This window comes from Echeneis naucrates, chromosome 24, assembly GCF_900963305.1.
Source record: "Echeneis naucrates chromosome 24, fEcheNa1.1, whole genome shotgun sequence".
Taxonomy (NCBI): Eukaryota; Metazoa; Chordata; class Actinopteri; order Carangiformes; family Echeneidae; genus Echeneis; species Echeneis naucrates.
The window spans coordinates 18,864,576-18,936,664 of record NC_042534.1 but is presented as its reverse complement, the minus strand read 5'-3'; the positions used below and the strand labels follow the sequence as shown (position 1 = coordinate 18,936,664).

Genomic DNA, 72,089 nt, shown 5'->3' with positions numbered 1-72,089 from the left:
AGCTACAACGCCTCTTTTACATCTGGAATCATTCTCATCTCGGAATCTCTCAGAGCTAGCTTCTATAGTTTCATCATCCAGACCGTCAGCCTAGATTAGATTTAGATCTAGATTTGATTAATCTGACTTTATTTCTGGGTTATGTACCTCAGGCGCTTTAGACCGCGGTCATCAAACCCCAGCTTAAAAAGCCTAATCTTGATCCAGATGTTTTGGCAAACTATAGACCCATATCGAACCTTCCACTTTCTCAAAATCATTGAGAAAGCTGTAGCAAAACAACTACACGATTATCTGGATGGGAACAGTTTGTTTGAAGAGTTTCAATCAGGATTTAGAGCCCATCATAGCACAGAAACAGCACTGGTTAAAGTCTCCAATGATATTCTAATGGCTTCAGACAATGGATCAGCCTCCATACTTCTCCTTCTAGATCTTAGTGCTGCATTCGACACAATAGATCATAATATTTTTCTACAGAGAATTAAAGGAACTGCACTAAGGTGGCTCAAATCCTACTTATCAGATAGACATCAGTTTGTTCATGTTAACAACAGCTCCTCCTCATGTACTGTAGTCAGTCATGGAGTTCCGCAGGGTTCGGTACTTGGACCAATCCTCTTTATCTGCTTCCTCTAGGCAACATTATCAGGAAACACAGCATCTTCCACTGCTATGCAGACGATACTCAGCTGTACATATCAATGAAGCCAAATGAAGTGACTCAGATAGTCAGACTCCAGGCATGTCTTGAAGACATAAAAGTCTGGATGACTGGAAATGTTTTACTTCTCAACTCTGACAAAACAGAAGTTATTGTACTCGGCCCTAAACACCTCATAAAAATACTATCTAATCATCTAATCAGTCTGGACGGCATCACTTTGGCTTCCAGCTCCACTGTAAGAAACGTTGGAGTAATTTTTGACCAGGACATGTCCTTTGTCCCTCACATAAAACAAGTTAGTCGGGCAGCTTTCTTCCACCTGAGAAACATTAGGAAAATCAGAAACATCCTTTCTCAGGATGATGCAGAAAAACTAGTCCATGCATTTGTAACTTCTAGGCTGGACTACTGTAACTCATTACTATCTGGATGTCCAAACAAATCTCTAAAAGGCCTTCAGTTAATTCAGAATGCTGCTGCACAAATATTAACAGGAACTAGGAAAAGAGATCATATCTCTCCTGTGTTAGCTGCTCTTCATTGGCTGCCAGTAAAATATAGAGTAGAATTCAAAATCCTTCTTTTAACATATAAAGCTCTTAATGGCCAAACTCCATCATATCTCAGAGAGCTCATAGTTCCTTACTGTCCTAGTAGGCGACTCCGCTCTCTAGATGGAGATTCACTAGTGGTTCCTAGGGTCTCCAAGTGTAAATCTGGAGGTAGATTGTTCAGTTATCAGGCTCCTCTTCTATGGAACCAACTTCCAGTATCGGTCCAGGGGGCGGACTCTTTAGTAATTTTCAAGACCAGGCTTAAAACTTTCCTGTATGACAGAGCTTATACTTAAAAAGTTAAAGTCCTCTACTCTTTAGCTATGCTGCTGTAGGCCTAGGCTACTGGGGGAAGGACTGAGCTTCTCTCTCTCTCTGTCTGTCTCTCCCTGTCATCCTCTCTCCCCCTCTCGTTCGCTCTCCCTTCCTCCCCCCTTGCATGCGCTGATAAAAACCATCTCTCTTAAAAAACACAGTTTCACCCAGTTCTATGCATTTATACTGCATTTACTAACAATGTTCTGCCAAAGTCTCCATCTCTCCCAGTTCCTCTCCTCTCTCTCCCTGTCCTCATCCTGCAGGTGGTGACTCATCACCATCCCATGTTCCTGCAACACCTGCTGGTCCCATATTTCATGAATTCTGTACCACAGCTCAACTCCATAAACTTCATGCAGCAACATGTTCCTGCCTATACCCTCTCCCCAATGCCTATCTCACACTCTCTCTTTCTCTCTCTCTCCCATTCTCAACCCAACCGGTCGAGGCAGATGGCCGCCCCCCCTGAGCCTGGTTCTGCTCGAGGTTTCTGCCTCTTAAAGGAAGTTTTTCCTTGGGGTTAGGGTTAGGGTTAGGCCACTGTCGTCAAGTGCTTGCTCATCGGGGGATCTGTTGGATCTCTTTAAATAAATTTATAAAGAGTTTGGTCTAGACATGCTCTGTATGTAAAGTGCCTTGATGTAACTTTGTTATGATTTGGCGCTATACAAATACATCTGAATCTGACAATAAAACTTTCTAATTCAGAGGGAAAGAATATTATATGGAAGAGAATCAATGTTGAGTGGCAGCACTACTGGAATCAGGAAACAAAGGGAAGACATCTTCATACAATGCAAAATAGAGTGGGTATTCAGAGATACAGAGGAAGAAATAGAAGGCTGATGGTAGCAATGAGTCGAATCAGAATAGGACACAGTAATTTAAACAAGACACTTTATATAATTGGAAAACACCCGACTGGTGAGTGTGACACTTGTAAACAAGCCGAAACAATAGAACATGCCATTATTAAGTGTAGAAATTATGCCCAAGAAAGACTGACTATGATTACAGGGACGATAAGAGTTGGACTAATGATGGTTGTAAAAAGTATTCTTGGTGTGGTGAAAGTGAACGAGGCTGGAGATATTTATTTGAATTTCTTCTAAGAACTGGATTGTTAAGGAGAATTTAAACAGCAAATACAACTAATACCAGAGGGAGGCGGTAATGCAACTTATAAGATGACAGCTGCCTTAAAACTTCAAAGAAGAAAAAGAAGAAGAAGCTCTGCTGAAGTCTGATCAGGAGTCACTCATTTGAATCAGGTGTGTTCAGGAGCTGCCTGAAGAACAACATGATGAACAGCATGATGTGAAAAACAACTGAAAGGCTGACAAGCTCCCCAGCCAAGAGCCTACACAGCACAAAAAGAGGAGATCAGCAGTATTGTCTTTTGATGTTGTTGACTCTGAAAACTGTGAATAGACAGTGAAAATGAAGAAAAGAAATAAAGGTGAAAATGCTTGCTCATTAATCCTCATGTCTGAATCTGATTGAATGTGGAATATACAAAAGTTACTAAAAATTAAAAAGAAAAAAAGACAGTTCATAAAATTACCTTAGATTCTATTGGTTACTAATTGCTAAAATTAGTTAAATTGCTGAATTTTTCTTTCAGGTATATTTAATATAGGGTGACCATATCTTGATTTCCAAAAAAGAGGACACTTGGCCCAGTCACGAGATAGCCTATTTAAAAGATACTCGCAGTTTACTCAAAGATTCCTGATAATTTTTTTCCTGATAGTTTATGTGTATGGATATAATATTTTATTATATTACAAAACAATATTTCTCAAAGATAGAAATTCAGATAGGCTTCTCAGATGTTACTGAACATTCTTTATTATACAAAAAAAGTGGACATGGTCCATGGTCGTTTGGCCTACCCACTACCTAAATCGCTTATCTCGACGAGATGGTATAAACTCTGAATCATATGCCACACACTTGTCTTTAATTTGAGCGGTTGGTTGAAACTAATTTGTTGGAGAGTAAAATTGCCACTCCTCTCCTACACCAAGATTTGTGAGAGGAAAAGTGTTCTCAAATCTTTTGGACTATCTGATTTTATGCTTATTATATGCTTTTATACTCTTTCATCATTATATTGTATATTATATTATATTGAACTTAATGAACTACTCATGATGAAGTAAAGAGTGACATTTACATGAATAAAGAAAGTAACAACCACACAATGTAATGAGGATTGAATGGACAGACAAGAATGAAAAACATTTTTTTTTAAATATCCATATATGGTATATGATACAACTGTGACCTTCTGCTAATTGCTGACTGAATGCAGAAGATACACTGGGGTTGTGGGAATTTTAGTTTCTGTTCTTCTTTTTGCACAGAAACCAGGCACCATCAACAGCCGCAAGGGGCCGATCGTGAGAATGGAGTCAGATAACACGAAGAGGAAGTGTGCAACCCGAAGAAGCCACACCCACATACCTCATTTCCTTTGTGTAACCATAACATAAACAGGACCAGGGAAAGATAGCGCCTCAGACTTCGTGAACTGACGCTGGAGTTGTATGCTGGTCAGGGAAACATAGTCTGGTCGAGAGCTCTGTAAATGATCTCTTTTTCTATAGTCTATTTTGCTGTTAGATGTGACAATAAATATATGAAACTGATTTGGATCCTTTGTCAAACAAATATGCAAGTTCACTTTTGGAACTCAACAAATCAATCTTTTTTTAGTTTTTCATGTTCTGAGTAAGAGATATGTCTCTTGCTAAAAAGCCACTTGAATATTTTCCCTTTCAATTTTGGTAATAAATTTGCTTCTTTTCACTGGGTTGTGTAACCCATTCACATTCAGTGCTAGCTTATATTGTTGATAGTTCATTCGTTTTGTTTCTTTGTAACAATAATGGCCTGTTGCAACCTCAAATATATTACCCTTGAACATAAGTAAAAAGAAGTGGTGGAATATGAATAATATAGAACACAGTGAGAGTACAACAAGTTGACTTCCACAGGAGAACATGTACACTCCTTAGAAGTGAGGGGAGAGCCATATTTAGCAAAAGGACCCCCCTTTGAAGTCACAACAGGTACTTCAAATGACATAATACCCATTACAATGGCACTTTCCAAAATTTTTCCAAAATCAACTATCAACAAGCCTGCTTATCTAAAAGGCAGTGTTTTAAGGCTGAATACAATATGAGGGAGAAGAGGAGAGTAGTTGTTACAAGTCATTTGTTAATTATCAAGTCACTTGATGTGGCTGAAGGGGTTCAGCCACGTTTAGATCCTGGCGTTAACATCACTTCTCCTGTGGTTTGTGGTGGAAAATGCGCAGTTTCTCTCTTATCTGCTCTGGGTGTGAGGCTTGCTGACGATGCTTGTCTCCAAGCCCTCTCCCATGCTGTGGTGTGAGGTCTCGGAGCTGAGCCGGGCTTGCCTTGGTCAATGGGGAACCCTCTTTCCCGGAGATTGTCCGTTGCTTCTCTTGCATCGTTATAAATCCTGGGTCCACCATCCAGAAACACCTTAAGCTTTGCTGGTGTGGGTGTCTGGAGCTGCATACCCTTCTCTTTGGGCACTCTTCTTAGTCCTACATAAACTCTTGCATCTTTGTAAAAGACTTCCTTTTTCTTCCAAGCAGACGACAGGATCTGTTCTTTAATTTTAAGATCCTGGAAATTAATTATGAACCTCGGGGGGGCATCCCCAGGCGGTCGGACCCAAAGCTCTGTGGCAGCGCTGTATTTACAGGACAGACTCACCACTGGCCAGCTCCAACTCCAGAAATTTGACCACAAAGTCCATCATGTTATTTCCTTCCTCACCTTCAGGAATCTCATAAATGCAGATATTATTTCAGCATAGATCGGATTGAGTATAGCTCACTCTTCACATCAGTGCGGATTGCCTTAATTTCTGTGTGGATATTAGCTAGTAGGCAAGCTTCAGCGGATAGGCTAGGCTAGGCGAGCTGGCATTAGTAGCATCTTTGTTCTCCGTGGTTATTTTCTCATGTTTTCCTAATCTTGTGTCCACCAACTACCGCCTTAAGGCACTTAATACTTCACCATGGCACTGCAATGCCAATGGCAGAATTGGGCAGGAGAAGGTCTTCAGGGACCATAGAAAATTATTGGCCCATGATGATGACTGTCTTGGATCTATGGGCTGAACTGGGTCCAGCATTACAGAGGGCAATGCGCCGGAACCACGCCATCACAGTGCAGACGTCTTCAATGAAGTCAGTGGTGGAGCGGCCATCGGCCTCCTGAAGTGCTGTGGCGTGCTTTGAATGAGTCTGAGGGCAGGCTTCTTTACCATCCTGCTAAAGTGTGCCGCATTAAAAGAGCGTGTGGCATGTTACACAATATGGCACAGAGGAATGGTACCACCCCACCCCCTAGCATTATGACCCGGAACCAGACCCCCCTTAAGTGCGATATGAACAGGGTGCAAGACTCCGTCTGGATGCCATTTGGCATATATAAAGACAACTAAAGGTTCATTTTTGCACATTGCCTTTTAATTTTTCTGCTATTTCAGCCATTACATTTCTCATTTGTCGTAAGTCCTCCATCAGGTTGTTGGTATTGTAGTGTCTCCCTTTGTAGCTGCAGGGCTGACACGACTGCTCGCAGGCGTACCAGAATGACGCCAGTTGTGTGTATCTGCATCAGGTCAGGAGCACTGGGTCCCCTTCCTCCACAGTTGCAGTAGTCAAGAGCATTGCTTTGCTTCCTTTGATTTTGATTCAGGTTGTGTGACCTCCAAACAGGATGGATTTTCAGGCCTTTGCCCTCCCTGACCTTTGTGTGTGGTAATACACCTCAGTGAATACAGGGGGCAATAAAGAACAGAGAAGGTGTGGAAGGATGGACAGGGGAAGGGAAGCAGGTGGTGCTGGCAGGAACTTGCGGAGTGAACGATGCTGTGCTTTTCTTGCCGCTTCACTCAAGATTATGAGAGTCCAGATGATTTCTGTGTAGATCTCTGGAGAGATGGGAGTTCAGCTATAGGTGAAGGTGAATCAAAAGGGAGTTTTGTACCTCAGACCGCAGTCATCAAACCCCAACTTAAAAAGCCAAATCTTGATCCAGACGTGTTGGCTAATTATAGACCCATATCAAGCCATTTCATAAAATAATTGAAAACACAGTAGCAAAACAATTATATGACCATCTGCATAAGAACGGCTTACTCGAAGAGTTTCAGTCAGGATTTAGAGCTCAACACCAAAATTTCTTGAACAAAAACTAAATCAATATATGTTTGTCAACACACATTTTTCACCGGACGAAAACTAGACTAGATGAGACTGGCCACACAGTCCCACACATTCCCCCAAATGTCACCTGTCAGGCCAATTGTGTCTTTCCCTGTCCAACCCAACTATAACGGCTTCACCCACACCTACCCAGTAAAAAAAAGTGTTCAGTGGGGGCTCTTTTCTTGACTGTGATGCTAAATTGGCATGGCCGTTCATGAGGGGGCTCACCTACAAGGAGGTGTATATGAGAATTGCACCAATGAAGCCAAGACAACTGAGCTTTCGAGAACTGCAAGTTGAGCTTAGAAACCTTGCCAGAGAGACAAAGAGATTCAATCCCCAACATGAGCAGAAGAAGGCATTCAGCCAGGTCCAAGTTTCTAGAAATAAGCAATGAAGTGGACCAAGTGACAGGGTTGATACCGGAAAACAAAACTCTCGAATCTCTGAGCTAACTGCATTGGTGAAAGATATCGCCATAAATCAGGAGGGAGAGACTTGCCCAACTAGTGTTGAGGTTCAACCTCCCCCCGACCCTGTCTCCCTTCAGGCCCCACCCAGGTGCAGGAAACGCAAACAGAAGAGCCATAGTGGTGTGCTAACGTTGTGGCAGACCTGGGCCTGTAGCAAGGAACTGCTATAGTGCTGCCTGACAGTGAACTGGCTGGAACCTCTGGATCGCATGCCACTGTTATGCCTGATGGTGGTGCTGTTGTAACTGGAAAGCCATTAAACTCCTAAGGCCTGTGGTGGCTGGGACAACCATGGGCACACATCAAGGTCCCCAACAGGAAAAGCAGGAACTGGAGAGTTCAAGAGAGCCAGAAACCCCTCTGGTTGGACCCTTAAATGAGGGCCAGGTAGAATTAAATGGCCCAAGCTGTGTGGCGCTTATTGATTCAGGCTCCCAAGTAACCACTGTCACTGATGTGTTCTGGCGCTCACACTGAATTATGTAGACAGGAGCTGGAGATGTCCAATGTCCCAATGGAGGGGGCTGGTGGTCACGCTATACCCCAGTATGGTGTGCTATACATCAATCTTAAGGCTTTTACTAATGTGCCTGCCCTTGTTGTTCCTGAAACTGAGTACCAGTCAGCAGTTCTATTGCTGGTGGGGACCAATGTTATATGTACTTCCAAATGCCACCTTGAAGAAAAATATGAATGGTATGCTGCCCTGATGGAAGTGGTTGATGTCCATCAGAGTCATTGAATTTATCTGCACGACCAATACTAATCGAGCCATGTGTTCACCTGGCAGGTGTATTCCTTATTCCAGATGTGCTACATGGATTAGGGACAAATGACAAGGAGGCAATGACAACGACGAAGACGAACGAACAACAAACTGACGAGGACTCGAATGAAAACAAGACTTAAATACACAATGACTAGACAAGACACAGGGGAACCACATTAGGGCAGGGAAGGCAATCAACAGGAGGAAAACAAAACAAGAAAAAGACTTTCAAAATAAAACAGGACGTGAACACAAACCGAAAACTCAATCCCTGACAGGTTCAGCTCAGGCAGCTGGTGGAGAAAAATGCTGACACTTTCACACAACACTCAATGGACTTTGGACACACGGAGACAATACAGCATTAGATTCCTCTGACTGATCCAAAGCCTTTCCGCCTCCCATACCGTAAAATACCACCCTCCCAGTGGCAAGATGTTTGTTTGTCAGCCGCAAGGAGGTCCTGCACTTTTTGTGTTTTGCACAATAATACAGGCAATTTGTGGGGGGTTATGCTAAGCTTGCTGCACCCTTGTATCATCTCACCTCTAACCCTAACCCTAACCCACTACCCAGCCCACAAGCTTGAGTTTTCGTCACTTAAGTGGGCAGAGACAGAAAAGTTTTTTGACCATCTGTATGGGCACAAGTTTTCTGTACTCATGGATAACAACCTCCTGAAATATGCTATGACCACTGCCAAAATGGATGCAACTGGACAGCAGTGGGTCTTGCAGTTGTCTGTGTTCAATTTCCAATTTCGACATCCAGTATCGCCAGGGGAGATGCAACGCCAACGCAGATTCTCTGTCCAGGATGTCGAATCAGGATATGTATGAAGAACGTCAGTCATGCCCTCAGAGAGTAGGGTTGAGACAGGTCAGTGGGGTGCCGACTGAATCAGCCCAGGTGCAGGATGATGAGGCTGAGGAAGTGACCCAAACCTGCGTAGCTGGACACCAGCATTACCCATACACAGATGTTGGAGGACAGAAGGAGGATCTCATTATAGGGCCAGTTCTGCACAACAGAGCGTTGAACACCAAACCTGGGAGAGAAGAATGAAAGACGTTTGGAGAGCGAGTCTCTCTAGTTTTGAAAGGGTGGAGGAGGTTAGTGGTGAAAGATGGCAACTTATATCGCAGTCTGGGTTCGTCAGAATCTAGTCACTGAACAGTAAGTGCTGCCCCAGAAGCTACAGAAAAGGTTAAAGCTCTCCATGATGAATCAGGTCACCTTGGATTTGAACGGACATTCTCTCTTATTCGAGAATGTTTTTACTGGCCTAGGATGTTTCAAGGGGTGAAGGTGTGGTCTGAGCAGTGTGAGCGTTGCTGTCTCAGGAACACACCCCCAGCAGGCCTCAAAGCGCCTCTTGTCAGCATACATATAAATGCCCCTGTGGAGTTCTTTGCATTGATTTTCTGACTCTGGAAAAGTTGGTGGGTGGGCTTGAAAATGTGCTGGTGGTCACTGACCATTTCTCCCATTCCCATCCCATTCCGCCCAGTCATACCTGATAAGGACCAGAAGGCAACTACAGTAGCCAGGGTACTGTAGAAGAACTTTTTCTGCCATTTTTGGTTTTCCAGCAAAGCTCCATGCTGATCAAGGTTATAACTTTGAGAGCACAGTGGTACAAGACCTTTGTAAAATCACTGGCATCACCAAAGCATACACCACTCCCTACCATCCCCAGGGAAATGGAACCACTGAGAGGTTAAATTGGACTCTGATGAACATGCTGGGTACCTTGGATCTCCATCTGAAGCCTCACTGGCATGTGTCACCTCAACGACCATTGAAGTCCTGTTTCCCTATCTGCCCTACCGGACCTGGTGTCACCAAACACAATTCAGAGACCTTGCTGGGGCTTGCCACCTGAAAGATAGGGTTACATACCCATTAACGTTATTTTTATTTTCTTAACAACACTGACCTCAGATCCATTTCTTTTATGATTCTATGTGAACTAGCTTTAAAGAGACAACACTTCATCCATATGTTATTAACCACTTAACCTGAATTGGCTCTGTAGTTGGACTATAGTTGGACTGCCAGAAATACTAGATGTACAAGCTGTAAAAGTGTTTCTTTACCCCCCCAGGATACGCCAGGATATGCTGGGGTTCAATTGGTTAAGTTCATCAGATGTATTTTATTAATTTGCAAGCATTGGTATCTGTGAATTGTCTTGGTTCAAAATAAATATGCACATTCAATCAGAAAATGTTCCATGTCTGGATGTATCCTTAAAATTGTGTTTTTCAACAAAAAGATGAGAGAAAATGCTTTGTGAAATAATTTTAGATTAGATGGAAATGTTCTATATTATCTGCTGACAAAAAAGTAAAAGGGTAAAATAATTGTCCTGAATAAAACTAGAAGAATAAAATTATGTTTTCTTGGACAAAGATAAAGACTAAAATGCTGGACCTCTAGTCAACTAAAACTTCACAAAACAAAAACAGGATGAGGTTGACTAAATGTGATAAAAACTAACAAGGGCGATTGAAATTGGACTAAAACTGAGAGTAAATTTAAAAATGTCTGATAAAATTAACACTAGTTTCCATTGCTGTCTAATACAGATATATCATACTCAGATCAAAACAAATTTTATTTGTATGGCACTCAAATAAAGTGCCTCATAGAGGTGTTAAACAACAGAGACAAAAACCCAACCCTCCCACCCCCCATAAATACCCACAGAGACATAGAGATACACACATACACACACTCACAAGTTTACACACACACACACACACACACACACTAGTTGTCATTACAGTCACATGGCCAGGCACCAAGACCTGAGGTGAGAAGAGAGCCACCTTTGGGGCCAACCACCCTGGGAGGGCTCCCAGCCCACAACGCTGCCACAGAGACAGAGACAACCCCCACCCTGTCCTGTCTTTTGGATCTGACTTTTGGAATGGTTAAAATGTCAGTGCCGGAGGACCTCAGGACCCGTGAGGGTTGATAATGTTAAAGTACCTCAGATAAATAAAAGGGCCCAAGACCGTTAAGACATCTAAAAACTAGTAAAAGAACCTTAAAACTGATCCTGAAGCATACAGGGTGCCAATGCAGGGACTTGAAAACTGATGCAATGTACTACCACGCTCTGGTCCTCGTCAGCACACATGCAACTGAATTCTGTAGTAACTGAAGGTTGGAGATGCCCTTTTTGTGAAGAACAGAGAGCAGAGCATTACAATAATCTAAACAAGAAGAGATAAAAGCAGGCAGGTTTTGTAGAAGTAATTTATTCCTAAACAGATCAATGGGACCCCACAAATAAGGCTAATATTAGTCAATAAAGCAAATATAATTAGAGAGGAACATTTAAAGAAAACAATAATAAAATAATTCTAATTTAATGGAATAATTTAGATGTAGAGGTTAATGTTAATCAATTCAAAAGGAAATTTAGAAAAGGAGTGTTTGAAATGTATAATAGGGAGGTGGAAGAAAATTATACAAACTGTTGAGATGATTGTGGGGAAGAGGGGTTTCAGAGAATGACTAAGTGTGTTTTTTTGTTGTATTGATGCTGTATTTGTCTGTCTGGGGGTTGGAAATACATTAGCTTTGCTTCTTCCATCCCCTTTTCAAACTGTGTTTGTTGTTTTTTGTGTGTGGTTGTTAGATTGTTTGTTACCAGTGGTGTCCAGTGAAGTTGATTGTTTGTTATGTTGCATGTGTGGTATCATTTTGGTTGGTTTGAAATGAATGAAAAAAAATAGTAAAAGGGAAGTTGAGCTATGTTAAATTCATAAAGATTTGGCTTGAGATATCTGGTGTTTTCCCCAACGATTTTTGTTTTACTGGATTCCAGTCATAGGAAAGACAATCACAGAATGTATGAATATTTCATCAGAACATATTATATTCACAATATATACGATTACAGTGTATAAAGATATAGAATAAGTAGCATGAAACATGCCAGGGGGAACATTAATCTGTAATAACCTCCATAGTCATGACAGCCTTGCATCATCACGTACGCTGCGTACGCTATTACGTTGCGACGCGGTAGTGGTACGCGCCGGAGCTGGATGTGAAGATGGCGGACGAGGAGGCCGACCAGGACCGTAGTCCTGAGAACAGTATCAGTGAAACAATTTGGGAACTCAGACAACGGTTGCAAGCGTTGCAAGAAGTCGTGTGTACAGAAAACAGCGACTCTCCGGTCCTCACCTCTTCTGAATACTGTCAAGAATTTTGTAGGGTGAGTTTCTCCTCGCATCTTTAGCCCACAAGCTAAGTGTCTTGAAGTCATAAAATGCACGTCCAGGTTTCTAGAGAATTTAGTGGAATGTTGATCTCTAAGTCGAGTTATGGTCGATTGTTCTGGGTCCTCGTTGTTTGGGTTTTTCCAATTAACCGAATAAAATAATATGCAATGGAAACTGATGCTAATTGGTGAGGTTGATCGCGAGAACTGAACTCGATCTGACCACTGATATAGCTTTTGAGCTGCTAGTACACGCTAGTTAAACCTGTATGATGTAGTGAACGTTAGATTATTGGTATGAAAATCTACCATGTATATATTGTCTGGCGGTTCCAACAAACCAATTGCAAACTGCTTTCCAATAGCATTTTATGAATTGTGGAATCGCAGCTCCACTTTAGCACAACCGCCACACGGCAGCCCCATTTGCAGTTAGCCGTGTGCTTTTAGCATTGGATGTTTGGCTACGTGCGTGAGATAGACAAATTTCTCGGGATGTGTCCCTTGTTAACAGGGCTGCAGCAAAGCCGACAAAACAAAACACACATGAAAACACAAAACAATCGGTCTTGCTGTATAATTATTAGTGTATCATATTCGGGGTGGCCAATAACGTCAGTACGTACAATTGGTTACTTTGTAGCAACGCAATGGAGGAGGAAGAGTACGATTTATAGCCTTACTAGGTTCAGAGTGATGTGCGTGCCGAAACACACGCCGTCGTAGAAAATACATTTTCATACTAAGCTACTCAGTTTACTAGGCTTCCTTGAGTCCGATACGTTTCCTAAAATTCAACCAACAAGACAATCCAGTGGCTAAACAGATGAGGGTCCCGTGTTGTGTCAGCACATTAGATACACGGAGGGCCGATCTCTATCACCCTCCACTCCCAAACAAATTCAAATGTAGTTATAATCGTAAAATCAATGTTATGGTCTTCTTGGTTAGCATATTTCGAGACAGGAAGTGTGCTGGATTATGCCCCCAACATGGATGTGTACGTCATGCAGAGGATATGGATGGATGGATGGATGACGATGAGTGGATTCAGGCATTGGTGGTAGTGAGAACATTGTTGACACTTATCCACAGTAATATTTATTTTTCATATCATTCTGTATGTAATGTTATATAATTACTACAAGAAAAAAAATATTCAGTGATTTTAAAAACAGTCAGACTTTTTTATATGAAGCCATTTCTCATACTGTATGTATGTATAGATGTGCATTGTGATTATTGTTGTCACATGTTTTTTTTTTTTTTTTTTTTTAATATTGACGTTTTCTGAAAATCCAGAAAGGGCTCTTAATGTGACATCACATCACTGGAGCCATTAAGGAAGAGGCAGCTTGTCTCTGCATGTGCCTATTGATCAGGTAAAATGGTTGATAAACCTGAACAGGATTCTTTAGAAGTAAATTTCTTAAAGGACCATGACTTATTTATTTATTAAAATTATGTGAAATTTTAAAGACTAAATTAACTGATAAGTGGAAGAAAATCAACAAATGACTCAAGAATGAAAACAGTGTTTTTTCTAGCTGATCTTTATAAACCTGGGAAATAATTTTCCCCTCCATAGAGCTGTCCAAATATAGAGATACTATGCCCCCTGTGCCCTGATCAACATGTGGAAGAAATGCTTTCATGGTGATCTCAGACCCTTTGTTACACCCCACATAGACAACATTGCATGTTGTTCAGACAGTTTCTGTAAGTCTCATCTGTCCATGAGACATGTTCCGGTCATGTTGTGTAGGTCAGTGATGAGGCAGCTTCCCAGATGGTGTGTCTGTGGCAAGACACTGTGATCTGTGTGGAGGACTCTGGTTCCTTTAAGCCTTCATATGTAAATCTGACTTTCTTTGTTTCTGATCATTCTGGAATTCATATCAGCATTTTGGTGAAGAAATTTTATTTCTCCAGAGAAAGAAACTTTTCCTTGTCACTGTTGCGAAAATGCTTGCTTCTGAAGGGATTTCTTAGATCTCTTTAACAACTCTATAAAGAGTTTGGTCTAGACCTGCTCTATGTGTAAAGTCCCTTGATGTGACTGTTATGATTTAGCACCATATAAATAAATTTGATTAGTTTTGAGAATGATGTTGATTGTAAACTAATTTTTCTGAAAACTGTGGGGCTTATGGTGTAAAGCTCAGTGTCTGTGTGTGTGTCTGACCATATTTAAGGACCAAAAATCAACCTATGTAGTGAAAAATGGTACTCGCAGAGACTCACTGACATTTGACCTTTGTCAGCAATGGATAAGGCTACAGTCAGCATCCAGAGCCAGGTCAAATTACACTGCATTAGGCAGGGGTCTACAGCTAGGAACTGTTAAACCGGAGACACAGTGGCTACACTTTTCTCTGAATGCTGTAAAACTCCAACATAACATTTTAAAACAGACTACCAGGAGAACCAGCCAAACTGTACATGGTGATCTTGGCTCACAGTCACCTCTGTGAGGCTTATTTGCTGGCAGCAGGACATGTGAGAGGCATAAATGAGCTTTGTCTTCCTCTCTGTGATTTAACACAAATTCCATCTGCGATACAGCCGAGTCCGAAATGTGTTTGATATTCTTCTGCATTAGCATGTCACCAAAATGGACCACCTTTCACTGTTTCAAACTTTGTCTGTTGTGATGATGTAGAAATAGGAAAAGATGTAATTCAGTACGTTTACATGAACACTAGATAATCAGACTATTGCTTTACTCGATTATGATTGGAACAGGGAACTGTCCTTACTTTACGTTTTCATGCCGAGAACATATACGGATTATTGGCTAAAATTGTGTTGCCTCCGCAATGTTAGGAAGTGCTGTTCTCATTCCAAACAGTGGGTTTTAAGTCATTTCTGCTTGACCTTTTACAAAACACACAACACAATCAGAACAAGGCAATGCTTTTATCTAGAGTGCATGTAAACGTACTGACTTAGAATAACTTTGTTCAGTAATAAAAGCCCGTGTATATATAAGCATGTGGAAGATCATGAGTGTTTAAGTGATCCCCTAAGGCCAATGTCTGCATGAATGTCAACAGACTAAAGATGTAATTGGCAGGAGAGTCAGACTATTTGTAAGGATTCTGATACCGAACAAAAAAAAACCCCACTGAATTCAGACAGGAAGAATCCATGGTCCCCAAAGCTAAAAAAAATCATGGATTGCTAAGTTTTTTTGTGCTGCATATTAACTAATGCATTCTTTTACTTCGGAAAATAGCTTTCCGAAGGAGAGTGTTGAGAATACACTAAGGTCCACGCGTACTATTCATAGTATTTGTTATTCACTTTGTGTAGACGCTGCTGGAGTATGCAGGTCGTTGGAAAATAGAGGAGGAGCCTCTACCACTGGTGGAAGTGTACATAGTCGCCCTGCTAAGTTACGCCCAAGCCTCGCCATACCTCTCCCTGCAGTGTGAAAATGTTCCTCTTGTAGTTGAAAGGCTTTCACTGTAAGTACCTTTTGAAAATGTGAAGAACTGCAGATAACCAATAAACTAGGTGGCCCTTTATAAAACTCACCATAGTTATATTGGAACTGTAGTCAGCATCGTGTTTTTGGGTTTGCTCTGCAGGAGTTTTGTGGAGCTTCTACTCTCACTGAAAAATGTTCCTGATGACCTGTGGAAACAATTCAAGTCATCTGTGCAGGTAAAGATGTTGAATGCCTTTTTCAGAAAGTTCAGAAGTTAATTTGAATAAGATAAGCGATCAGTCTGTGCTCCTCATGACAAAGCATCACACCCCTGGAACTTAGCTGTGACCTCTAGTATGTGAACATGAGTCCACTTGTTGTAAAAACTAGAGATGAAAAAATAGAGATTAAATGATGCCCCCATCGTTATGTTTACCACTGACACTGATCAGTTAAGCTTTTTTGTTGATTATGCTTAAATGTCTCTGCATTCAAAATGTTATAAAACTGTGTTTTATTGACGCTTTAAGCCTGGCTCACATGACAGGATTTTAAAAAACTTCTGAAATCAGATTGTATCACATACATGAGAATCTTATGAGATTATCTTCTCTTAAAGATTAAACATGCACACAATACCAGATTTGAAAATAATGACCAACACACACTATGGAATTTCAAGATTATCGGACCAGAGAGCAATGCACCACGTGATCCTACATCATCTCACAAGGAAGTGAATGTAAACAAAAATTGAGTGTAATGCGGTGCTGCTGGTCTTGCCACAGGTCGCCTAGAATGTCCTCCTCCTCTGCTGTCAAGCACACTCGCACACACTGCTCCTTCGTGGTCGCCATTTTCGTCTCCAGTAACTTCCGATGACTTCCCTTGTAGGCGGCTCTCTCTAATTGGCTATTGTTATCGTCAGTGAAAATGAGTGGCATAATCATCCCGACAAAAATGAAACATGCTTGAAAATTATCAGGATACCTCCGATTGTTGGGAGGGCCAATCTTAGGGCCTAAAATTGATCCGACATTAGAAGATAATCTAATGCGACAATCGGAGTAAAATTGGCCTGAGAATCCTGTAGTGTGAGGCAGGCCTTAGACTCCATTAGGAGTAGTTTTACTCAGGTTTCGATACTTTTATATAAACTTGATAAAAGTAGCCTCAAAATAGACGCAAACATATTGTCAAACTCCTTGTGAGTAATAGAGACTTCTTGTTGTGTGAAGTTTACTCACAGTAAGCTGCAAGAGAATGGACTTAATCAGTTGTCCCTGCTGTGTGCTCTGGCCTACTATGATGGTGTCTGGACAAGCAAGGTCCTGCAGGGCCTTCTCTCCCATGAAGATCTACAGCCAGAACAAGGTGAGTTCATGCACTGTTATTCAGAGTCACTAGATATGCCTGTTACCCGAAAAAATAATGTGGTGTATGTATAATACACTGGCAGTGTGAGTGAATATCAATAGGCAATTAAATGTGTTTAACATGATTTTAGCTAGTTAGCTAAATGTTAGCTAGCCCTTTGTCTCTCCAAATTCTGCCTCATATCTGTGATCCTTCAATCCCTCACAAAAACAGTGTTGTGGAAAACTAAAGGAAAGAACCCTTTTGGCAGTTTTCAATAAAGAATCCTTAAAAGTAATTTATTTAATTAAAAACAAATAAAATCAACACAGGGAAATGAAATTGACATCTGAAACACGTTGAAAACAAATGAATTGTTTCTATCCCTGTTTGAGTTGATTATTTATCAGCTGCTGACAAATGGGACATCCCATCAGTAATTTCTGGCATTGTTTACATATCCTGCAGTCTCATGTAAAAATCATAAAAAAAGCTATCCTTATCAACATTGCCTCTGGTTTTCAGTGGAGGAGTTCCTCCTGCAGGAAGGGCCAGTCCTGTTGGGGATGAGAGTGAAGCAACTGATGAAGGAGAAGCAGCTGGGGAAGGCTGCTCTCCTAGCAAAGACATGCTCCGAATGTCCCCCTCTTCATGGGAAGGGACATTTCAAGCAGATGTACCTGGTTTGCCTCTGTGCTACCTCAACAAGGGATCAACTCATGGATGAGGTACATGTACTACTTAGGATAGTGCAGCATCATATGATGTTACTAGAACAAAACAGTGAGTCTGCTGTAAAGCAAAATATCATGACACTTCATCAAAGAACATACTCTAGTGCTATGCACCTTGCCTCAGGCTTTTGTCTTCCACAAGACAACTCATATATATATATATATATATATATATATATATAATGTCAAATCATAACAGAGTTACATCAAGGCAATTTACATATAGAACAGGTCCAGACCAAACTCTTCATGGTGTTAAAGAGACCCAACATATTCCTACAAGAGCAAGCACTTGGCGACAGTGAAAAGGAAAACCCCCGTTTTAGAGGCAGAAACCTCAGGAAGATACTGGAAGATACTACAGGGAGGGCAGCCATCTGCCTCAACCGGTTGGGGGGAGAGAGAAATTGTGAAGGAGCAGGGTTGAAGGGATGGAGAGATGAGAGAACAAGAGCCGGAGGATAGAAGATGCCTAAAAAAATGCAAGGAAAAAAAATACAGATGTAAATAGTGATTTAAGCCTGCTACCACTAAATATGCACTAGCAAATATTAGCAGTAAATAAAAATTGGGTTCTCTTTCATCTTTGCTGACTGCCAGAGGCGGTGCTTAAATGACTGAATATCCCTCCTTCACCCATGCTTATTTCATGTGTAGACCAACAACGTCACCTGCAACCCCCTTGGTGAACTGAAAGGCACTATATATTCCACTGCTGCAAGAGAGTAATTTCCTTTCCATCTCCTTGCTTGCTTGCTATAATAGCGAAAGCTGAAATAAGTTCTGTTGTTTTGTAGTTCTGATGGTCAGGGCAGCGGACTTTTTGCCACGCTGTGGCATCTTGTGTGGTGTGACATTGTCTTTACTCCCCCTTCACAGAAGCTAAGTGACGTAGTTGTTGGTTATTTCTACAAAATTTTTACCTTTGGTGCATACCCTGTCAATGACGGCTGTGATCACGCCCCGTATTCCCAGCAGGAGCCGATTTATTAGTTGGAAAAGTTTTTGCTGGTGACCACACTTTGCGTCCCAGGTTACCAGTGTGCATTATTTGGCTACCCAAGGATAACATTTTGGTTAATTAATCTGTTTGCAACAGCTAGGTGTGTGGGTTCTTCCTGCAGCAGATGCTCTTTTTATAGTTAAATGCTACTAAAGTGATTGTTTTGCTTTTCTTTGCTAGTACAGGCAGCATGCCTATTCCTACTCTTCAGCATACTCCCTCCCTCCCTTCCTCCCTCCCTCCCGCATAAGGTGAACACGGTTTGCAGTAACACTGTACTCTGACCAACTGGTTAATGTTAACTTGAGGGCTGACCTCTGCTGGCATAACACGAACAAAGTTAGCAGCAGGGTTGTGCTACAGCTAACTGAGTGACGCGTAGCTCCTGAATAGCCCCTGCTGGTACAGACAGCCTGGTAGCTCTCTCTATACAGCATGTGGTGTATATAATTTTCAGCAGTTATCTACTTTTGCTAAGTTACATTAACTTCGCGACTGACCTCTGTAAGGACTGACAGTGTTTTTGCTCCCGGTGTATGATCTAAGCAGTATAGTTTGCCATTGTGGCAGTTTTGCTAGTGTAATACATAACCCACATCACTGTGCATCTTGTGAGGCTCCCCTTCAGCCCAAAGATGGTCATAATCTTTGCCCCACATGCCTGGGTCCTGAACGCCTGAGGGAGGCACTCTCCTATAACCTGTGCATGTGCTGCGTGCGCTGTGCTTTGCAGAGGGTGATGCTTTTTCTCTGGTAGCTTCAGTTTCTGATTTTACAGGGGACACAGAAGGTGGGACCTCTGCTGCTTTGGAGACAATCTCCTACTCCTCAGCTCAAAGTTCACCAGCTGGGATGGAGGATGATTGCATGCGGGCGCTACAAGCAGCCTAGAGAGATAGTTGGGTTTGTTCCTGGTGGCAGACTGATGGCTGAGCCCTGGCAGCCATGCACAAAGCAGCAAGAGTTGACCTGAAACGCATGCCTACTATTGAGCCTGCTACTGCATCCTTCTTCATATTCTCCTGTTGAGGCTCTGCGTCACAGTGCCAGGTGCCCCTCATCTCAGTGTTGGGTTACAGAGGACCTTACAAGAGTCTATGATGCTGCAGACAACAAAACAATCCATTCTCAGACTCGATTTTCACCAATCCCTTGCAGTTCACACCTAGATGGCTCCTCTAATTGAACACTTGCTTATGAGGCAACATTTACAGTTTAGTTATTGGTAGGGGTGTAACGATTCATTTTAACCTGTTCACTCAGCCTCCTTAGGACACTGGCATCCAAAACTCATTAACATATGAAATGTGTAATTTATACAACGAAAGTAAGCATGGTGTAGTGAAAATCTTAACACAGACATTTTTAGGACACTTACAGCAACATTTACAAAAATTTTGAAGTTTCTAGGTGCTACGGTTTTTTCATAGTTACTGAAAATGTGTCAAACAATAGAAGACGAATGGCAGCCCAGAAGCAAAGGTGATTTCAGCATATATGTACCATCTTTACACCTTTACCAAAAAATTGTATACTGTCATAGAAAAAAAAAACAAAAATGGAGTTTCTATACCAATAAAATTTTCAACAAGCCTGTTCACAAAAAAGAAAAAAAGCCAGAAGCCTTTTTTTATTGCTGTGAAATACAAACATTTCTCGATCAAACCCCTCCTAAAATATTGAATAAATTAAAAGCTTGCCCTAATTTTAAAGCTGAAGATGTACCCAACAATAATCGGTTCACTTTTATCCATTGTGACCAGCTAATCGTATCTTTTGTCATCTTTCCCCTCTGTGCTACTGCTAATTGAAAGCTCCGTCAGACTGCGCTTCCTTTATGTGCATATGGGGTCTCCAGTCAATCAAAACCACGATGGTGACATGTTTTTCATCAAATAGTAGAGACCCTAAGGTATCATTCAATGTATAATAATCTCTTGATTGGGCAAAATTTTCACCCCAAATAACCCAGTTTATTTATTGTCAAGCTGAGTTGAGGCACACAAGACAGACATGAACAAACACAGTGATGCACACAGTCAATGCTGTCGGCCTGGATTTCTCTTTTACTTGGTTTTTAATTGTTTTTTTTTTTTACTGTCCTTTTTGTTATTGTCGTGGGGAAGTTTGCCATTTTTTCCACCAACATGGCGAAGAGGGTGTTTAAAGTGACGGAGGTGCTGCAAATGCTGGAAAGTGAGGACGAAAATGAGGGCGATGTCAACGATGACAGCCTACAACCAGCTGGTCCCTTTGTCAATCCCAGTGTCAATAAGTATAATAATAATCATAATAACGTTAGACGTCTACACAAAAAGTGTTCTTTTTACTGCCCCAAGTTTTAATGTAATAATGAAACTCAATAATAAAAGACAATACATGGAATTTCAGAAACTAATATTTCAAAGGTCTTTGTTAAATTAAGCCATCACTGATGGTTGTGGGTTTACTTCTGGAGTTATAAAGCCTCAAAATAACAATTGTGTTTCCCCCTACATTAAATTTTCAAATGGAATTTTACTTGTGTAACTGTAAATAAATCTAAATAAATCATATCTGCGTCTGGCACCAAAAGCTTATCTCACTGAAATCTTGCAGTATGCATTTTAGCCAAATTGGACCATTTTGGATAGGTTTGGCACATTGTAGATTGCCAAGGGACACCGTTTGGTAAAAACTCTATAGTGCCTCAGTAGTTTTACATATCAACCTAAAATTTGGTACACATGTGGACAGGGTGTGTGTGAACCACATTTGTAAAATTGGACATCCAGATAGTAGCGATAGTAGCGAGTGAGCTACAGTAGTCCAGCCTAGAAGTTACAAATGCATGGACTAGTTTTTCTGCATCATCTTGAGAGAGGATGTTTCTGATTTTCCTAATGTTTCTCAGGTGGAAAAAAGCTGCCCTACTGACTTGTTTTATGTGAGGGACAAAGGACATGTCCTGGTCAAAAGTTACCACAAGGTTTCTTACAGTGGAGCTGGAAGCCAAACTAATACCGTCCAGACTGATTGGATGATTAGATAGCGTTTCTTTGAGGTGCTTAGGGCCGAGAAAAAAACTTCAGTTTTATTAGAGTTAAGTAGTAAAAAATTTTGGGTCATCCAGATTTTTATGTCTTCAATACATGTTTGCAGTCTGACAATCTGACTGACTTCATTGATAGGTACATCTGAGTGTTGTCTGCATTCCTGACAATGTTGCCTAGAGGAAGCAGATAAAGTGTAAAGAGGATTGGTCCAAGTACCGAACCCTGTGGGACTCCATAACTGACTACAGTGCATGAGGAGCAGCTGTTGTCACCATGAACAAACTGATGTCTAGCTTAAAAATAGGATTTGAACCACTTTAGACTTCCAGTCTCTGTAGTAAAATATTATGATCTATGGTGTCAAATGCAGCACTAAGATCTAAAAAGAGAAGTATGGCGTCTGAAGCCATTAGAATATCATTGTAGACTTTAACCAGTGTTGTTTCTGTGCTATGATGGGCTCTAAATGCTGACTGAAACTCTTCAAACAAACTGTTCCCATCCAGATGGTCGTGTAATTGGTTTGCTCTTGTTTTCTCAATGATTTTAGAAATGAAGGGAAGGTTCATTATGGGTCTATAGTTGGCCAAAACATCTGGATCAAGATTCGGCTTTTCAAGCTGGAGTTTGATGACCGCAGTCTTAAGAGTCTGAGGTGCATAACCCAAAGATAAGGTCAAATTAATCAGATCTAGAATGAACGGCTCAATTAAGTAAAAATCTCTTTAAAGAGGCTAATTGGTACTGGGTCTAATAGACAGGTTGATGGTCTGGATGATTAGGCTATAGAAGCTAGCTCTGAGAGATTCAGAGGTGAGAATGATTCCAGATATACCTGTAAAAAAGTCCACCACTGCTGAGAGCGGACGGGATCAACTGAGCTATGGCTCTCTGTCAACCTGGGGTTGTTCTTGTTTTCTTCTATTAGTGCTGAGTAATATGAGCTTCTAGCACTGCAGATAGCTTTTTTTACACGTGAGACTCTGTGAGACTCTTCCCAGTTACTGGAACATCTTTCTAATTACCTTGACAGAATTATACCAGGGAGCCAGTCTCCTCTGTTTGATTACTTTCTTTTTGAGAGGGGCGGCATCATTGAGATTTGAACACAGTGTGCCCATTGCGCTAATAACAAGGTCATCAACCTGGGTATGGGAGAAATCCTCATTTGAATTTAGATATGGCATTGTTGGAAATGATGACTGAATGGTCTCTTTAAATTTAACCACAGCCTCTTCAGATAAACATCTTCAATAGCTGAGTTTATTCCTCGATGCTGTGCAGTCAATTAAAATAAACTCAAATGTAACAAAGTAATCGTCGGTCAAAAGAGAGTTTTGAGGAAAAATTGTTAACTTGTCAATTTCAATGCCATATGTAAGAACAGGGTCAAGGATATGATTGCAGTGGTGAGTGGGTTCATTCACATGCATCGGAAAAGCCAATTGAGTCTAGTAGGGAAAGAAATCCAGAACTAAGGCTGTTGCTTGATACATCTACGTATATATTGAATTCTCCCAGTATAATGATTTTATCTGTGCTGAGTACTAACTCTGTTATAAACTCAGAAAACTCTGATAGGAATTCTGAGTACGGATCAGATGGAAGGTATACTGTAACTAGCAGAACTGGTTTTTAACCTTTCCAGTTTGAGTGGGAAAGACCAAGAGTGAGGCTTTCGAAGGACGTACAGCCAGATTTTGATTGATTTGGTTGATCAATAGGCCTGATTGAAATATCTCAGCCACCCACCCTCCTCAACCTGTGGCACAAGGATAAGAAAATAGGATGATCAGCAATAAGATCCTTAACTAGTAGGGATTTTGATGATGGTGATCAAATATTCAAAAGTCTACATTTAATTGCAGTGTTATTTGAGATCAAATTTGTGGCTGTTTTGATTTCAGTTAAGTTTTTGTTAGTGCCGACCGATATGGATCTTTTGGGGCTGATACCAATTATTAGGGGGAAAAAATCCGATAACCGATTAATCTGCCTTTTTTTTTTTATATATATATTTTTTTATGAAGTTTTACAATTTTTTATTAATTTAAGTAACATATCTACATATACTTAATTTTTTTGAACAAATGGCTGCTTTTAAGCCTTTCACATACTTGTGCAAAGAATTAAAGGCAGAAAACTAATTTCAAATCATTTTTATTGCTAAGCCAAGCAGCATATTAACATGACAACCACCCAACTGCTCTTCACGCTGACAGGAAGACCAACTGATCATCTCAGTAATGTACCACGTATTTATCATGACTCAAACTCGGACCAGAAAAACATTTTCAACTACTCACCTACTTGCCACCCCCCTCTCCCCTCCGCCGGTCGATGCCTCATCATTGCTCTGGTCTTATCTGGAAACATGCAGCTGCCTCAGTGAAAGAAGTAGCTAGTCGATTACGTAATGTGTATTGTTATGTTTATTCTACTGTTACTGACACGGCTAATATGTGTAGCGAGGCTAATAGCAGATGGCTAATTCTAACTTTAGCTTGCATATTACATAGTGCTTAAACGTTAACTCGGCGTGACCGAGACCAACACAGTGGGGAACATCGTGAAGTGGGTTGAATTGAAACTTGTTGACTTATTGTTTATTTCACAAACTTTTTTATTTACCGTTGAGGCAGACTGCTCTCCTCTGTATGTCCCTGCTGCTGCCTGCTCCAGATCAGTCACTCAGCTGTGCTGTGAGGTGGTTAGTGGATAGTGGATGGAGTTTGTCATGAGGTCGGTGCGCCCTCTACAGGATAAATTGCCCACTGTTGGTGGATATTTTTAAGGGGGAGAATCTTTTCAAAGTAAAACTAAGTCTTATTCCCAGCATTTTATTTTTGAAAATATCAGAGAATAATCGGTAATCGGCCAAAATTCGCCGAAATTCTCTAACGGGCTATAATCGGATATAATCCGATTTAATCGGCTCGCCAATAAATTGGTCGGGCCCTAGTTTTTGTTTTTGTTTTTAGCTCCTGCTCTGTTTAATTTGGGTTTGGTAAAATTTAGGTGGTCGGGGGACAGATAAAGTTTCTATAGGCCTAAACATGGACAGAGACTCCAGTGTTTCCTCTGGGATTTTTTTTTTTTTCAGCAGCGGCAGCAGGCTCTCCGGGGAGCGTGGCGGAGTAAACAAACGACACTTGACTGTTTTTAACTTTTAACTTTCCCAACCTATGTATTGGCTGGCCAGTTTAAAACGGCTTTTTCCCTTACAACCACTACAACCTATACATCTCAGCCATATACAATGTCAGTTAAAGGCTAATGATACATGATGACTGCCATCTTTTCCAATTGTCTTTCTCTTCTTAGAGAAATATTTGAAGTTCATCTGAAAATTCAGTCAGCAGTTAATACATAATGATGTGTCGATATTAGCTTAATGCTATCAATTAGTTTACCCAAGTTAGCGTCACTGAGTTGGCTATTAAGTCTACCTTTCCTCCGGTAATTTGCTGCCTTATTCCTCACGACTACACTTCTCTGACTCTGACCTGGTGCCTGACATGATGTCACTTTCAAGGCTGCACTCTCAGGAGTAATGAACTCCAATAGGATCCCCCCACTTCTTCCCTTCCCCCCGCTGTTGCACTCATCAATACACAGGCTGTGCTGTGAAGGTGGAGAGATGTGGCGTTGGTGCATTTATGACTAAAATAAATAAATAAAAGCAATTTGAAGGCGTGGGGCCTATAATTTAGGGACACATAGAGCGTTTCAGCATATAGTTTTTGTCTTGTGGATATCTTTTATTCAGAGTGAAGTCTAATGTCTGTATCAATGACCATAATCTGCACAGCTTTCAAAGGAGGATTGCCGTGATGCATTAGAGATGATCTGTAATCTGGAGTCAGATGGAGACGAGGCGGCAGCCTTCAGCTTGTGTTCAGCATTCCTTAGCCGGCAGCTTCTCCAAGGAGATACATACTGTGCTTGGTAAGAAAGAAAAAGCTAATCCATTCAACACTCATTTGCATGACCAATTTTTTTATTAATGAGAACTTAAAACTGATGTGGCTGGATGCTGGTCTAAAGGAACATCATCCATTAAGTCTAAGCATACCCACAACCCACATAAGGAATCACAAATTACTAAGAGATGTTGCGTATCCTGGATGTAGCAGCTATGATATCTGGTGCCATTGCATGTTTTACATTGTCAGTGAGAATTTCCTTCTCCCCCATTTGATTCAAACCAGGGAGCTGACTCTATTTTGGAGCAAGCTGCTAAAGCGGCTGGAGCCATCAGAGCAGGCCTTCCTCAACAGTTGCCGTCAAATGTCTTTACTTTCCAAAACTGTGTACCACATCCTGTTCCTGATCAAGGTCATCCAATCAGAGGTCAGTATACAGTCAGCCCATGTGAAAAACGAAAGTTGTCAAAATTTCCCTCTTATGTATAATGTATTATTTACATGATGGATAAATCACGCACTCCCATCCTACACAATGAATAATGAAGAGTTTGGCTAGATCTGCAAATGATCTGCAAGAGGACCTTGAGGTAACTTTGTCATGATTTGGTGTATTTGATTGGATTTATCAGACGATCCACACAGTGCTGCTATATATGTTGACTTTGTTCTGTTTTTTTGTTTTTTTTTGCCCAAGTCCTGTTTTTTAAGTGTGAACTGCTGCATAAAGGTTTTTCCTGCAACGACAACAACATCTTTCATATTCAGACTGTTTAGCTTTTTACAGTGGGGACCTACCTTCCATCCTCACTCTCGCCCTGATAGTGCAATGCACTGCAACTGGGCAGTGCATTTAGGACTAGTGCTGCTTCCCTCACTCCATCAATTTCACAGTTGAGCAACATATTAAGAAAACACAAACACAAAGAAAACAAAACACTTGTTTTGCTGCAAGCAATTACATCACATTTTATTCATGTGTTGGGCAAGTGTTAAATTGCAGTGTGCATTTTTTGTCAAATTGATGCAGAGCTTTTTCTTAATTTCTTTGCATGTCTTAAGTTGCAGTATATTGCACTCGCAGGGCCACCATAGAACTGACTAAAGTGCTTAGGGTCAGCTAAATAGTCAACTTTTTTGTAGCAGGTAAATCCCTGCCAAATGGAAAGGTTTTTAATCGCTTTCATTTTAAATGCTCTTTTTTCCAGAGCTGTAGTTACAAAAGTCTTGAGCCACTCTTGGAACTAAAACGTTTCGGGCCCATGGCTGTAAAATGGCTATCTCCTCTTTTCATAGATTGACAGCGTTGGACTCCCAGTGTGCATTGAGATGTGCATAAGAGCTCTGCAGATGGAATCAGATGATGGAAGCAGCAAGGCCACTGTGTGTAAAACCATTTCCTGTTTGCTTGACACTGACCTGGAAGTCAAGCGGGCCTGTCAGCTGACCGAGTTCCTCCTGGAACCCACAGTAGATTCATACTACGCTGTGGAGACTCTTTATAATGAACCAGATCAAAAGCCTGAGGAGGAGAATATGCCTGTTCCCAACTCACTGCGCTGTGAACTCCTGCTGGTTTTCAAAACCCAGTGGCCTTTTGACCCAGAGTTCTGGGACTGGAAAACACTGAAGCGTCACTGTTTAGCACTAATGGGTGAAGAAGCTTCAATTGTATCTTCCATTGACTTGCTAAATGATACCGAGAGCCCAGAAGAGGAAGAATTCCTTAGTCAGGAGGGATTTAACAATATCCCAGACCCTTTAGTCAGTGGTACTTATGAACTAAAAGATATCACAGACAAGAAACAGAAAAATAGGGAAATGAAGAAACTGAGAGAAAAAGGCTTTATATCTGCCAGGTTCAGAAACTGGCAGGCGTACATGCAGTACTGTGTGCTGTGTGACAAGGAGTTTCTTGGCCACAGGATTGTACGCCATGCACAGACTCACCTGAGTGGTGGCGTATACAGTTGCCCAATATGTGCTCAAACCTTTACCTCAAAAGATACATTGATTCCTCATGTAACATCACATGTAAAGCAGTCATGCAAGGAAAGGCTAACTGCAATGAAAACAAACAAGAAACTGGCAAATCCCAAAACAGCTGCTCCTGTTATTGCGGCATTAAAAGCAAAAACAGATGATCAGTTCCATGAAAATGGAAATTTCCTGGGAGATAATGGGGGTTTGGTTTCTAAGGTCCAGGCAACAGTGGATGGATGTAAAATAGAGAGCAGTGAGGACAATATTTGCCCAGTTGGGAAATGCAGAAGAAGCTTCAAATTTTTCAAAAATCTCATTGCACATGTCAAAGCTCACGGAGACGATGAGGAAGCAAAGACATTTCTGGAAATGCAAGCGAAAAAGGTTGTGTGCCAATACTGCCGCCGGCACTTTGTTAACGTGACCCACCTGAATGACCATCTACAGGTCCACTGTGGTGTGAAGCCTTACATCTGCATACAGCTGAACTGCAAGGCAAATTTCTTATCCAACACTGAGCTTCTCATACACAGAAAGACACATTCTGTTTTTAAGGCAAGATGCATGTTTCCCAACTGTGGGCATGTTTTCAATGAGGCCTTTAAGCTGTATGACCATGAGGCACAACATTATAAAACTTTCACTTGTAAGGTTGTAGACTGTGGAAAGGTATTACATTCACAACAGCAGCTGGATTTGCACCAGAAGGAGCATTCCATTCACGAGGAAAGGTCACTCACTGAGCAGACTAGCCAACCTAGCCCTTCTGTCATTGAACAAGTGCTATCAGACCAGACTCTAGGTAAAAAGGAGAACTGGAACACTGATAGTGCAGTGTCAGTGTCCATTGAGAGTTTGCTGAAATCTTCACCAGCACCTGTGGATAATGTAGGACATCACAGAGATGAACACAAAAAATCACCCTTCTCAATCAATGAGACACAGAGTTCAAATATTTCTGTGAACTCCCACATGTTTAATCCCAACAGACTCAGAGATGGTTCAGGGGGGAATTCTTTTGGGTACATGAGACAAACTCAACAAAATCAATCAGCCAATCCATTTGAATCCAATTTAGCTACAGTGCCATTTGGCTGTAATACCCATGTTTTGCAAGGACAGTCGCAGATGTTCCCTTGTAACGTAAATAATGGATCCCCAAGCTCCAACTCTGACTCTAACACACCATTAGCGGGACAGCAACAGCAAATATATAGTAGCAACCTCCTGACTGTGTCACCACCCCAGAACTCCACAGAGCCAACAATGTCACAGCCAGTTCCACCAACTGCAACCCCCCAGCCATTGGCTGGTAGCAGATCAGAGAACTCTATGACATCCTCATCTACCACAGGGCCCTGTCCAGGACAGAGAGAGCGATTTCACTGTGCTTTTGAAATGTGCACAAGGCACTATAGCTCCTACCGAAGTGTTGCCAAGCACATGAAATCAGTTCACCCAGATTTCTATGAGCAATGGAAAGTTAATCGAACTAAAATCAAGATAACTAATACTTCAGCACAGAACATGCCATATCTTGGACATCTCTGCTCATTCCCCTCACTACAGAACCAGCAGAGCAATGATAACCAAGGACCAGTTAATGGAGTTCATAGGCAAAATGTCATCCAGTCACCTCCTTATATTAACATGGGTACAAGATCAAATTATACGTCAATGCATTCCCAACCTTCATCTGCCTACAATGAAAATTCTTCGCTCATAGTAGAAAATGTTTTGAATCCAATTGTTCTCTCTACATTAGGAAATGATACAAATCCAGTATCTATGCAGGCCCAAATGTCAGGGAGTGAGAATTTGACCCCTGGCACTGGTAATGAACACATTCAAAATTGTGGCTCTTTGCAGGTCTACCCATCTGACCTGCCATTGATGCTTCAAGTTGACTCCAGCAGCACTACTCTGCCCCTTGCTGACTCATCTTGCTCTATGATGGGATCAACAATGAGCATACAAACGGAGTCCCTGCAGTCACAGCTCATGGAAAATAGGTCCCAGTCAGTTTTCCTCCCATGTGCAAAAGAAGTGTCACAGCAAGAAGACCAACTCATGCCATATACATCGCAAACCCAAGGTTTTGTCTCAGGTACCAAGGCACCAGAAAAACCAATGCAGAGTCAGTCCAGTTTTCCCTCTTCAGACCAAGCAAGCCAGAACAGCAGCCCCAAAAACCAAAAGCGAGGCAGAAGAAACAAAAGAACCAAATGGCCAGCTATTCTCAGGGATGGCAAATTTGTTTGTTGCAGGTGTTTCAGACAATTTAAGAGTCCCAAATCCTTGGGAGGCCATTTGTCCAAACGCACCATCTGCAAGCCATACGATGAGTCAGAGCTGAACACAGATTTGCCAACCTCATTTCTTGACCTTCTCAATTCAGAACAAACAGTTAGCACTGCTCAGCCACAGTTGTCCTTTAATCCTGCTGCTGTCTTTGAAGAAAAGGCTCCTGAGTCAGTGACAAGTGCTTTAACAGCTACTAAAGATTACCCCACACCCAGTTATCCACAAGAGAATTTGCCAGAATATGGGAATAATGAGTCAAAGGAGGATATTTTAAAACAGATCATGGCTGAATCCAATATGTCTGACCTGTTTGTGCACACACCTGCTCCTGGTACATTGTTTCAAAACCCATGTGTTCCCTATGATGCTGGTGAGCGTTTGCCAGGAAGCTCAGCCATTCAGCATACAGAAAATGTCCAGCTGAAGAGAGGGGAGACGCCACAGGACAGCTCATTTGGTGCAGTCCATTACGCACAGCCAATCATTGATACATTTGCAGGAAGCAAATACCCTGACTCGCTTCTTTCTGAGATCCTCACTGAAAACACTCCTGCTGTTTTTCCCAGCAGTGTAACCACCAGCAATATGGCTCCTGGGGATATGCACACTGGAAAGTATCACAATGAGACAGCCGTGCACACACCAGATATAGACTCCCACTCAGTAATGCAAACGGTGTTACCTGATCGTCAGCTTAGTCCACAATCAAGTGTCAACCAAACTGATACACAAAGGAAGACCACCGAGCAGGATGTTAAGAAGAGACTGCGACAGCAGATACTGGCCGGTGACTTTCAGCGTAAAAACGGCTCATCAGGCAACACTGACATTCACACCAATTCAAAAATATCATTTGGCCTGATATGCGGTCCATCCAACAATTCCGGGCATCATCACCTACTTTGTGAAGCAAAGAATGATTCACCTGGTCAAAGTCAAGTCATTCTAGAAAATACTGCAATCATTCCTAGAACCATTGGTGAAATCGAATGTCTAGCGAACAAACGTAGCTTCACATGTTTCAGAGAAACCTCCACCCCCAACCAGGAGATACTGAGTCCCACAGGTATTGGAGCCAATGATGTGGATCCTGAACCAATTAAGTTGTCTGCCAGCCAGCAACAGTGGATGACGGAAATTCAAAGTGCATTTGAAAGGCTCAACCTGGCCAGAGAAATCTCAGATCAGATGAAATCAAACAGCCCTTCTACATCCAGCCAGAAAGGACCAACAATGCTGCAGCCACATACCTCTACATTGGCCAGTTCTGCCAAGCCATTTGTTTGTGAGAATACAAATTGTACATTTAGCTCCATGTCAAGTGAAGCCCTTTGGAAACACCTTTCAAAAACTCACCACTATACACTAGAGATGGTGAATGTGGTTAAAAAGAGGTATGGCCAATATGCTCCTTTCAAATGTCAGAAGTGTAGTAAAACATTCACTCGAAACTCAAACCTTCGTACTCACTACCAGTCAGCGCACAAACTAACAGCTGAAGAAATCGGCAATCTGGATATGAAGCGTCGGCTGGCCAAAGCTGCTGCAACTGCTACCATTCAAAAGTGGCCCATCAGGCCGAACCAGGCTCCAGCAGCGACCAATCCATCATTGCACAGTAGAAAGCATCTATATTCTTTCCAAGATACAGCACAGGGATTTGTACCACAAGCTAACATAGAGACCAGTGATCAGAAATTTCACAATGACAGTCGTTCCACAGTTATTCAACTCCTGCAAATAGCCTCTGTCCATAACCAAGCAGTTATCCCAGTACAGGCTGCGACCTCCCCATTAGCACCTCAATCAGTAGAAGCAGGGACAGGCAACACAACAACACAGCCATTGCCACATGGACAGCCAAGAAACCTACCTATGGTGCCCACTCAACACGCAACAACTGGTCCTCAAATTGGAGCCCATTTGTCTCAGGTGTCAGCTCATCCCACTCAAGCTCCTTCTTCCATATGTAAGGCTAACACTATCAGACAGTCATCAGTGAAGACAAGCTTCGACATAACTAGGAAGACAAAAGAGAAGAAGTCAGGGTCCAGGGATGCCATGAGTCCATACAGACCTTATCGCTGTGTTCATCAAGGTTGTGTGGCAGCCTTCACCATCCAACACAATCTGATCCTCCACTACAGAGCAGTTCACCAGTCTGCTCTCTCCACACTGGAGGTGAACAAGGAGCAGGACCAGATTGAAGGTTTGGATGAAATGATGGGGCACAGTGAGGAGGAGCCACAGACAGAGATCCCCCAAATATCTGAGTTCAGATGCCAGGTCAAGGACTGCTCCAGAGTTTTTCAGGAGGTTCCCAACCTTTTACAGCACTATCTTCAGCTACACAAATTTTGTCTTGATAAGGTTGGCAGTATCTTATCCGGCATCAATCTTGGTAATTTTGCTTGTGGCCATCAAGGTTGCACGGTATCCTTCACAAATCTCTGGAAGTATGTTGGCCACGTCAAAGAAAAGCATAAAGATGTAACACTGGCCAAGCCTGAACAAATTAATGGCTCCTTCAAGTGTGAAATTGAAGGCTGCAACCGTTCATATGCAACAAAGTCAAACCTGCTGCGACATGCCATGAAAAAGCATCAGGAGGTGTACCAGCCTAAACTCAAAAATCAGCAAATTCAAGAAGATGGGATGAAAGAGAATTCATTGGCTTTGCTCTACCAAATTACCAAGACAAGTAATGGGAAAGAAAATATAGAGACAAATAAAAAGATCTTAAATGATACAAAGAGAGTGAGCAAAGCAAAAAACAATCATTGGACAAAATATGGAAAACCCTCATTGAAATCTAAAGTGGAGGCATCTGCGATGTGCACCAAGAAGTTTCCTCTGCAATACCCCTGTATGATCAAAGGATGTGAGTCAGTCATGAATTCAGAGCGGAGCATATTAAAACATTACATTGGACATGGGCTCTCAGAGAAGTACCTGGAACAGCAAAGAAGCCACTTCATATTCTGCAAAAAGGTACACAGGCAGAAGTGCCGCTCTGTCAGGAGTGACGACTCCAAATCAGACAATACCTCTGATTTGTCGGACGTTGAACTGGCAACAGATGCTAACCTGGAGGTAGAACAGTACGGATACTCGAAGCCTGTCCTGCGCAAAAGGAGTGCAGTAGGGATCCCCACCGCATTTTTTGACAGCAAACTATCAAATGATGAGAGTTCAGATGGCTCTGTGGTGCTCAAACGCAAACGAGGGCGTCCACGTAAACTCATTGGAAAAATAGTGAAGCGCAAGAAAATTCAGCGCATGACAAAGACAGACATTGTCTACTGTAAAGGCGAGGAGTCAGACTCCTCATGCCCTGCAGTGCTGCAGGAGGAGGGAAAGGAGCAGAGTGCGTCACTGGCCACCTTTAAACCCATGGGATTTGAAATGTCTTTCTTGAAGTTCCTGGAACAGTCAAATAAGTCTGAACAAGCCTTGGCTAGGAAGGTGAATGTGCCAGATTTATGGAAAAAAACATGCAGTGTGAGCACCAAAGACACCTGTGTCAGATTCAACAACCGGCATAATCTGAAATCCCTCAGTAAGGTTAAGATCATCATTGACGCAGCTTTCTCAGGTGTCACTGAGCTGATGTTGAAGCAGCTGCAGGTTTTGTATCCTGCAGTGGTGTTGGAAAAAAAATGACTTTCTTGTTTTTTTGTTGTTTTTTTTTTTAAGCAGGATCTTAGGATTTCATGAGTAATTGCTGCAGACTGGTTCCCTTACATATGAATTTTTTCTTACAGTCAATTGAAATAACTTGTTTGTAGATATACTGTTATATCTTACAAATTGTCATTTTTTTATAGAGTGGTATATGGCATGTTCACTGAAAATATTTGCTCATAATTCAGATCTGACATCAGCCTTGGATGTCTTATTATCCCTGTGGGACTTAGACTCATGGACTTTAAAATGGATTCTATTGTTGTGTGTAGTGTGTGTTTTGAAGATGTTAATTCATGTGCTTTGTGTATATATTTGGAAATCACCCACTGCCACCAGCAGTCTTACTATTAAATGTGTTTTTTACCAGTTTGACTTGTGTATAATAATTTTCCCTGTCCTTGAGATTACACTGCATATACATTTGTTTTTTTTTTGTGTGTTAAAACCTCATCAGTATCTTGAATATAATTCTTCCTGTCCAACAGTTACAGACATCTCAACCTCAGCTGCGCATAGAAATTAGCTTCAGAATTTTTAAGAAAATGCATATCTATACAGAAAAGCAGTAAGGTAAACCAATCACGTCCTTGTCAATACAATGTAGGCAGCAGTTTGCGGGTTTTACCTCATTTGACAGTTGTTTCCCTTTTAGAATGACAACTGAACCAAAGACACAAGGTGGAACTATTTGTCTAATTTCTCTGGCCTTGGTACAAATTTAAACTGTCCATCAAGCAGAGAAGTGACTTAATAATTAAACAACTGTGAAACTGAGGAACAGATGCAGTTCAGGTTGCACCAACCATGCACTGAACATTTTCATAGTAAACAACTAAATATTAAGCAGTAGGCAAAATAACCACCATAGTTATTCTTGAGAGTTTTAGTATATATTTAATACATGTTGCACACAGTGACAGCAGCGACGATGATCATTATTATGAATTGGAAAAAATAAAAAATAAATACGCCCAATACAGGTTAGTAGTGTCACCTCACAGCAAGAAAATTCTGGGTTTGATTCCTGGGCATGGGGCCTTTGTGTGTAGAGTTTACATGTGATTGTATGGGTTCTCTCCTGTTACTCCATCTTCCCACAGTCCGAAGACATGCGTGGTGATGTCAATGCTGACAGATAATGGATGGTTTAACTAAGCTGAAAAGTACAACCCTTAACCACAATTTAACTAACTATATCATGAAGAATATGTTAAAATGAAAGCGCTCATCAAGATTCTGTGGTGGTCATTTGTTTAAACAACATCATGAAGTAAGAGGATTACAGTGTGACTTAAACCAGAAGACATTTTAAACCCTGGACTAAAGATGTTGGTTGCAATGAATAACAGGCATCAAATTATTCATTATATGAGCCAAAGAATTTAGGATATCCTGGTGTGACTTCAGACCTAGTTATCACTTCATTAGTTCTGAGGAGTGAAAATCATTCCTGTGTTCCCAGGATCCATTTGGTTTGTCACAAAGTGAGTGAGCTTTTCCAAACATTGTAGCTTTAATAATTTTGAATGTATTATCTTTCAGAAACTAAAATTTAGGATTACAGGAGGGCTTTTAAACTCAGCCCAATTCTGAGAGCGCTGATTATGTGTGGGCTGGGCTGGATTTCAGTTGCAGGCTGTGGGTTTGCCTCTGTTTTTGCTGTGAGCTCAACAGAGATAAACTTGTTGGCAGTGCAAACAGATGTCGTGACTGTGTCTATGAGGGCTCTCCTCCACTAGGATGTACCCTATAGTGAAACATTTCCACCCCTGCTTCCATGTAAAGTAAGATAAGAACCATCCTTCTTAAAAAATACAGTTTCACCCAGTTCTAAGCATTTATACTACATTTACTAACCATGTTCTGCCAAAGTCTCTGTCTCTCCCAGTTCCTCTCCTCTCTCTCCCTGTCCTCATCCTGCAGGTGGTGACTCATCGCCATCCCATGTTCCTGCAACACCTGCTGGTCCCATATTTCATGAATTCTGTACTACAGCTCAACTTTATGAACTTCATGCAGCAACTGCATCTGCCTACACCCTCCCAATGCCTATCTCTCTCTCTCTCTCTCTCTCTCCCACTCTCAACCCAACCGGTCGAGGCAGATGGCCGCCACCCCTGAGCCTGGTTCTGTTCGAGGTTTCTGCCTCTTAAAGGAAGTTTCTCCTTGCCACTGTTGCCAAGTGCTTGCTCATCGGGGGATCTGTTGGGTCTCTTTAAATAATTTTATAAAGAGTTTGGTCTAGACCTGCTCTATATGTAAAGTGCCTTGATGTAACTTTGTTATGATTTGGCGCTATACAAATAAATCTGATTTGATTTGATTTGATTTAATGAGTATAATTTGGATTGGGGTTCCCCGGTTAAGAGTATTGCCGCCCAAAGACTCCACCGTTGTCCCACCGATTTACAGCATAGCTCACTGTGCGCTTCCCATCTCATTTAAATCCTCAGCCCGTGTTATCACACGCGTACAAACCAGGGGGCTCCTGGCGCCGGCTCTTCACTTGTCATACAGCACTTCACAAAACTCTTATTTCCACAGCACACAGCTTGAGCATCTCTGGCTCTGTTCTGTGGTTGGACAGCTTAACTTTTCTAGAACACAACAGGGACCCAACTCGTCCCTTCTTTCTCTCAGACAGCCTGTCCAAGCATTATCACTGGCCAGTTGCACCGCCAGATATGTCCAATCAGCCAAAATGGAATTTACACCTACGTTGATCAAGCTGTCACAGAGCACGTTCCACGCTTCTCATTAATACATAACCATAATAACACTACACACACTTTTTACAGAATTTTCTGGCAGAACCTCCACGTGTGGGTTTCACCTGGGACCTATGTCCCCCTCTGATCCTCCACCACTCCTTCCTTCAACATTGCTTCAACAATGTTTTTGCTCCCATAGCCTCAATTCAAGGGTATTCATTTCGAGTGCATCCACAAAAGCAGAGACTTTTGCCGTCACCCCCCGCAGTGAGTGCACTAGTGTAGGTTTAATTTAACCTACCTTATGCTATACCTTTGTTCGGTGCAGGAAGTGGTGGCCTCCCTCTCAGCCCAGGATCCAAAGTCAATCACGTCGGGGTCACCAATTATGTTGTGGTGGAAAAGAGGAAATCAGGTTGTCCGGACACAGGTGTCAGATGGGGAAACTCTTTATTCACATTAGCCCTACTAACAACGTAGTCAGAGACAGGACCAACCAGAAAAACATGTGACATGCTTCTTATACCTAGGACAGGTTACGTGTGTGTGTTGTGTGGATAGCCATCACCCTGAACTTGACTCTCAACCATAGTGATTGTGCAGTTCTATGTGCATATGTGTGGTGTAGTTCTCTTCCCTGGCACCCAGATGTCTTCTACTTGTCTTGACTTGTTAGGCGCCAGAGCAGGTCCTTATGACCTGACTCTCATATTGATGCATGAACAGAGACAAGGCCTCTGAACCTTGTCTTTCTCCCACAGTACAGCCACGACGGGCAAGGACTGATGAGGTGGGTCGTCCCAGCCAACTATAGGGGGTTTATGTTAGCCCACGCCCATGACTCACCCGTTTGTAGTCACCATGGCTACAAAGCCACCCTTGGGACACTTCAGCAGGTTGCGTACTGGCTGTCAATGGCTCATGACACTAAGGCTTACGTTCAAGGATGCCTCACTTGCTGTCAAGTCCAGCCAACCCAATCCTTAAACCAAGCCCCGCTCCAGGTAAAGGGGGTTGCCTTTCCATGGTACAACCTCCAAGCTGATTGGATTGGCCCATTCCCCAAATCTTCTTGAGGTAACAAATACCTCCTGACAGTCACCTGTGGGTGGAATGTCTCCCTGTTTCAAACAACACTGCCGTCACAACAGCAGTCTTGTTGCTAAACGTGCTTCAGCCGCTGGGGACTTCCTTTGCCAGTTGACTAAGACCGTAGTACCCACTTCACATCCAGTGTCATGACTGCCCTCTACAACATCCTGGGCGTTGAAGTGAAATTCCACATTTCACACCACCCTTAGTCACCTGGTCAGGTGGAACAGACCAACCGCACCATTGTTCACATGCTGAAGAAGTATGTTTGCAGCACAGGTAAGGATTGGGACATGAAGCTTTCAACCAGCAGGAATGTCACAGAAATTCCTTCCCAGCTGGACAGGCCCCTTTGAGGTGGTAGGAAAACTGTCGCTAGTAGCGTACCGCATCAGGGTTTCAAAACTGAGACGGGCTCCAGCATATAGGTGGCTACATGCCAATCCGATTAAACCTTACAAGCCGTCCACAAACTATCCCTATCCACCAGACAGGACAGGAAGGACACCAGGGATTTTCACCTCCTGCACATGGACTGTTCGACCCTAGAGTTGCTTTGACGACTGTGGCCAGCACGCCACTCTTCAAACCAAAGGGGGATTCCCTCACATGTGCTCTGAAAAGAACAATAGACAGGCCTACATGTCCCTCTAAAAGCCTAGGCCAGAGTTGTCTGCCTGTTTGAATGGCGCCACGACCACCATGATCCACCAATAAGATGTGGTTCTGAGTTTGAACAGGAGGGCATTGGCTGGATGCCAGCGCCATCAGGAGGGGTCCCCCGTGACATCACACAGGTGATAAAGATGCTCTGTGGCCCTTTGCCTTCACTTTTTCCCAGGCTCTAATTGCAGTAGAGAACACGGACACTTGGAGCGAATCTCTCTCTCTCCCTTTTACTCCCTCACTCCGGAGGAGCAGAGCAACAAAAGTAAGAGGCATATGTCTGGGCAGACACAATTAGAATGGCGTGCAATGCCTTTTGTTTTACCGCGTCTTTTATTTACTTGGGATTCAGTTTTGTTTGTTTGCTTTGCTTTGTTTTATTTCCCTTAAATCCCATAAATTGTAAAATTGGTTGGTGCTTCAGATCTCGTATCAGCCATCACTGGCCATCAGTGATTGAGCAATTTTACTAGTTAAAGGACCAATACCTGACCCGTGAACTCCGTTCACCGGCTCGGCTATTATGTTGTGATATTTTAATAATCAACTGACGTCGTCTGCGATCTCTTTCTCCTTCTTTCATCCCCTCACACACATTCACACGCAGCGATCAGTCGCCACCTTGGCTCTGACAAGTGTGTACTCGATGTCACTCCGTCGCCAACCTGGCCATTGAAGACGTCACTCGTGACTCTCTGGCCATCTTTACTACTCACACACACACACACCCACACTCCCACACGCTCACACACTTCTTTTCTCTCCTCCCCACATGCACATACACACATGCACCCCCCCACACACACACTCAAGACCCATAGATAGACTGGCGAGATTGTGGTTGCTGTTGCTGTGCTATTGTGATTGTCATTGCTATTTATTATTATTGCTGCATATATTACTACTGTTACCGCTATAGCTGTCACAATCGATATTGCTGATGTGTGTCATTGGATAATCAAACGATAACGGTCATTTATCCAGAGTGATGTTATTTTGAATAATTATTACTGTGAATAAATTCCCTTATAATTTAAACCGTTGTTTGTGATTATTGTGGCTATAATTGTGACAGTCAGTCTGTGCTCGATTTCACTCCTTTTGTTAACTTTCTGAGTATATTGAGTTTGCTAATTTGGACATTGGTCCCTGGTAACAGGGTGGTGCCCCGAAATTCACTGCTGATAGTTAACAGTCTTAGATATCAATGATCGTTTTCCATAATCATTGATATTAATCGCAAATCTCCAAATTGCTCCTACTAGTGCACAACACACCCCTGGCTGAAACTGTCACCTGTTTATCTTTCTTTTTTACACATTTTTATTTATTGTTATTGTGTTGTTGTTATTGGTTTTATTTTGTTCTTTTTGTATTTATTGTTGTTTCACACTAAATAGTTAAAAACTAATTAATAAATAAGTACATAATCCTAGACCTTTTGTCTAATTGAGAAGGGTCTTTGTTTTTGTACTTATTTATACATATTTATTTTTTGTAGCAGTCTGCTCCATATTGAGTATAATAAATATGAATAATGAACATTTGATATGATGTATGTTTTTTACATTTATTAATTCATTTTACATTGCCCAATCATCAGTCTGTTTTCGTTGTGTTGTACTGTTTTATTTTGAAAATCTCGTGTTCCATAGTGCTGTTTGCTATTTACTTCCCCTCTTTGTTCTTTTTTTCCCCCCCGCCATGAGTTGATTTCTAATTTGTTTCACCTGTGTCATTTCCTGTGTATTTAAACCCCGCCTCATTCCCCATGTCTCTGCCAGATTGTCTTTGTTTCTGCCTGTGTGCTAAGCGCTCTCGTGTACCCTGCTGTTTGCTCCCAGTGTATGACTGGATCGTTTTTTGATGTTGGATTCTTCTGCCTGCTCCTTGCCTATATTGTCTGCCTGATCCGGCCAGTCTTTTTGTGTATGACCCACCGCCTCCATTTGGATTAAAGCTCTTGCCTTACTGGACTCTGCCTCTGCCTTGCTTCGCCTTTTTTGCACCCATGTTCACCTTCACCAGCCCTGACAAATCAAACATCCTAGCAACCATTAGAATGTAAACAAGGTTGTTCAAGCTGCTGCCCTGCAGATCTCCGACAAGCTAAATGGTGAAGCGATGTGCCTATGGCGTAAATAAGTCTGACAGTAGGTACCCCGAGAGTTTGGCTCGGGGAGTTGTGTTCTTTGCCTTCCCAAATGTAAGCTAAAGATAATTTAAAATATCTTCAGCTTACATTCTAACAGTAATCATTCAAATTCTGGTCCAAACAAAACAAACCCACCTTTGGTCAACTTTCAGTTCACACTGACCCAACACATAATATTCTGTCTCACTCTCATGTATCTCGACGAGGCTATACAGATAGTGAACAAAAAACTTAGCCAAACTGTCTTCCAGTTGTGTGTGTGTGTTTTTTTTTTTCTGTCGTTTCTGTAAAACTGAACAATATAAGCATGTGTAGAATCACTTTTTACAATACTTACGGACAAATCTACTCCGAGGCTGAAACATAAAGAAAATGCTGCACACTGCAGGCTGCAAGGTTTCCAAACTGAAGCACATAGAGACTGGAAAACGAAACTTAAGGAATTAACAAATACCAAATTTTCGCCAGTAGGTGGCAAAAAAAGGCAGGGGATCAGCACACATAACATTATTCCATAACATGCATATCATTTCAACACATCACAGTCACTGTCTTTTTCTTTTCTTTTTTTATGTAGGAATGTGTTGTTTCTTACAACATGCTTTACTTAAAGTCCTTCATGTATGTTGGTGGTTTCCTGTTTCTGTGAGGACGGAACAATTTTATTGTTGGAGAACCCACAGATTAACTGCTCTCTTGCTCAGTGGTAGGCAATTATTTTTGTTTGTCTTGTACAGGATCTGTATCTTGTCCGGCTTTTTTTGTCATTGGTGTGGGTGCCACACACTCTGGACTCTGAACTGACATCTCTGACTCCTGTCAACTGAACAACTGATCCACATGTTGGCTGACCAGCTTTCCATCTCTGTCCATCTAAAGAGTGACTCAGGGGGGCTGCTGCTGGGACTTCGACTTGGCGCAATTCCAGAAGCGTGAATGCATGTGGCAGACCAGCCAGACCGAGGTGTTAGGAATTGACAAAGCCTTTTGGATAAGAGACAAAACGTCTTTGACAAAGCCTAAGTCCTGAGTTCAGTTGCTTTCCATTCAATTGTTGGATGGCTAATACTATGATCTGTTTGAATGAGAATATACACAGACAGACATATGTCTTTAGACACACAACCATTTAATTGACACATACACCCTGTGACACTATTGTAAAAACTGACAAATGCTGTCTATCTGTTGTGTGTCTCTGTGTGTGTCAGCTGTGTTTCTGTTTGTCTCATTATATGTGTTCCTGGGTGTGTACATATTTTCCCTGTGTGCGTCTATATTTGTCTCTGTGTGTCTGTGTATGTGTGTGAGTGCGTCTGTATATTTGTCACTGTCCATTGCTGTAAATATGTGTGAGTGCATCTGTATATTAGTCTGTATATCAGTCTCTGTATATCAGTGTGTGTACTGTAGTCTAACACAATTGTCAGTAGTAACAGTTGATCAGCAGCTCTCATATATTGGAGGAGTCTGATGACATCATTGATTTGTCAGAGTCAGAAGAAATCCTTCAAACTGACGGCCATAGTCATAGTGTTCATCAGCTGTGTCTTTGTGTCTGTTTTTTTGTGTGTGTGTGTATCTTTATGTGTTTCTGTGTGTGTGTTTGTGTGCATTGTTAAATTTCTGTGTGTGTGACTGTCTGTATACTTGTGAGAGTCTGTGTCTGGCTGCGTTTTGGTGTGCGTGTCTCTCTATATATATGTTTGTGTGTGTGTGTGTGTGTGTGCATGTCTATATATGTTTGGCTCTCTGTATATTTGTGTGTGTTTGTGTGTCTGTGTCTCTCTGGATACGGTTGTGTATGTTTGTGTATGTCTGTATTTGTGTTTCTGTATGTATGTATGCGCCTACGTATAGGGCTGTCTGTCTGTTGTGTGCCCGTCCGTTTGTATATGTGTGTGTATGTCAGCATATGCGTGTCTGTATGTGTCTGTATGTCTGTATATCAGTCTCTGTGTGTGTCCTGCAGTCTAACACAAATGTCAGTAGTAACAGCTGATCAACAGTCTGATGACATCATTGACTGCAGCTGTGTCTGAGCTTGGATTGCGTCATCCTTCTCAGAAAGCCCATTAGAAAACAGGTTCATTTCTGTCGGCGAGCCTCTCACTCTGAGGCAATTTGTGACAAAACGGTAACAAAACCGAGTAGACTGAGCAAACAGAGAAGCTATGAAACAGTTTGCAGTTTTATGCTATAAAACATATCAGAAAGATGAAAACACAACTTGAAAGAGAACAAATTTCCCTCCATTTTAAAGGTTAACTGGACTGTGTAGCTGGAAGTATGCCGGAGTATCAGAGGTTTGAAAAAGCTGAAGATTTTTGAGGATTTTCACCGTCTCTCACAGGAAATGTTTTCGCCGTTTAAAACGCCAAAATATCATATAAGTATTGATAGCACACGGATCCCAGACAGGCCCCAGATGATGGGCTTTGGCCCGTGGGGGTGAATTCAAAGCCCTCCAATGAGTTTGCAATCAAAATTTTTACGGAAGAGGAATAATAATAATTAAGAATAATAAACGCACAGTGTATGTGGAGCCCAAGTCACTAATTACAAACCTCCTGCCGTACAGATACTTATGAAAATGCTGTACTCCAAAACAGCTAATCCCTCTTTATTAAGTTGGGAAATAGTTCTTTTCAGCAGTAGTGAGTGTGCACAATGCAAACCCTATAGGTTTCTCATCCCCATCAACCATACGGTGAGCTAACACCGTATGGTTGACACCAACTCCATATGGAGAAGCATCACAGGCAAGTATCAGTTCTTTCTCCTCATCATAATGTACTAACACACTGCTTGATTGTAATAGTTCTTTGGACTCTTTGAAAGCTTTTTCTTGCTCTTGCCCCCACACCCATGGCTCATGTTTTCTCAGTAACTTAAGCATAGGGGCCAATACAGTAGACAAATTAGGCAGGAACTTCTTATAAAAGTTCAACAGTCCCAAATAATCTTTAAGCTCAGTCACTGCGGTAGGTGAGGATGCCTCCTGCACTGCTTTCACTTTGGCTGACATTGGCTGCTACCCTGTCTTGTCCACTTTGTGTCCCAGAAATGTCAATTCAGTCAGCATAACTGACACTTACTTTTTAAGCGTAGCTCATGGCTCATGGATCAGCACTTGATCCAGTGTCTGTAGGTGATCTGGTCATCTTTTCCTGCAAGAATGATGTCATCAAGGTATACTGCCACATTCTTGATTCCTTGCAGCACACCCTCCATTGTGCTCTGGAATATAGCTGTGCTGGAGCTCACAGCAAGGGGTAGTCTTGTGTATGTGAACAGTCCCTTGTGTGTATTCAGTGTTACATATTTTCTTGAATCCTCATCTAATACGACCTGTTGATACGCATGGCTCATATCTGACTTGGTGTATTCCTCTCCCCCAGTAAGCTTAGACATCATATCTACCATTTTAGGAATGGGATACTGCTAGTCTGAGAATTTCACTGGTTCAATAATTTTCTCATCTAACAGTCTCTCCAGATCTTGTTCTACTTTCTTTTTCATCCCAAAAGTAACTGACCTTGGCTTGTAACAACAGGGCTTGGCATCACTAGCTACATGTATCTTTGCGGCAAAACCTTTTAGCATCCCTAACTAATCCTTGAATACAGTGTCATGTCTGAAAAGTACTTCCTGTATTGCGTCGTGTGTGGCTTCTATTTTATGTACAGTTTGCCAATCTATTTTGAGAGCTTTAATCCACCCTCTGCCCAGTAAACTGGTCCCTGAACTTTTAAAGACAACTACTACTAAAATTTTAGCAATGTCTTCATGTTCCACTTTAACTTTTGCATCTCCTAACACTGGAACTACATGGCCACTATATGTTTTCAGTTTTATCTTGCACTGGAGCAAGCTGGGTTTTTTAATACCGCAGAATAACCTGTTAAATGCCTTCTCTTACATTATTGTATAGCCACAGCCTGTGTCTACTTCATAGGTTATATCCTTGCCATTTACTTTTAACACTTTTCTTATTGGTTCCTCTTTAGGAATTACTATTTCTTCCTGCATGTTGTATATAGTTATATCACTGTCTTTCATATGGTATATAGTGAAAACTACCTCCTTATCACTCTCCTCTTCTTCATCCTACATGAAATTTGCTCTTTTACTATATTTGTCTATCTCCCCTTTTACATGCTTTGTTTTTACCGTACCCACGTTCTTCATTCTGCAGGCTCTCTTGATGTGCCCCACTTTCCCACAGTTATGACACTTTTCCTTGGCAAACCTGCAGTCTTTAGTGATATGGTTGTCTCGATTACATCTATAACACGTCCTTGTGTCCTGCTGCATCTTGGCGCAGATGTCATTCACCTTATTCACTGGCCACAATGCTCTGTTTCCTTTTTCATGCTCTCCGGCTCTCCGTTCGCTGCCTCCATGGCCTGCGCAAATGTTAGAGCTCTTTCAAAAGTTAATTTGTCTTTTGACAGTAATGTCCTTTGTATGGTGTTGTCATTTATGCCGGAAACCAGTTGGTCTCTCAGCATCACTGTCAGTGAATCATCAAAGTTACAGTCCTGTGCAAGGTTCCTCAGCTTTGCTACATAAACACAAACACTATCATCAGGCTACCTATTTCTCATATTACATTTCCACCGCTGCATTATTTCACTCGTCTTGGGTTGAAAATGATTTTTCAACAATTTTACCAAATCGTTGTAGGAGTGGTCTCCTGGTTTAAGTGGCATGTGACACTCAGGTCAGGCCTTGCAAACATAGGCATCACATTTGCAGCATCTCAGGCTTGTTTTGTTGTGTCTAGGGGCACAGAGCCCACAGCGCTTCCTTTTCCGCCCATGTCCTTGTTGGGGGAGAGCAGCCAGGGCAGTGGCTGGGGCTGGGGCTTGCACACTCCTAACCAGACTGGCAGAGGCTGGTGTGCGGGGAATGTGCTGGCACCTTTGAATAAGAGGTTCTTGTTGTTCTTGTTGTAGTCCTGGATCATAAGGGGCTTCCTGTCCTCTGTGGTGCTGACAGCGGCATCTTTGTGTAGCAAGCTCATCAGGATGACATTTCTATTCTTCTTGGGAACATATGACACGTCAATGACAAGAGTGTGTGTGACAGTGAAAGCAAATTTTGATGAGCGTGCCTCTCTTCCTCTGGTCGATACCAGTGCAGGGGGAAGTTCAGGCTTGTTCTTCCTCACTGTCCCTATCATAGTGAGCTTTCTTTTCAGCAGCTCCTGACCAAGAGCATATGATGTGAAAAAGTTGTCACATGTGACATTATGCCCTTGGAGACCAGTTGTCATGTCCAGCACAACACGCATGCCCTGTTTTTTTTTTTTTCGGCCCTTCCAGTACTGGGTTTCCCCATGTATACCTGCATATTCCACGCATAGATGCTCCTGGCGTCACATGCTGCCCAGATCTTTATTCCATATTTCCCTGGTTTGCTTGGAATGTACACCTTGAAGGAACAGCGACCTCTGAAAGGAACCAGGTGCTAATCAACTGTCACGTCAGGGCCTGGATTGTACATAAGTGGTAGGCGCTCCACCCACCTGTCCCAAATGTTCCTGATTGCAGCCTGTTTGTCATTTTGCCAGCGGATCTCTGTTATCAAATTGAATAATTCTTGAAAGGACAACTGAAACTGTTGTAAGGACATAGTTGCCCAGAATATAGGCCTCCCAGACTCTGCATCCCACAGCCTCATTGTTTGAGCGATATATACTCCAGCTAAAATCAACAGACCTATGTAGGCTTGGTCTACCAGGTCGATTTCTCTCCAGGTGTCCCCAAACACACGCTTCCCCTCCAGGTTTGTCATCTCAAGTATAACTCCCTCAAGAGATGGGTTCACATAACAGATACCTGTCTAGTCTGTGTGAAGATATGATACATTGTTTCATCGGGAAGTTGGTTCAGATGGGAGAATCAGCACATAAATGCGGGAAAGAGATGTGTACCCGCAAAAGACATTGTTCAGTCTGAAATGTGTGTGAGTGAGTGAGTTGGGGTGGTGTGTATGGGGATGCTTTCTGTCTGATGGATGAATATGGTCTGGATACCCATTCACTTCCTATGGCGGTAAATTGGTCAGATTTGACCCGAACACGACAGGAGGGTTAATGTAGCAGCACACCTAATAGGCAATGTGCATTGATATGACTGTTCTGTCTACTGCATGTCTACAAGTAAAGCTGTTTTGAACTTGAGCTCCCTGAATCCATCAAATTATTCTTTGAAGTTGTGTGTAACAAACATGACAGATTGGTGACGAGGGACCTACGAACCGAAACGCAAACGAGGGATGTTGGAAAGAAAAAGTCACCGGCTGCATTGAAAAATTGAAAGAGACGGGAGCCACGGACTGCGGAGGAAAGGAGAGGAGGACCGGCACATCAAAAGGCAGTGAAGCAGGCTGATTGAGGTGGCTGTGAGCATGTTAAGTGAACATGGCATTTATGGGGAAAATAGACGAATTGGACAGTGTAAAAGAAGACTGGGTGTCATACAATGAAAGAGGGCAGCTGTACTTTGGTGCAAATGATGTACAGGATGATGAGTAAGTTGCCACCTTTCTCAGTCTCTGTAACTTATTGGCTCCTCAAAAGCCTACTGCACAGACATTTCAAACAATTGTGGACACATTAAAGAAACACCTGAGCCCAAAGCCCTTAGAGATAGAAAGATTTCATTTTCACAACAGAAACCAGTCCAAAGATGAAAGATCCAAAAAACTTTACTAAAGAGCAGGTTGGGTCATACACAGAACGCAGTCTGAAAAATCAGGCAAACAAATCTGAAAAGGGCAAGGCAGAATTCCACAAACCCAGTAAGACAAAAACAGGTCATACAATGAGGTTTCACAAAGGATAAATGTGAAAGAGCAAAGCACACGGAGGTGGTGGCTGATGGATTATCCTGCCAGCTATTCCACGGAAACCGGCTCGGTGTAGCACCAGTTTGAAGCCTCTTGAAGCCACTTTTTGAAATAAGATGCTCTCCTCGTTAAAATGGAGACTGCACAAAGGTCCTCCCCAGAGAATATGAAACGACGGCCCTTCATCCCTCCCAATTAATCTCATCCATGCCTTGCAGATTATTTCCTCCTTTGGAAAATCATGAAAACTCAAGTATGGCTGTCTTTGTTTTGATGTTGAGCAGCCTGGTATGCTGCAATAACAGCGATTAGAGGAGACGGCCATAGCTTATCCCGTAACTAAGGTAACCGTCGGAAGTAGGCTCGGATATCTTTTACGTTGCGGAAGTAGGAAGTGTGACATAGGCCTATTGGAGACTCTCCATGAAGGACACCTGGGTACAGTCAAGATGAAGAGCCTAGCCCGGAGCTCTGTCTGGTGGCTGGGTATAGATAAACAAAGATATCACCAAAAGCTGGTCAGGGTGCCACACAGATCAGAACGAACCACCGCATGCACCTCTGCACCCATGGATGTGGCCGTCTGCCCCCTGGGAAAGGGTGCACAGTGACTTTGCTGGCCCATTCATGATTTCCATGCTCCTGATTGCAGTCTGCACTCACACCAAGTGGCCAGAGGCGATACGGATGAAGTCAACCATATTGGAGAAAGACTGTAGCTACTCTTAAGTCCATTTTTGCTAGAACATGAACAAATTGTGAGTGACAATGGACCACAATACATTTCAGAGGAGTTCAGTCTATTCATGAAGAAAAATGGCATCAAACACTTTAAATCAGCACCATACCATCCAGCAACGAATGGGTTAGCCAAGAGGTCCGTCCAGACCTTCAAGAAATCCATTAAAACTATGGAAAAGGAGGACATGACAGGACAGTATTCTCTTTGGCTACCATTAACTCTGTTTATGTCACAACAAGCTAAACACCTGCTATGTTGTTGATGAACAGGAACCTCAGATCTTCTAAAACCCAATCTGCAGAGAGAAGTGCAGAACAAACAGTTCAGCCACTTGCCAACAAAAGCTGTGAGAAACTTTGAGGTTGGACAGGAAGTCTTGTCACATGACTACAGAGGAGACAAGTGGACTTCTGGAAAAATAGCCACCTGAAGTGCTGATGGTGCGCTTTGGATGAGTCGGAGGGCAGGCTTCTTTACCATCCTGCCAAAGTGTGCCGCGTTATAAGAGCGTGTAGTGTGATACACAATGTGGCACAGAGGAGTGATATCCCCCCACCCCCCAGCATTATGACCCGAAGCCAGAACCCCCTTTAAGACAAGCAGGATATGAACAGGTTCACCCAGTCAGGGTGCAAGACACCATCCAGATGTCATCCAACATGCAAACAACTAAAGACAACTTTGCCTTTTAGTATTTCTGCTATTTCAACCATTTCATTTATCATTTGTTTAAATTCCTCCATCAAGTTGATGATTGCTTGCGTTGTCTTCCTTTGCAGCTGCATGACTGTATGTGAGCACCCCACTGCTGGCAGGCATACCAGAATGACGCCAGTTGTGTGCATCAGCGTCAGGTCAGGAACACTGGGTCACCCTACCCCGCAGTCGCAGTTGTCAGGAGCATTGCTTTGCTTCCTTTGATTTTGCTTCCGATGCTGTGACCTTCAAACAGGATTGTTTTTCAGGCCTCCATCTCACCGACAAGCGTCTCCACTTACGCCTCAGAAACATTTTTTTTTAAATCTTTTGTTCCTGTATTAGCCATCATTTCCAACAAGACATAATACTTGTATGTCTTGTATGTATCTTATTTTATATTCACGAGGTGCTATCCATTGACCATTTATGTTTAAAAATGGGCGGGTACAGGGCGTGACATGACGCCGACACAGCTGAGAACACTTGGAGTCAAGTCTGTAATTATAAAGCAAAGTTTGCTTTCAGGATAATCAGAATCAGAATATTTTCTGGCGTACGCAAACTTTGGCTTTTGGGCGAACGTACACTTTCACTTTTAGTAATCCTACGCACAGTTTTATAAATGAGGCCCCTGGTGTGCAGTTTCTGGCCATCCTCCTCCTTACTCCGCCCTTTCTACTTTATAAATGAAACGAGCAGTCGCTTCCAGCTGTGAGAGCTGCCAGGCAGCAGTGGTGCGAAACACCCAAAATGGCAGAGCCAGGTAGCGGAGAGTACCGTAAGAGCCGGTGCAGTTCTACGATGTAACTGTGGTCTGTGTTGAGTCGGTTTTACGGATTAGATTATACTAGGCGAGAACTACTGTGGAAATGATTCGCGACTGAACAGGGCGAGATGAGAGGAAACGCAGCAGGTAAGAGGGACAAGTGCAGCTTCGCGTGGGCGTCCTTGCCTAAGGTCTTCGGCATGCTGCCGAAGGTTTCCGCCGGTCGAGCTCAACAATGTTGATCATCGCTTTCAAGACTCAAGTTCTCAAGTTCTTTACTGACCGGAAAGGAACTTGGGACTTTATTGGACCGGGCCCTTGTCTGGTCCGTCAGGAGGAGTGTTGGACATGTTCGTGAACCCGTTTTCCCCCAGTAAAAATAGTCATTTGTTCCAACTCTTTCAGACGTCCCGGAGTTGGAGTATGAGTACGCCCCCTCCCCAGCGCTTCCTGCTGATCATGTGCTTAACTCTGGTTCCGTCTTGTTCCCTGGTAGATACTCATTCACACCTTTCTTCTGTTGTACACTTCCGCTGCTTTCATTGGCAAAACCAGGATTGGGGTTAGAATTAACGAAGCATTTTGAGAATATATCAATTACGACAACATAGGTGTAAAACTATGAAGAGGGTTTTTGCCCCACAAATATACCTTCATATGAATTAATGAATGTGTATGTATGTATATATATTGGCAAGCATGAGAGTTGCTGCACTGTGCACCAGAGCAGTCCTTGAGTATGGTTTTGGATAAAATACTGTGGTCTTCCAGTTGCATTTTTTTTTTCTTTATTACCATGAACCATTCAGTTTCAGTGTTGCCTGTGTTTCCAGGGTCTTTTGATCAAAATGGCTGCCCTTTGATCATTTTCCCAGTGGATGCACAAGCCAAACTCTCCTCAGAACTCACTAAAGCAGAAGTGGCTGACTTTATAAATTATTTTCTGTGCCTGCACAAGTACGTAGAATCAAACTTCTTGGGTATATGTGAATGTAAGTGTGGGATTACAAAATGCACTGTCTAAATTGTTCTCAACAGTAAAAAGCAGGAGGAGGACAGTTTGGTGTCTGTAGTGGCTGATCTGAGACAGGCATCACTCCCTACGACCAAATTCATCACTGAGACTATTCTTCTGCTTGAGGTACTGTCATGGAGTGTGCTGTTGATTGGCCTGCAGCATGTTTCCAGTGATTACTGTAAAAGTAGAGCTCCAACACTTGCAGCGAGTAACATCTAGATTTCCAAAGTAATGAGTTGAGAAAAAAAGAGAGTTTATTAATTTGTACATACTAGTTTTTCCTTGGATGTATTAGCAGAGCTTGACCACAGACTAAAATGACAAATGCTCATCCAACACTGAGGGTAGCTGTGGAAGTAGGTAGAATAGGATATAATTCAGTGACTCATGTTCTCCTCTACTGCTTATCCATTTCTTGGTCACTGGGGGGGGGTTGCTGGAGCCAATGCCAGCTCATATTGGGTGAAGGTGGGGTGCACCCTGGACAGGTAACCAGTCCTTTGCAGGACCAACACATAGAGTAAGACAAGCCTATGGGCAATTTAGAGTCACCACTTAACCTAAACATGCATGTCTTTGGATGGTGGGAGGAATTTTGTAGGCTTGGGCCTCACATTGGAGTGCATGGCTGTCTGACTCACTCAGAGACCTGCCAATTTAACATCACTGCACAACCGCAGTGCTGCTTATCTTAGCTGCTAAGTAGAGATATGGTTAAAACCTGTGTTTCTTGGTTATACAACAACAGCAGCAGTCTGTCAGCACAAAAGAAACCTTGTTGCTCAGTGTTGTTGGCAGCGCAATTAACATCTTTGCAGTAAAAGGCATGCAAGAGAAAAACGAAAAAGATGATACATCTTTCACATGCAACAAGAGGCACCTAGAGCATTTTTTTTTTTTTTTTACAGCTCCTTTTGTTTAACATGCCTCCAGCTGAATTCAGCTCAGCTTTTGAGTTGCCATTTCCTGAAGCCAGAGAAACTCATATGGTGTTAGAATAATGACATATGTATAATAATCTTGTGTAATCCTTTCTAAAATTATTGTGGGAGTTGAGTTTAGTGACATGTCCATGTCGGTCATTGGAATTGGAATGGAATGGAATTCCTCTGTGCGGAGACAAGGGGTCAGGGGACTCGCATGCATGACTGGTCAAATGTTGGGTTGTTTAATGGAGAGTGGTTAATGAAATTACATTAAAAGCAAACAACTATGTTGGATCTTGCATTTTTGTCTTTCCCTAAGCTAATCTTTCAGTTGTCTTAGTTTCTGGCCCAATGGCATCATGAAGAGCAACATGTATGATTTACTATTACGAGAAACTGCTGGTTTTTTAAGAAGCCCATATCTGGTTCAGTGTTCATATCATCTTTCTTCCCTAGCAGGACAAGCGGATGGTCCACAGTGTGTATGTACTTCAGCCTAAAAAGAAGGATGCTGCCAAGCTACTGCAGAAACGACTCTATCACTCTGCCTCATTCAAGGTGAACAAATGCTGTGTTGTTGTGTTTTTACACCAGCCCTCAGAGAGTAATACTGATTTAATCTTCTTCAGAAAGTCTACATGAAAGAAATCCCAGAACTCTTCAACTACATTGACCGAAGCCAGCTCACAGTATCACTTGGGGGCTACCTAATCTACTGCCACCAGAGCTGGGTCTCCTTCATTAAGGTAATTTTTGCATCCATCCATCTCTTTATTATCTTTTTTTTTTTCAAATATCTTTTTATTGAGGACAAGGTATAAGAAGACAGTTGTACAAAAAGGTAATATTTTTTCTTTTTCACAGAACACATATACAAACGAATACGTCCACCCCCCCCCCCCACAACATCGAGTGCATCCTAATCTAAGGAAATGAGCAAAGAAATAGATGAATAAAAGTTATGAAATTGATAGATAGATATATAGATAGGTATCAGTCGACGAGTAATGAGTAATTAAGCAGAGAAAGAGGAAAAAAAAAAAAAGAAGGAAAAAAGTGGCGGTAGCTAATTTGAAAGTAAAGCTTAAGAATAAGTGAGAAGGCTGCGTTTGCTGTGCGACACCAAGCATCATCCCTCAGGACCTTGTGAACATGGATTCACGAGTTGTCAGGAAGGGTTTTAAGTTTGTAAATGAAAGACATTATTGGACTCCAGGTGGAGTAGAAGAGGTCTTTCGACCCTCTCAGTGTGTGTTTGATCTTTTCAAGACTTAAATGAAGCATAACGTCACTCATCCATAAGGAGGCGCTGGGTGGTCTGGGGGATTTCCAGTGCAATAAGATCCTCCTACGGGCAAGTAGAGTTGCAAATGCTATAACGTCCTTATGCTTATTGATAGTCTGCTGTTCGGCTGGCACTATACCGAAGATGGCAGAGTGGGCGTTAGGTTGCAGATTAAGGGATAATGCCTGTGAAAGAGTTCTGAAGATTGCTGACCAGTAGTCTGAGAGGGAAGAACATGACCAGAACATGTGTGTTAGTGTTGCCGAGGCAGCATGGCATCTGCTGCAATTCTCATCCATCTCGGGATGAAATCTGGCCAGCCTAGATTTGGAGAGGTGGGTGCGGTGCAGGACTTTAAACTGAATTACCCCTAGCCTAGCACATGAAGTAGTTCCACTGACTCTCTTCAGAGCCTCAGTCCAGGATTCCTCAGGTATTACATCCCCAAGCTCCTCCTCCCATTTCCCTTAAATTTTAATGAGAGAGGTGTCTCCTAGAGATGATATGTTGGAGTAAATTCTTGAAATGAAGCCTTTTGGGTTGGAGGGAATTTGGAGGATGTCGTCCATAGCAGTAGGTTGGGGTGCGCTCGGGAAGTTTGTATCTAAATTTTGCATGAAATGTCGGACCTGGAAATATCGAAAAAGGCTTGAGTTGGGGAGGTTGAATTTTTGAGAGAGATGACTAAAGATAGAGAAGACACCCTCGCTGTAGAGATCTTTAAATTTGGAGAGGCCTAGTCTTTTCCACTGGGCAAAGGCGTTGTCTAATCTAGGCGGGACAAAGAGGTGGTTATCACAGATAGGGGCCAGATGAGAAAAATCAGTTAAACCAAAGTGGTTTTGAAATTGTGACCAAATTCGTAAAGTATTAATAACAACAGGGTTAGAAGAATAAAGCGGAGTAGGCAGAGGGAGGCTCGAAGTAACCAGGGCGGGAAGCGATGTCAATATGCACAACTCATCTTCAATTTCACACCATGACAGCTTTGGAGCATGAAACCAGTATATGATTTTCTGAATATTGGCTGCCCAGTGATAGTGAAGCAAATTTGGCAAACCCAATCCGCCCTGGGATCGATGTCGCTGCAGAAGTCTTTTTTTGTATTCTAGGGGCTTTCCCCCCCCAAATGAATGATGATATAGTTTTATTAAGGGACTGAAAAAAGGATTTTGGGAGAAATATAGGGAGACACTGAAAAAGATAGAGGAATCGGGGTAACACGTTCATTTTTATACAGTTGATCTTTCCAGCCAATGAGAGATTAATGGACCTCCAGTTTTGCAAGTCGTTTTTTAGTTTATCAATGAGGGGAGTGAAGTTTTCTTTTAATAGTTTAGAGAAAGTCCGCGTAATATTGATTCCTAGATATCTAAAACCAGATTTAGACAGATGAAATGGCAGGTACCTTTGTGGAATTGCAAGAGCTAGGTTGTTCACCGGAAAGCACTCACTTTTCGTAAGGTTAGTCTTATATCCTGAAAAGATACCAAACCTATGCAACACCTGAACTATGTAGGGAACACACCGCACCGGGTCAGACACATACAGCAGTAAGTCATCGGCGTATAGAGCCACCTTGTGTTCCCTCCCCCATCTAGATATTCCATTTATATCTGGGGAAGATTTTAACATGATGGACAGAGGCTCAATGGCGAATGCAAACAAGAGTGGACTTAGTGGGCACCCCTGACGTGTCCCTCTCGACAGTGAAAAAAATTCAGATCGCTTCCCATTTGTAACCACTGATGCCTTTGGTGAGGCGTATAGAAGTTTAATCCAGGCAATAAAAGTGGGACCGAAACCAAAGGCCCGCAGACATTCAAATAAATACGCCCACTCCACCCTGTCAAAAGCCTTCTCTGCATCCAGGGAGATAACCACTTCTGGTACCTCCCCGGATGCAGGGGAGTATACGACATTGAGAAGGTTCCGGATGTTAGAGAAGGAGTGGCGACCAGTCATAAAACCTGTTTGATCGGGGGAGATCACCTCATCAGTAACAGATTCCAGGCGCCGGGCAAGAGCCTTGGCCAGAATTTTAACGTCGCTATTTAACAACGAGATGGGCTGATGTGATCCACACTGTGTCTTGTCCTTCCCCGGCTTCGGTATAAGTGTTATGGATGCCTCAGTTAGTGTTTGCGGCAAGGCCCCAGTACCCAGCGAATCATTAAACATGTCCAAAATAAGTGGCGTCAGTTTGGCTGAAAATTTTTTGTAGAATTCAATTGGATATCCATCGGGGCCCGGGGCCTTGCCGCCCTGCATCGCCGAAATTGCATTTGAAACCTCTGTCAGTCGAAAAGGTAGTTCTAGTTCTGCTTTATGAGCGAGATTGATAACAGGGGCGTCTAAGTTCTTGAAAAAGTTGTGCATAACGGTATCACTGGGTGCTTCTGAAGTATAGAGTTTTGAGTAAAATGCCTTGAAGGTATTGTTGATTTCGAGGGGGTCTGTAGTAAGTTCCCCATTTTCTTTTTGTATTTGTGTAATCTGTTGGGTGGAAGATTTACATTTTAATTGATGCGCTAACAGTCTGCCGGCCTTTTCGCCATGTTCGTAGACAAAGCCTCGTGATTTCAGTAATATACGTTCTGTCTTTTCAGATGACAATAATTCATATTTGGCTTGAAGATCCAGCTTGTTTTTATAAAGTTCCGGAGTGGGAGAGAGAGAGTATTGACGATCTATATCAACTATTGAACTGAGAAGTTGTTCTTGTTCTAGCTTCCTAGCTTTATTAACCCTGGATGTGTAGGAGATAATATCTCCCCTTATTACCACTTTAAGAGTCTGCCAGAGCAAAGAAGGGGAGACATTATCCTTGTTATTGGTTTCTAGGAAATTATCAATGGCTGTTGAAATCGACTGGCAGAATCCTTCGTCTGTCAGTAGTGTGGTATCGAATCTCCATGGGGCCCGGTCAGAGAAGTTAAGTGGGAAGAAAAGATCTAATATTACTGGGGCATGGTCGGATTCAATTATGGTGGCATATTCTATATTTTTGACAAAGGGGATTAATAGGCTGTCTATGAAAAAATAATCGATTCTGCTATATGAATGGTGGACATGTGAAAAAAATGAGAATACTTTACTATGAGGGAAGCGAAAGCGCCATGGGTCAAAACAACCAATTTGGTTCATAAATGCTGACAGTGTTTTAGCTGTTTTGGAGGGGATTTTGGATTTTGGGTCAGAACAGTCCAAGGATGGGTTAATTGTACAGTTTAAGTCTCCTCCAAAAATCAGGCAGCGCGAGTTTAGGTCGGGTATAGACGAGATTACTTTTTCTATGAATTTCTCATCATCCCAGTTGGGTGCCTATATGTTAACCAATAGAACAGGTTTGTGGTAGAGGGACCCTGAAATGATAATAAAACGGCCATGTGGGTCAGATATAATTTTTGTGGCATTGAAGAGTGTTTTTTTTATGAATTATAATTGCTGTGCCACGTGATCTGGAGTTGAAATTTGAATGAAAAATTGGCCAACCCACTGTTTTTTTTTTTTTAAATCTGATGTGGTCTTTAACCATTAAATGTGTCTCTTGTAAAAATGCAACTTCACATTTTAAAAGTTTCAGATGTGCAAATATTCTAGCTTGCTTTACAGGTCCGTTCAAGCCTTTAACATTCCATGAAAAAAGTCTTACGTCGGCCCCTCCTGTACTCTGATTATCATCCTGTGTCCTGTTCATGGTCTACTAGATCTATCAGTAAGGTTTTTGGGAACACATGGTCCGCCGCACCACAGCCCAACCCTCACTCCCAAGAGCCTGAAGAAGCCTCCACTTAAAAATATATAGTAAAACGGTGGAAATAAACTGACAAAACTGCTGGGATAGATTTGAGATGCACTCCCCCAACACCTTAATAGCCCTAAAAGAACCCCCAAATAACAACAGAACATGATAAAACAAAATAAAAACAATGCCTATGTTTACCTCCCAAACTGAGGGAAACTGCAGGCTCACCATATCTCCCCTGTTCTTCCTTGAGTGCATCCTCCGTAACCCTATTTTCACTTTAGGTACTCCCGATCAAAAGTAATGGTTATATTATATAAACGTATAGCAATGAAGTAAACAAACGCAAAGACAAATGCAGGTGGGCTTTAACTCAGTGTCAGGTATTAAATTGCTTACTTTAAAGGTAACATTTGAAGTAATAATATTTACATCCCACAGCGGTTGTTTCAACATTTGTGTCTAGAGTAATCAAATACATCAATTGGAAAAGCAAGTAACGATAATATATAGTAATTAAAACGGAAAAGGATACCTGGGACCAACGGTGAAAACGAGTGTAAATATTGTTGATGTAAAGTCCAGTTAGTTCAGTCCGGTGCCTGGTGTAGGAGCCATTCTACTCGGTGATGAGTGCCAACAGTCACAGACGTTTTTATTAGCCTACTCCTTAGTTACCTGGCGCTTATAAAACTCCTGGGCGTCTTCAGGTGAGTCGAAGGTGAACGTCCGTGCCTCAAAAGTTACATCTCTTTATTATCTATACTGTTGAGGGGGGGTCAAACTTGGAAGAATGCAATGAACCGGCTAAGTATTCATGACATTAGGGTCTGGGCTGTAGTTGCACGCTGTTAATGTTGAGAGACCTGAATATGGATAAAGCCAAGTTCTACAACTATGTTTTAGCCACCTTGGTGCTAATATATACTTCATAGACTTAAGATGGGCCACATGCAAGAAGTATGAACAGATCTGTTCGCTTCCAATAGAGATTGGAATATTTCTGATTGAATCTTTATTATATATTGTGATAAAGGTTCTATATTATTCATGATAAATTTCTAATATCAGAAAAATTGTTAATATACTCAAAAGTAATCACTTGTAGTTCAACAACCAAGGAGTGACATTTGGCACGTTTCCATCTTTACGACCAGCCTGCAGAACACTTAATGCAATAGCTTAATTCTTCAGTTTTTTTTTTTTTTTTTTTTTTTTAAATTCTTTCATCCTACAGTGGGGGCTCTGATTTTAAAATTACTGTATTTAAGGTTGCCTTTTTTGATTTAAAATTGTCCCATTTGTGTAATAATAAAAATATTTCTATTCCATATGTAAGGTTAAGTGAGTTCAGTATGTTTCATTATTAAATTGAAGTTAGAACATATTTTCAGGATTATCGCAATTGTGTGGTGAATTTAACAAATTTTTGTCAAGGATAATCGTTACATGACATTTTCATGCTTGACTGCAAACCAATTTCAATGAGGATTCAGTCCCTCAGTACAAGCCAAGCAAGTGTGTGCATGCATGTGAGATCAAGTGAGAAACACTTGTGAGCTTAAAAATTTTAAATTTCATGATCCATCAGAGCTCAACACAAAGTAACGATGCTTCTTGCAGAGACATTTATGTATGAAGTAGCACACAAATACACTGTTTATCTGATGCACAATACTGAAGCCTAAGTGTTAATTCCAGGTCAGCATTGCCTCTTTGGGATGGATGGAATACTTGGTTCACCCTGTCAGAAGACATGAATCCAATCATCGCGTCCATTCAAGTGTTTACCTTAGCAAAGCTTGTTCAAATGCCTTTGTGTAATCAGCTGAACTTATTAGCAATTGAAAGGAGCCCCAGTTTCCTCTGGGTTATGTATTCCTTGATGTTTAACTTGGGGCACTGTGGCAGGATTCATGGCACTTCTCTGCTTATAGAAGGCACAGTCTTCACCAGACCATTTGTCTGAGGGAGGCTTCTGCTACACGTAAATCAGAGCAGGCTCCAAGTGTATCTGCTTGAATGACAAACTGTAAAATGTCTTCACAATGGAACCTTTAAATTTCCAATGCAATCCAAAAGAAGCTAAACCTGTCTTCTACAATACTCTTGGCTCTGTGTTACTCTCTGCAGGACATCAATGGTTTTCTTCAGGAGTTCCTGTCTGTGGTCCCGAAATTGCCCTTGTGCATCTCTACCCTGCAGTCTCTGTCCAAGCTGCCACTGCCCACCACCCTCAGTGGGCTCCAACGCTTCTGCTCTACCAATGAAGACAAGTTCCAGCAGCTTAAGAGGTCAGGCTCATCATTTCTCTTCACCTCCTCCTGATGAGCTCATCAGTCAGGGAATTTAAGATGATACATCTTAATTGTCTTACTTGGGAGAAATTTGACTTGGACATGAGGACACAGGTGACAATCACACTCCAGAAAACCCGAGATTTATACATCCATATACAATCACCTGAGGTATGGTGATAAAACACATCAGTTCCCAGAAAAACTATTGCACAATGCCCATGAGTAGAAAGAAAATTATTGTATGATGCCCAACTGAACTTATTGCACAAAAGACAGATTCCTGCAGAATCTACACAAAGAAATTCTGACTATTGCACATTCCCCTACAACATCACACACACACACACGTTGATACCCACAATTCATCTCCTCTTGTTCAGCAAGTTGAGGGATAGTGGGACTAAGAATTTATACCTGTTAGGTTGCTTGTATCTTGTACTTCTTATGCAGGATGTCTTTTTTTTTTTTTTTTTTTTTTTTTTTTTTAAAGGGGGGAGGTGCTTTATCAGTCTGATCAAAAATCGAGATGATAGGGGCAGCAAACTGATTATTTTTCCTGTACTTTTATTAAAATTTTTAAGTTGCGATCTAAATTTGAGTCAAATTACTGAACCATGTTCTAATGTATAATATAATAATTGTTAATAATAAAAATGGTTGCTCTATAGAACACTTTTTAACTCAATGGATCTTGAGCCTACCAAGAAAATGTAGACGTTGACTGATTCTTGCACAGATGTACTCGACATGAGCCCATTGCAAATGAAAATCAAAACAAATGCCTAGATACTTAAATACTGTCACCTGCTCAAATTTTTCTTCTTTTATCTTTGTACAGTGCCAAATCATGACGGTTACATAAAGGCACTTTACATATAGCGCAGGTCTAGCGCAAACTCTTTATAAAATTATATCTTTATCAACTCCTCATTCATAAAAAAAAAAAAAAAAAAAAACGGGTCTATGGTCGCCGAGGCCTCTGGGGTCAAACACTTTCTTTTGGCTTCTGGGCATTTAAAACCAGATTATGTTCCTCTCACCAATTTACAATTTGGGGAAAAAAAAACTAATTTATTATTTAATTGCAAAGTATAGCAAAATTAACAGATTTGTAATTTTCATGATGTGACAAATTCCAGTGTTTGGTTTCTTTGCGGGGTTGTTCAGGAACTCAGTGTCTGATTTACTGTCACCCATGTTCAGGTCAGTTGACATGTCAGGATAAGGGTTTTACTTGCGTCTGGTCAGAACTGAGTCTGAACAGCAGCCTCTGACATGTCCTGACAGGCCAGAAGCTTTTGAATCTGGTCTTTTAGCATGGAACATCTATCTGATGTGGTTGTATTAATGAGAGAAGGACTGTTTGATTGATGGACTGCACCACACACACGCAGTGACTTAACTTGACAGACTGTACACTCAACATGGGAGAAATGGGGCCATCTTCACTTAAACTTTAGCACAGTCAGTCTTCTTTTTACGACAAGTGGCCTTGTCCCTGATGTCCAGTAGATTATGCAGGTTTAAGTCATTAGCATTGGCTTTACTTTTCATACATTGACTACTTTTATATAGACTCTATGTAATCAAGGGGAATTTATGGGGAATATGTTTTCCAAAGATCGGAAGAACTCATTTATCACTGACAAAGTGCTGAATTGTCATCAATAATGCTTTATTTCATCCACCTTGTCTTCAACATATGCTGTTAATGTTTTTGATGGTTTGTTTTTTATCTGGAGCTGAATTCTCCACAGGAGTCTCTTCCTCACCAAAAGAAAGACAAACCTGTAATACAGGCCTTGCTGTGTTCAGATGTCTATTGTGATGTATAATACCTGTCTTATGAATGTGTGCAGGGAGCTGGGGCTGGATGACCTGCTAAGGCACTGTGAGAGTGTGGTGGAGAAGCTGCATTACCCAGAAAAAGATTCGTCTTATCAGGCAATGGCTGGCACAGCTCTCTTCATCCACACTACCTTTGACATGCTACAGAATCACAGCAGGTACAGCAGGCCTGTTAATCCTCTGCAAATAACACTGTACAACAATGATGCAATGGTCCGGTTGAAGCCTCATTTCCAACATGAACTCAATTTAAGATTTTTATGGATTCAAGACTGTTTTTGTTCTGGCTCACACCTGACAGTCTATGGAGATTAAATTCTACAGGTGTGTATTCCTTCACAGCAAAGACAGATGGTTAGATAACCCAAAATGCCTCTGTCAGTCAGTTTCATTCTTGTGCATGTGAATTCTTTACATTCACCTCACTCAAACAAAAGTTGTGACACAAAGGAGATGGAGTCCACAACATGACTGTTTACATATTAAAAAGTCAACTCTTTTGTGACACCAAAATGTCTTTAATTTTTTATTATTTTTTTTTTAATAGTGATAAGAGGGCCATTAAGCCTATGTTGGCAGTAATCCTTGTTACAAACACAATTAGTCCAATTGCACAGCTGCTGGTTCAGGTGCTGTTCTGTTGGATTATCTGACATGTCTAAGAACAGGACACATTTGTAAATGTAGTCATCTATTAACTGAAGGAAAAAAAAGGTAAATCTTTGCATCACTCAGGATAACTGCAGCAGTGGAGAAATTGGAGCTTCTCTGGCAGCAAGCATTCTCACAGGCTCGTCTGCAGCTGCAAGTACTGCAGCTGCGAGAGGATGCGCTTCAGGTGGGTCAGCTAACAGCTTCTAGTGTCTTCAGCTGGCTTCACTGCTCAGTCATTTTGGCTCAGATTCAGTGTGTTACAATGTGGAAGCTCAGTGGTCAGTAATGACCTCACTTCAACATTGTGTTCATCCATATGAAATTTAGTTTAATAATCATTAGTTAGGTGCATTTGGTATAAAACTCAATGGTTCTTTTTCAAAGTTGCCAGTGTATTGAAATTATGTGACACTTGCTCTCAGGGGATTGAACACAGCTCCTGTTAACTGTCTCGCTGTTTATTTTGCTTACAGATCACAGATCAGATCAAAGTTCTCTTTCACAAAAGACCTTACAAGTTAGAGATTGCCAAGGATGCTGAAAAAGCAGCAGTGTTGCTGTCTCACTTTAAGGAATCGACTCACACTCCTGCTATGGTATCTGTTCTGTATCCTGACTTCAAGTCCAGCTGTTGCGTTCTAACTCCTATCAGATGATACTGTGGCAATACTCTTATCAGTCACACATTCATTCTTTTCACACCGTCTCATGTTAAATGCCTCTTTTCATCTCAGGCTCTTGTTCGCTGTGCTGAGGATGTGGTCCACACAATGGCAGAATTCCTACCAGTGAACAGTCTGAACAGGGAGCACTGGGTCTCAGATCTTGAGAAGCTGAAGGACAAACTCCAATCTACTATGCATTTCACACTCCAAACCCTTAGAGCTGTTTCCAACTACCATCACTACTTCAACAAGGCAGGTCTGCTTCTGGTCCAGAGGTCACTTTTCCAACAAGTGTACCTCAAATAAAAACTCTTTAGTGGGACTGGCTTCTAAGTGAAAAGCTGATACATGGTAAATATTGAAGGTAAGTAGTAGGAATACTTCCCTGTGAAAAGATGACCTCATCTGAACGATTAGATTGTTTTCTGCCTGCAGTTGAAGTGGAAGGTCACTGGTGTGGAGCTAGTTTCAGCTTCTTGATTCTGGACAAATGTCAGTGGGTTTAAATGTTGCATTGGAGATTTTCAAGCTTGCACATCCACTAACACGTGTAATTTGCTGCTGTAAATATTTCCTTCTCAAGCAGCAGCAGTGCAAACCTGGTTCTGTTCCCCCACAGGCCAGCGCCTGGTACAGTCAGATTCTGAGTGAGAACCTACTCCAGGAGCTGCTCTCAGGTGTTAACACAGACAATGTTGCCACACAGCATCAGAGAAGGACCTGGGGGACAGTCTCTGTGTGGAGGCACAAACTGTCCACATTCCTAAAGAATCATCATCCCCCAGATGTAGAGGAGCTGATTTATCTGGCTCATCTATCTAATGTCATCCCAGATGATGTGGTCCAGCAGGCAGGCAAGCAGATGTCTCAGCGGTGAGAGGGAACTAACTTTGGTGTGTGTGTGTGTGTGTGTGTGTGTGTGTGTGTGTGTGTGTGTGTGTGTGTTTTTTTTTTTTTTTTTTTTCCCTTTTCCCTCAATAGAAGCATACAGTGATGTCTGTATCAGTTTTAATCTTTAGGACAGATCTGGCCCCTTATTTATAAATCTTGCATATGCACAAAACTGTAACTGAAACATGCGTACATCATTTCTACGTAAATGTTGATCTATAAACAGACAACGTAAAATGTGCGCAACTCTACGGTAACTCTGACCCAGGCGTGCATACATTTTGGAGGAAAAGGGAATTGACGACACAGATGGTGCTGTGGTGAACTGAAGTCAGATTGAAGAAATGAGAATGATTGTTTTTATTATTGCCCTTCACACATTTAATTTCAACCTGTATTATAAGATGGCGCCATGTCATCAGAATGATATAATTCAAAGGCCGTATTTTGGATTGGATTGAGTAATTGTTTCGGAAACATCTCCTTAGAATCTAACAAAAGTCTAAATCAAAATCCCTTCTTTGGCTGGAGCCCTTACAGTTCAGGTCGCCAGACAACTGGGCGTCCCGCTGTAAGTTCTTTCTCGGATGTGATGATTGTCGCTAGATCAGTGTCGTCGCAGTCTGCCAGCAGACTTCTTGAAGCACTCTAGGGGTCTGTTTATCAGGTCCTGGGGCCTCATTTAGAAATATTTTTATTATACTGTGCATAGGGCCATTACTAAAAGTGAACTATGTGAAAAAGCCAAAGCTTGCCTACGACAGAAAATATTCAGATTTATAAAACCCACAATTGAAGCAAACTTTGCTTTATAAATTTGACTTGACTACAAGTGTGCTGTGTAGGGTCATGTCACGCCCCTTTTTTTTAAAAAAAAAAAAAAAGCACCTAATGAATATAAAATAAGACATACAAGTGTTATGTCTTGTTGGAAGCAATGGCGGATAGAGGAAGACAAGGTAAAAACACTTATGTTTCTGAGGTGGAAGTGGAGACGCTTGCAGTGAGGAGAAGGCCTGAACAACCATCCTGGTTGGAGGTCACAGCACCGCAGGCCAACGTTGACTGCAGCTGTGGGGGAGGGAGACCCAGTGCTCCTGACCTGACGCTGATGCACACAACTGGTGTCATTCTGGTACGCCTGCGAGCGGTCTGGTCCTCACAGTCCTGCATCTACAGAGGGAGACAATACAAGCAACAACCTGACGGAAGAGTTGACACAAGTGAGAAATGTAATGGCTGAAATAGCAGAAATATTAAGAATGTGCAAAAATGAACCTTTGTCTTTATAAACGCTGCATGACATCCTGATTGGAGTCTTGCACCGTGTTCATATCTCGCTTGTCTTGAAGGGGGCTCTGCCTCCTGGCCATAATGCTGGGGGGGGGGGAGGGGTTATCACGCCAATGTCACATTATGTGTCACGCCACTCGTTCTGATAATGTGGCACACTTTGGCAGGATGGTAAAGAAGCCTGACCTTCGACTCATCCAAAGCGCGCCACCGCTGACTTCGCACGGGCATGGACCTCATTGAAGATAGTTTCCTCTGCGCTTTGCGCATTTAAAAACGGGGTGAGGACCTGCGTCTGCACCGGCATGGCGTGGTTCTGGCGCGTTGCCCTCTCTAATGCTGGACATAGTTCAGTACATCGATCCAAGGCAATAGCTGTAGGGAATCTAAAACGGCTCTCAAGACAGTTGTCATGGGCTGGCTTTATTTCTTCAATCGAACTCCAGTTCACCACCGCACCGTCTTTGTCACCAATTCCCCTTTTCCTCCAAAATGTGCGTTAGCATGGGTCAGAGTTGTTTTTGTTGTTGTTTTTGTTTTGTGTAGAAATGACGTACGCACCTTTTTAGCTACGGTTTTGTGCCTACGCAAGCTTTATAAATGAGGCCACTGGTCGGTGGGTGCCAGAGGTTGACGTCTGAATAAGCTTTCGCTTCCAGCTAATATTATACAAAAACTCGGGAAGGACTTAGTGTTGCCTAAATGACGCAAAACCTTCAGAATTTCTCTAACAAACGCTGAAATAACCAAAAATTCATTTAAAGGCTCACTTGTGAGATTCAATTTGGCGTAATCTGGCTCGTTACCGTAACTACGTAAAAACACTCGGAAAAGAAACTTACTCCAAGGGTGTGGAGTGAAAGAAATATAGGCTTGTTCAACTATTGACACAAGTTTAAAAAAAAATAAAATAAAAAAAAAAAACACGCGTAGATGCGCGCAAAAAAAGGAAAAAGCAATGCGTCTGGACGTGAAACAAACGTAACGGGGGAAAAATTAAAAGAACAAAACCAAAAACTCTTTAAAATGAAAGGAAAGGGGCAGTTGTCGACACCCCTTGAAGTTTTCTTTCACTTTAGAACCATTAATGGTTATATAAAAAATGTGGATTTCATGTGGATTTCGCGCAAGTATCTTATATCCTTCTCCCACCATGGCGCATTCATATTTAATGGCATATATGCAATATGCAACAGCCAATAGCGTGGTACATAAGAGGTTATGAGATAGTTTATTCCCTATAGGCTTCGGATCTGGAGGGATCCTTGGGGGGGCAGTAATGTCACAGAATGAAGACTTGCATAAGAACTAGAATAATACATCTCACCTATCTTGTGGGCTAAAGAAATGCAATTTGGACTAGGATTCTTTAAGACTTGTACAAAGTATTCAGTGCTGCTTTGTGGTGGTTTTCTATGCATATTTCCTGTGGGAGAGTAAGTCTGACTTAGGTTTCTTGAGCCAGCATTAAATTACTCTGGTATCTTTACAGTTTTAAGGCTCAAGCTAGGGGTTTGTTGGTGTTAGACATTCCTTTGGTTCTTGTTTTCTGTTCAAGTGGTGTGCGCGTTGGAGGCCTCTCCTTGGTACCAGAGCATCCCCGTGCACTTACTGTGGCCTGTGTATCATCTCTACAAACGAGTGTCTGCTACATAGCCCACCCACCCATTGTGAGGCATAGTCACAGTGTCAAAGAGAAACAGTTTGATGGCAATCATCTGGTTTTGTTCCTCAGGTGCCTGACCCTTAGGAAGCTTTTGATCTCTCCAGGGCCTGTAACTGTGGAGGCACTCCAACTAGCCTTACAGTGGCAATATGAACTGTTGCGGAGCCACCATGCATGTCAATTTTCTGGCACTGCTGCAGAGGGAACAGCCCAGGATGTCAGGCATGGCCCCTCTAAATCCAACCTCATGAACAGTTATGATGAAGCAGCCCATTGTCTTAGAACGTCCCCTTCAACCGCAATCATCCAGGTGTCAGTTGAAGGAAAACCCCACTTTCTCAGCTCATTTGAGTCCAGTTTCAATGGAGCAGGGAGGGAAGAAGTGGAGGACCCTTACCCTTTGTCAAGATCAACTGGGACCAGGGACTCTGAGAGACCTATTGCAACCCATGTTTCTGGTGTCTCAGACCCAGAATTTGGTTGTGGCTCTCTGGGGAGTGCCTCTAGGAGCAGCATACAAATCATCCCTAAAGTGTCTGAGGAGTCGCTCAATGTTGAGATCAAAGTAAAGCGATCTGCTGCACTACCCACTAATCCATGGCTCAGCTTTTCATTAGACAATGTGGAAAACATGTACACTGTAACCATCACACACAACCACACGCCACAGAAGACTGACTTACAGACCCATGATCTCTCCTACCCCTGCCCTAACAACTACTTCAGGATGTCTCACAATCTTTCCTCAAAGGTTGAGATTTTGAGCAGCATGCAGCCCAGAGGACCTCAGAGCAGAGACTGGATTCTGCACTCACAAAACAGTTTGGATGATACCATTTTAAGTCCCATCAGCCACATACTCTCCAGTACTATTACAGATGGAAGAAACAAATCCACCTCCGCCACAGAGGGAAATCCTACTCTTATCTGGGACTCCTACGATCTTCACGAACATGGCCATATACACAGGTAATGAGTCATCTTTGCGCAACAGTTGCCGTTGTGGCTCAACCTTTATGTTCTAGAACAGTATAAATGTGGTTCAGTGACAGAGGCAGAACAACAGTTCCTTATTCCAGTCTCAGCTTTTTCCATGAACTCTAGACACGCAGTCAGCAGAATTTCTGACTTCTGGCTAGGTGGAAAGGGTTGGATGAAACAAGATGCCACTGGGGCATCCTGTTTCATCAGGGTACTGCAAAAACCTCTGTATGCTCTCCAAGTCCAGTTTTCTTGGTTGGTTAGACCCCCTCTCAGGTCTGTTTGAGAGGGATAGACTGATAATGTCTACAAACATAGATGTTTAATTTTTGGCTTCACATTGGAGATGTGACTTGAAGAAGAAGAAGAAAAAAAAACCCAACAAAATGATAGATATATATATATGTATATGTTGATGTTTGTATAAGGATATCGTTTTACCTCTCACCCACAGTGTGATCGATATCTCCTGGAAAGACTGGGATGAAAAAGAGCAGGAGCGTTTGAGGGAGGTGGAGGTCCTGTGCAGGACTGATGAAATCCTAGAGGTAAAAGATGCAAATACAGTGATTTGTAACTTTAATTGTACATGGTGTAATGACAACAATTCTAAGCAAAGTACAGGGGCTGGTTAAAAATCTGATCAGCAGTTATGCTTGTCACAGGAAGAAGAAAATGTCCTGGAACAGGAAGCAGTGCTGCAGGCCCTCCTGACATCAGATGTCAGGAATAGTCCCTGGCCTACGTGGGACAGTGAGGACCAACTTGGTGTGGTATGTTCGTCTCTCTGGATCTTATGAGATACCTTAGGCCTGAAAGTTTATAAATGCCAATGTAATCCTGTCCAATCTACTTTATTTATATAGCCATCTCACAAACGACAGGGTTTTGAATGTGCTTCACATATAATTATAAATAAAATCTGTAAACCCATAGTCATCAATGATCCAAAGTGGTAGAAAACAAATCAAATGATATTAATTTGTATAGCGTCAAATCAAAACAAAGTTACATGGGGTGGAGGGAGGGAGGGAGAGAGAGATGAAGTTCATGGAGATAATTGTGTACTATAGAGTTCATGAGGATAAGGGAGCAGCAGGCTTTGCAGGAATATAGGATGCCGATTGAGTCACCACCTGCAGGATGAGGACTGGGAGAGACAGGAGAACATGGTTAGTGAATGCAGTACACATGCTTAGAACTGGGAGAAATGGGGATTTCTAAGAAGCATGGTTATTGGGGAGAGAGAGATGCTCAGTCCTTCCCCTAGCAGTCTAGACCTATAGCAGCATAGCTAAGGAGTAAATGAACTTTAACGAAGCTAACACAGGAGAGATGTGTTCCTAGTTCCTGTTAATATTCACCTGAAGGTCTTACAGAGATTTGTCTGGACATCCAGATAATGAGTTACAGTAGTCCAGCCTAGAAGTAATGAATGGTTTAAAGAGAGGGGAATAAAAATCTGATTTAAGAGATTTAAAAGTCTCAATGTCAGGTGCTAATTTAATGTAGGAGTAGCTCATTCTGCAGTGTGGGAGATATGCCCCTAATTTTTTTTTTTTTTTTTTTTTAAACCTGGTCTTTGGCATGACAAGCTGTAGCTGGTAAAAAGATCTGAGTGACTTCGTGGGGCAATAAACATTCAGTTCTGAAATGTATTGACGTGCTGAACCATTTAATAACTTAAGACTGAATAATAAATACTCAAAAAGGGATTCTCAAATGAATGGGGAGCCGTGAAGGAAGCACAGAATGAGGGTGGCGGATTTACATTTGCAAGCTCTTGGGGGGGGGGGGGATGTAAAAATTGTAGCCAAATTTAGGACCAACTGTAAATGTGCAAAGGCAGTTTGGTTTACCCCAGCATGGTGCATTAAAACAGTGAAGGCAGGTTTAGATAAAAGCATGCATCAGGCACCCTTAAATTGGTAACGATAACATCAAAGTATCTCCTGATCTAGCCAGATCTTTGTGTCAAGTTTAAAAAGTCTGTACATATTGATATCAAGATTGGTGTATTGGTGGTGATTTTACAAATGATCACAGGTCACAGAGGTCTGGACCCAGCAGTATCTGTGATCATTCTTTAAACATAACTTCAATTATACATAATTTAAAAGGTTTAGAGACAAGACCTTCGTGTCCTTTAGACAATCTGGAAGAGCTACAGGGAGTATGAAGTCTTTTTGCCTTCCCATGGGTGTGACTCTTACTGCTACTACTTAGTACTACAAAAACTCATTTGGTCTTGGAGCTGGAAAAGATTTCCAGAATATCCATCACTTGAGCTCAGATGAGCATAAAACAATCTTAGGATTGACATTCTGAGTAGTGGATGGCCTTATCCATCTGTACAGAAAGGACCCAGATCTCAGGTTTGAACCCACATCTTTTTACTGGAAGGTTACAATACTAACCACTGCCCAACCCCCGCACCCCCAATACTAAATGTGGACACAAAAATGCAGGCTTATGAAACTTCAGCAATGGCTTTACTTAACAAAGACTCTACGTCTGCTTTCATATACATTGTGTACATCCTGTGTATATTCTGTGGTTGTATGACAGACAATATGTCTGTCATTAAAAAATAAATTAAATATGTAAATATGAGTTTTTTTTTTTTTTTTTTTGGCAGAATAGCAGCAGTTAATCGCTCATGCTTTTTCTGCTTATGCTCTTTTTCAAGATTTCATCCAATGAGTTGACTGAAGCTGGTCTTTCTAGCCTCATAGACCACCTCGACCCAGCTGAATCTGTCAACTGCAGTGAACCCAGAACAACTGGATCGGCAAGTAAAACTTGGGCTTCAGAAGATTACAGGCACTATGCTGAAAAGACTGGAAAAGCAGACACTACTGTGATTTCCATCATTCCAGACCTGCTGATGGAGTTAAGGACAGTTCACATTTTGGACGAGCTAATCATAGAAGAGAACCTGAAGATCCAGGCGCGCCAGAGCTTTGAAGGAAACCCTGGTGACAGACCCTCAGAGAACAAACCTACAAACACAAACAGGCAATTGTGTGTGAGCAACGAGAGAGAAGCTTTGCTGTTGCAGCTGAAGAAGGAAAAAAGCACAATCAAAAAACTTGAGAATAGTTTGCACCATGAGTGTAAAGGGACCAACTATAAGCATCAAGAGCGAAAATTTGTAAGATGCTCCATTATGGGAAAGGCCGAAACTGAGGATAAAGAGGGCCAAGCACTCTGTGCAGAGTTTCTATCTGAGGGCTGTAACAGATTGCTGAGAACACACTCCGCAATTGTAGATCAAAATGAGGATGCATGTATTGATGAAAATGTATTGTTGCTTCCCGTTGACACCAAAGAGGCCATACCTCATATTGGTGTTCCCCAATGTCTTCATCTTACTCCCTCTAAAGAGCCTCCATTTGGATGCAACACCTCGACCTTTAATGATCCCTGTTACCTGAAGCAATCCTCCCAGGAAGGAATCAAATGTCAGGCATGTGTCTGTCGTGAAGACAATGACAATGGTGCCAAATACAAACCAGAATCTTCTTTAACTTCTGAAATGAGGCCAGATGATGAAGCATTTGACCCAGGTGGTGAAGCCCTACCTTCTGTGAATGGCAACCTCATAGAACATGAATCTTCAAGGTTCAGAGAACCACTGAACCCAGTTTTGCCTCCAGCAGCACAGGACCCTGGTTTTGTTAAATCAAAGAATGTGATTCTAGCAGCCAGTCTCTACTCTTTGAAAGCGGGTGTAATACAACACAGCAACAATGATGGCAACCACGTGCAGGTTTGCAGGTTGTCATTAGACCACTCATCTGCATCTTTAATAGCCATTTCAGAGGATACAACAGAGGAAATGATGGACAACCAGTCTGTATTTCCCCCAGACAAGTACCCAAATAAACAATCGAATGACAGAGAGTTGAATGAACACTTTCCTGATAGGATCCAGAGCCCTGATGCTTTAAGGATATTATGCTCTGAGACACTTGGGATGCAGAGCTTACTGACCACTGAAAGAGCGGAGGTATAGTTTGGAGAAACCTCTCTAACTTGAATTGATGAAAAACTACATCAGTCATAGGGTAGATTATCACGGATAGCTTTTGACATTTACATGGAAACAATACAGCAAAATAAAAACATTGTTGTGGATATTATGGACACTCTTAACTAGGCTAACCACATCCTGACTCTATGCCTGACCACACACACACACACACACACACACACACACACACACACACACACACACTGATGTCCATTTCCTCATGTTCCTGAAACACTGCACTAATTTAGTTGTTTGATTCAACCTCACTGTAACAAGCAGCATTTTTTTTTTTTTTTGGTTCTGAATCGTTTTTTCTATCTGATTGCAGATGATGGCATTTAAGATGCTCATAGTACTTGACACTGGTTGCGGGTTAATGAAAGCAGGATTTACAGATCAGAACCATCCTAACATTGTAATCCCAACAATAATTGGGACGCCAAAATATGAGGTAAAGGTACTTCTGATTTTACTCAAGAACCCAGATAATCTTGCTGTGGTATGACCCGTTGTTGTGGGTATTTTTTATTTTTTTGCAGGAAGTTATTAATGGTCACATCAAGAGGGAAACCCACATGGGACACGAGGCACAATATATGAGGGGCATCCTGGCTCTGCAGCACCCCATAAAGAATGGAATAATTCGGCATTGGGATGAAATGGAGAAGGTGAGGTCAGATTCATATACTAAATATGATGTGATTACTGTTCTATCAAATCAGATTTATTTATATCGTGCTAAATCATAATAGTTGCATCAAGGCACTTTACCTGTAGAGCAGGGAGGGGGCATTTGGGGGGCGTTGAGTGGAGTAGGGAGAGAATGACAGCAGGATGAGGGGATATTCAACACAGGTGCAAACAGGAACATATAATACTGTATGAAGTTCATAGAGATATGGGCATGGCTTAAATTATTCCAGCACCGTGCCGGCTCTCCAGGCAGTGTCCTTGGACTGCGATTTAAAAAAATAAAAAAAATTGTTGATGCATCATGGAAATTGTCAGGTTCGAGCAGTCAATTGACTTCACTTACCAATGGAATGAGAGTGGCACATCTTTTGCTCTCAACCAAACTAACAGCTCTATCCAATCAGAAGTAGGATGGAGGTGGGTCTTGGAAACTTGTTTAGAAGGCAGCATCACCTGGCGCTGGATTTCAACCAACTTTTTAAAAATTAGCTGTTGTGTGACACTTGGAAATTATTGCTTTCAAAATAAACATAAATAGGCTGCAGCATAAATTTTATCGTTCAGCTAATGTTGACAGTATGCCAAACTTATTTTGAACATGATTTTATTTTGATATCATCGGAAGTCTGAAATTTTTGAGTTGGAGTTCTC

The 72,089-nt window shown here is 42.0% G+C and overlaps 2 protein-coding genes across 3 annotated transcripts in view; both read left to right on the top strand.

Annotated features, from left to right (window-relative positions):
• The first annotated feature begins 12,107 nt into the window (after positions 1–12,107).
• znf292b (zinc finger protein 292b) lies at positions 12,108–34,111 on the top strand. 2 transcript variants are annotated; one of them, XM_029496160.1, is made up of 8 exons: positions 12,108–12,278; positions 15,600–15,754; positions 15,878–15,953; positions 16,956–17,091; positions 17,599–17,801; positions 25,657–25,793; positions 26,057–26,198; positions 27,068–34,111. In XM_029496160.1, the coding sequence occupies exons 1-8, from the start codon at positions 12,114–12,116 to the stop codon at positions 33,719–33,721; spliced, it is 7,668 nt and encodes a 2,555-aa protein (XP_029352020.1). In that variant the 5' UTR covers positions 12,108–12,113; the 3' UTR covers positions 33,722–34,111. The 2 variants fall into 2 exon arrangements, with proteins under 2 accessions (XP_029352020.1, XP_029352021.1); XM_029496161.1 differs by lacking the exons at positions 25,657–25,793; positions 26,057–26,198; positions 27,068–34,111 and adding an exon at positions 20,937–21,694.
• A 36,962-nt stretch (positions 34,112–71,073) lies between these two features.
• Positions 71,074–72,089, top strand: part of LOC115037715 (actin-85C) — a 13,255-nt gene continuing 12,239 nt past the window's right edge. Inside the window, 2 exon segments of the mRNA XM_075353358.1 lie at positions 71,074–71,196; positions 71,285–71,413. Of these exon segments, the coding sequence (XP_075209473.1) occupies positions 71,074–71,196; positions 71,285–71,413 (252 nt within the window).

Coding starts and splice junctions, on each gene's coding strand:
- znf292b (XM_029496160.1), top strand. CDS start 12,114: ATGGCGGACGAGGAGGCCGACCAGGACCGTAGTCCTGAGAACAGTATC. Junction 12,279..15,599: donor ACTGTCAAGAATTTTGTAGG/GTGAGTTTCTCC, acceptor CACTTTGTGTAG/ACGCTGCTGGAGTATGCAGG. Junction 15,954..16,955: donor AATTCAAGTCATCTGTGCAG/GTAAAGATGTTG, acceptor TGTTGTGTGAAG/TTTACTCACAGTAAGCTGCA.